Below are 72,089 nucleotides of genomic sequence, written 5' to 3'. Positions count from 1 at the left end.
AAGATTCCATTACAGTCAAAGCTGGCCTACATCCCAGTCTGTCTGACATAGGGGAGAATATGTTAAAAATATATTTTAAGACATTAAATGGTGATTTTTTTTAAACCCTGCTTCGTTTAAGAGCGGCAGACAGGCTTTCTGGATAGGAAGCCAGACCCCCAAATGACAGACTGGCTGGAGGAGGTTTCTTTGATGGTACTATAGATCAGTTCTGTGCCTTTGCTGTAACAGATTTCAGAAACCACTCCACAAAGTACTGCAGAAGAGAGCTGTAGTAAAGCGTCTTGTCTTTTCTGGGAAAAAGCAATGCACTTTTACTCTGAGATTATTGTGTAAAAAAGAAAGGGGGAAATGCTTTAGTGGTACATTTCCACTCAAAATATTTTTTATGGGCAGGACCAAGCAGTTTTGTTTTGAATGTAACACTCAGTGATGTTCTGCCTTTCATATTAGCACCATTAAGTCAGAGAGCGACTCAGGATGAAGAGGGACCCATTGAATTTAGCATGGAGATGGCGGGGTGAGCCGAATGGTAAAGCAGCCAGTAAAGAAGGCACGAAAGGACCAAGAAGCAATAAAGTAACAAATGGAAACTTTTCAAGGTCTCTCACAGTGGTTTCTCCTTGAAAATACGCAACCACAAGCCAGCTTTAAATGGTTACTGTCAAGTTTGCCGAAATTAAATTAGAAGATGGTTTTGGAGAACCAGATATTCCAGCTGGCGGATGGTATTTAACACAGGAAGCAGGGCAAAGGAAGAGGGTTAGTGCAGGCAGATTCATTAGAATCTGTGTCCTTGAAGTGCCAGTTTCGGGCTGAGCAATGACTGTCTTTCATCACGAATCATGACAAATACAGATTAATCCACATAGGCCTTAGAGAGGGAATGAGTGTTCAGTAGAGAGGTGCTGACGCCAAGTGAGAAGACTTACTGATGTATGCATCAAGAGTGGCTTGGCATGGCACATGAGCAACTGACATTTTGAGCTGGCTATCCTAGGCCCTGCCCTGCTTAGAAGAATGGTTTCCATTCTGGCTCCACTGTGCCTGCCTCACAGGCAGGGCCGGCTCCAGGGTTTTGGCCGCCCCAAGCAGCCAAAAAAAAACCCCAAAAAGCCACGATCGCGATCTGCGGCGGCAGTTCGGCGGGAGGTCCTTTGCTCCCAGCGGGAGTGAGGGACCATCCGCCGAATTGCCACCGAATACCTGGACGTGCTGCCCCTCTCCGGAGCGGCCGCCCCAAGCACCTGGAATGGAGCCGGCCCTGCTCACAGGCTCCATTCCATATCCTGGCACCTGTCGTCATGGCTCATCTTGATTCATGCCTCCAGATTTCCATGGAGTTTGTCTGTAATATACTGATCCTCAGAGCCACGCTTCCATGTACGGAATAACTGATTATATTTCCATGTACATGACTGCGGTGGTCTCCACCAACGCTTTACATTTCAAAGAGACAGGGTAGGTGAGGTAATATCTTTTATTGGCCCAACTTCTGTTGGGGAGAGAGACAAGCTTTTGAACCACAGAGAGCTCTCCTCCTCCATCTCCGTTTCTCGTTCTTTGTCCCCCCCCCCACACCCCCCGAAGTTGGTCCAATAAAAGATATTACCTCACCTACCTTATCTCTTTAATATCTGGGGACCCACACGGCTACAGCTACACTGCATACAACAATGGAAGATATTAAATTTTGAAGGCACCTGAAAGAATGAACGGGACTGGAGGTGGAGGGGGAAAGAAAAGATATAACGGAGGTAGAGAGACCGATAGGAGCACATAAAGTGCCAGAGTCTCCGCTGATTGACCTCAGCCTGGCTTCATTGATGTCAGTGAAGCTAGGCCAGTTTGCACCAACTGAGGACCTGGCCCTAAAGCTTTTTTTTTAAAGCTTCATTTTGCTTGAGAGCTGACACCAATGAGGGAAAGAGAAAAATGTTTGTGTGCCTAATAGAGGGGTAGGTGACCTATAGCACACGCGCCGAAGGCGGCACGCGAGCTGATTTTCAGTGGCACTCACACTGCCCGGGTCCTGGCCACCGGTCCGGGGGGCTCTGCATTTTAATTTAATTTTAAATGAAGCTTCTTAAACATTTTAAAAACCTTATTTACTTTACATACAATAATAGTTTAGTTATATATTATAGACTTATAGAAAGAGACCTTCTAAAAACGTTAAAATGTATTACTGGCACGCGAAACCTTAAATTAGAGTGAATAAATGAAGACTCGGCACAGCACTTCTGAAAGGTTGCCGACCCCTGGCCTAATAGAAGGCCAAACAGATCTCGTTGCAAGTCCTCCCTTTCCCCCCGTACTTTCCTTTGCCTTGCAAGGGCTTTTCCTTCCTGGGATGGAGTTTAGCTGAAGTCCATGAGCATGGCCACCTAGGAGGGAGATGTCAAGCAAGCTTCTTCACTGTGGGGAATTTTGCAGACCTGGGAAGTTCCAGTTCAATTTACCTTTAGATAAATTTAAACTGTTTGGGAGGCAGCTTCCAGTGGACAGATCCCTGGACCTGGTTCAGTGGACAGATCCCTGGACTAGGACTAGGAGACATGGGTTCTAGGCCCAACTCTGCCATTGAGCTGCTATTTGACCTGGGGTGAGTCACTTCCATGGCTCTGTTTCCCCTCCTGACCTCTGTGTTTTAAGAGTGTAAGATCTTTAGGGCCGGGACTCTCTCTTATTGTGGGTATGTCTTCACTGCAGAGTTACTGCCCCTGAGTTAACCTAGTCCCATGCTGTGAAGGAACACCTGACCTGCACAGATAGCACAGCTTGTCAGCAGCTAGCACAACCTAACTCAGGCTGTAGCCTGTACCCGCCCATGGGCTAGGCAGCTTGAGATAGAGGTACCGTCACACTTGAGTTAGAGATTTTTGTGGGCGGGTGGGACTTGAGTTAGGTACAACACTCGAGTTAACTCTGCAGTGAAGATAAGCCCTAGGTGTACGTGCATCTCCTAGCACAATGGAGCCCTGATCTCAGGTGGGGCCTCTGTGCCCTTGCTTTTTCCTCCCATGCCCTCAGATGTATAGGGCGATGACCACCAGTTTCTGCCCCTTATTTCAATCTTGTGCTGCTCTGAGTGTTGTGCTGTTGGATCGGGCTTCCTTCTCTGTGTAACTGTTCTGTGTAACGTTTCTCTAGGTCCACCTCTCTTTTCCCTACTCATGTGGTGTGTGGAAGTGACGTTGGTGGCATCCTTAAAGCATGTCGTAGATATGCCCTCTATTCACGACTGAAATAATCATTTTAGTTTGAAAACTTCCCCAGCATTTGTGTCCCCTAGTACGCAGTGTTCACACCTGAATGAAATATCCAAGTCATATTGCCTTTTACCAGAGGGTTTTACAGATTTGCTACTCTTGCGCAAACCCTATTGAAGCAGGACTTGTAAGTTATGGTGCAGGTTTTGGGAAGGGAGTAGTACAAACCCCTCTGATTGTACCATTCAGTAGATGCAGCTTTGTTTATTTTTTAAGCTGGCACAGAAATGTTGGATACGCTCAGCTGACCACAAGCCATTAGGCAGTAGAGACTGAACTGTATTGTTAAAGAGTAAAGGGAAACTCTGGAATAAATTAAGATCATATAATGTCTCACATTTCCCAGAAACACTACAGCAGCACCTCATGTCCCCTTAAAGGGACATTTTCAGTAGCTTTCTCAAGTAAATCATAGAAACGTTGGACTGGAAGGGATCTGAGAAGGTCAAGTCCATCCCCCTGTGCTGAAGCAAGATTAAATGTGCCTAGATCATTCCTCATAGGTGTTTGCTTACCCTGTTCTTAAAAACAACCAAAGATGGGGATTCCACAACCTCCTTAGCTAACCTGTCGCAGAGCTTAACTAGCCTTATGGTTAGAAAGATTTTCCTAATATCTAACGCGAATCTCTGTTGCTGCAAACTAAGTCAGTTACTTCTTGTCCTACCCTCAGTGGACCTGGAGAACAATTGATCAGCATCCTCTTTATAACAACCTTTTACATATTTGAAGACTGTTATCAGGCCCCCCCACCTTTGAGTCTTCTCGTCTCTAAACTGAATATGTCCAGTTCTTTCAGCCTTTCCTCAAAAGTCAGGTTTTCTAAACCTCTTCACACTTTTTGTTGCTCTTCTCTGGACTTTCTCCAGTTTGTTCCCACTTTCTTAAAATGTGATGCCCTAGCCTGGACATGGTACAAGAGCTGATGCCTCACCAGGTTTTCTTTACTGTAGGCTGAACGTTTGGTTGTTCCTAGCATTGGCAGGAACTTACCTAACTGCTGTAATCATTCTGGACATAAATGATCTTCTCAGAAATATATCTTGTTGCTTAGAACTGCATGGTGATGAACTACCTCAGTGCATGTCAATGGGAGTTGAGGGCACTTAGCGTTTCATAGGATCAAGACCAGTGTTGGTGAATTTATGTTGCTGTGCTGGGGGAGAGGGGAACGGGACGCGGCGGATGGGTGGGTCTCATGTTGTCGGTGTGTTTCATCTGAATTGTGTTTTGTGTTTTTTGATACCTAAAGAGTCTCTATGCCCTTTTAGTCTAAAAGGGCTTTTATTTTAAATTAAGGGAAAGCACGCAGGTACATTTTCCAAGAGAGAACACAGTGTGTGTCTGTCCTCTGTAACAGGCCGCGGCAACTCTTAGAATGAAATAGCTGCTGTCTTTGGCCACAGGGAGAGTCCTTAGAAATATAAAGGTACGTATCACAGGGCAGCTTCGTGGCTACCCAGTGTGCTGCCCTGCTTGCCCTGTTTCTTGATCCCTTAATCACAAACACACAGCAGCTTGTTACCCTTTCATCACATGTGTATTTATTTTTCACTGACATCGTATAACAAAATGTATGGCTGGGTTATACTTTGGAAGTATTGCCTTCTCTCCTCAGCCCAGGCTCACCCTCTGAGCTCCCCTGCTTCCTGTTCCTCCCACTCAGATCCTCCCAACGCCAGCCAATTGCCTCATTAGCCCAGCAGTTGCCACCCCAGTGTCAGTAACCCCCAATGGAAACTGATTAATTGCCTTCAGTGAAACCTGCACTCTTCCCAGTGCTGCAGCAGCAGCAGTGACCAGGGTACCACTACTAACAGTGCCCCGTCACGGTACAGTACAGTGACAGCAAAGCCTTGTGGATTCACAGCTGTACTCACCACGGCGAATAGATTTGCTTTTTAATTTCTCAGAGCTGCATTGATTTGGGGGTTTAGATTCACACCCTGGAGGACTTTGTATATTCATTTTATTTTTAGTCTTTGTTTTGGAATGTTCACAGAAGGCCTGAGGGCTGACAGCACCGGACACTGGAATCCTCTCGCTGTCTGTATAACAGGCAGCCACAGGGTATGGTGCTCCACTGCACTGCCTCAGCCTTGTTCGGAAATCTTCAGACTGAGAGGTTAATTAATGCCCATTAAGCCCTTAGCCTCTCCATGGAGACTGCCAATAATAGTGCCATCGGCGAGGGTGGTTTTTTTTTACATAGAATCCTCGCCACTAAACTGGATTGAGGCCAATTTATTTCACATAGGCAACAAAGAATCTGACTTCTGATCTTAAATAAAATAATATATGGAGATATACCTATCTCATAGAGCTGGAAGGGACCCTGAAAGGTCATGGAGTCCAGCCTCCTGCCTTCACTAGCAGGACCAAATACTGATTTTGCCCTAGATCCCGAAGTGGCCCCCCTCAAGGATTGAACTCACAACCCTAGGTTTAGCAGATCAATGCTCAAACCCCTGAGCTATCCCTTCCCCTCTAAGTCATATTGCATTGAATCAGTAACATGCCAGTTGCTAATCATTTTAAATTGTGGCTTGTGTTACTATGAGTGTGTGAATGAAAAGTGGAAACGTAAAGGAGAAACAGGTGTGAAAATCAAAAAGTTGTAGGGCCTGATCCTGTAAACTCTCACTGGCTATGTAAGATACTTCCATGCCCCACATCACTGTAGTATCTGAGCCTCACAATCTTCAATGTATTTATCCTCAGAACACCCGTGTTAGTTAGGATGTTCTATTATCCCCATTTTACAGAGGAGGAACAGAGAGGCTAAGTGACTTGCCCAAAGTCTCACAAGAAGATTGTGGCACAGCAGAGAATCCAGATCTCCCAAGTCCAATGGTAGTGCTGTAACCACTGGACCATCCTTCTTCTCCCAGAAAGTAGTCTCTGAAACTTCAGTGTTATTAGTGAAGTGAGGAAAGAACTACTCATGTGAGTAAGGGCTTTCAGAATCAGACTCTAAATATTATAAAAATATAAATCAAATAATAAATCTTAATACTTAAAAAGATCAGTTACACAATAATGTCAGATTCTCCAAAAGCTGGATATTCAAGTTTCTATTGACAAGATATTTCCCGACTTAAAAGTCAATTAAAAAACCCACGGAAATCATTGTATGATTAGACTATTAGTTATTATTGCTCAGTTAAGTATAACAATGTGTCAGCACATAACAGGCACTAGGGAAGGATATTTCACTGCAATAACACAAATCTGAAATCTTCCTAACCTGGCACTTACAAACTTGGAATCCACTGCTGAACAATTCTGAAACTGGCCTTCAGAGCTGGGCTCTGGGTAAAGTTTCACAGAAATATATAATTATTCCCATTATACCTGTTGTCAGTGATTTCATTGACCACAGAGGCATACATATGAGCTATTTTTCTCTTCATGACTTTTTTTTTTGATGATTCACTGGTTTTAAGTGCACACTATCATATGACTAAAGAAGAAAAAAAGACAAATAGAGTGAAGTGCCACTGACATTTTCCACATTAAAAAACCCCAACAAAATAGATGTTGGTTGATAGAATAATACTTCTCCCATGTAATGCTAGCAGACATCTGTAAAGTTTCAGAACGGTGGGCCTGTTTCCACGCCGCTTTACATGTGCTGATGTGACTGCATTGATTTCAATAAGTGAAATCAATGGAGTAAAACAAATGGAATAAAAGTGGAGGAAGGTAGTGGTAGAATAGGTCCAGATTGACTGACCTTTCCCAATACAGTGGTCACTCCTTATACCCTCTTCAGAATCCAGTGGTCACCGTTAAATTTCTTGTACATTTGGAGAACTATTTCCTATCAATATGGTGGGGAAGAGTGATGGGTCTGGCTAAAGTGAAAAGTCATATACTATTAGCAACTCTTGAAGCCCTGCCATTGTACTTGGCGTCTGCTAAAGTTCCTGCTCATTGCTTCCAGGAGAGTCGTGCTACTGAAGTCAATGGGACGGCTCATGTGAAAGAGGAGAGCAGTCAAAGAATACATGGCTTGTTCCGAAGTCAACGGAAAGACGCCCATTGACTTCTGTGGCTTTGGGTGAGGCTTGTAACCGTAGGTCAATGGGAGTAAGGGGTGAGTGATGCTTTATGGAAATGTAAGTTGAGTCTGAGTCCATATGGCAGCAAGTACAACTGAGGAGACAGCACAAATAAAAACAACCCATTGCACTGTAAAATACAAGGGGATGGGGGGAGAAGTTAGATGTTCTGTTGTGCAACAGGGAAAATAGATTTATGTGTCAGGGCTCTCATTTGTGATGAACAAGCCAAACAGTTTTGGCACAGGATACAGCCACCATGTGGAATTAATTGCACATCATCCACATTTTTTAATATTAACGGATTAGTCTTGAGCCTCAGTTGGTGTCAGGAATAGGACTATGCTGCCATGTAAAGGGGCAAGAGGGGAATAATGGTTGGGCTGATGGGGTAGGCCTGGGCGCCAGGTTTGTATAATTTTTGGTGGTGCCCAGAACGAGTCCAAGCAGAGCCATCCTGTCCATAGGATGGACCAGGGCAACCACCCTGGGCCCTGCGCTTCAGGGGGACGCGGGGTCCAGGGTGGCCTGGGGGTTTCGCTGGGGGCCTTGCGCTGGCAGCAGTGAGTGACCTGGCCCCAAACCGCCCCGCTCTGCCCCGGCGGCGCCCAGCATTGCTTGGGGGAGGGGGTGAAAGCTGGAAAGAGGCCGGAGAGGTGGAGTGGAGCCGGGGTGGAGCAGGGGCAGGAAGAGGTGGGGTGGGGTTAGAGCAGGGGCAGGAAGAGGCGGGATGGGGTCGGGGGAAGAGGTGGAGTGGGAGCGGGGCGGGGAGGGCTGAGGCCGGGTCACTCGCTGCTGCCGGCGCCAGGCTTCCTGCTAACCCGCCAGGCTGTCCTGGACCCCATGTCCCCCTGAAGCACGGGACCCGGGGTGATTGCCCCAGTCTGTCCTATGGACAGGACGGCTCTAAAAATATAAGCCCAAACATTGGTGGAACTGGGCTCACATTCCTGAATATTGGTGGAGCACGAGCACCATGGGCCCATATAACTCACCGCCTATGGGGGTAGGTGATGGGGGTAAGCATCATTTCCATCTTAAACATCCTCTTTCGAGTTAAGGAAGCTCAGTTAGCTCCTAGCAATAGTAGAGGGTCACATTTGTATCCTAATATAAAGGCTTCCTTATTGTATATCATTAATAAGTAAATAGCTGCTCTTTGCTCCACAGAGCTGGCCCTTACAATAGTCACCAGAGACCTTTTCTCTGTCAAATCTAAGTCTCTTCCACATGTTTATTCTTCTTGCTCTACTTGCCTTTGACATTGTCAAACACCCTCATCTTCTCAAAGCCCTCTGCTCCTTGGGTTTCCTTTCCTGGTTCTCCTCCTAAATTGTTGAGTGTTACCTTCAGTGGATTCCCCTCCTTTCTCTGACGCTGCTCCTCTGGGGACCTGCCCTTGAACTCCTGGTTTTCACCTACCCCCAGGAAACTTCATCTCCTCCATGGTCTCTCTTAGCACCTTTACGCTCATGACTCACAAATCTACCTCTCCCCTCCTAACCTCCCTCAGCTCTGCCCAGTCTTACATCTCTTCCTATTTCTTGATATCTCCTCATGGATGTCCTGACATTTCCTTAAACTGTACATGCTGAAACCTGAGCTTCCCATCTTTCCTCTTCCCCTTTCCCCATCATCACTGAGACCTCACGATCTCCCCTGTCTCTGAGACTTGCCTCCTTCTCCCCTCATATCCAGCTTCCCCCTCTACAGCATTCACTTACCTCCCCATTCCAGCTGCCTAAACACTGCGTCACTACACCGTGGGTCTCTCCCTCTCACCTAGACAGCCGTAACCTCCTCTTTCTCTGGCCTTCCTTTCTTCTCTCCAATCTATTCAGCCTACATCCCCGAAAGTAACCTGTACTCTGGCTACGTCAGGCCCATCTCTTCAAGTCCTTCTGGTTCTGTCTTTTCCAGCATAAAGGTCAGACGCTTCATCCTTGTCCTTAAAGCCCTAACCCTTCTTTAACACTTCTTTGGAATGCCTACAGATGTCATGCTGCCAGCTGCTGAGCCCTCGGGCTCTGATCCAGCCAAGCACCAAACCACTGGTTTATCTTTAAGCAAGTGGACAGTCCCAATTGACTCCATTGCTGTAACAAGTCAGGGCCAGAGCACGCAGCTTCATCTTCACCGGATGGCCTAGTTCTAAATGCTAATCAACTCTGGAGTTTCAAATGCCGAAAGCTATTTTGCAATGTTAAAGTACCGATACATGGACAGAGATGGGAATGATCCTTGCAGTAATATCCCACGAGTTAAAGGGCTGCTATATGACAGAAATGGTATGCATTGATGATGGAAGTTGCTCATTGCAAATTCCTTAGGAGCAAGAGGAGGGATTCTTGATTTTAGCTGAAGTCAGCACTCTAGATTTATACTGGTGCAAGTGAGATCAGAATCTGGCTCATTGAGTATCCGTGCAGAGAAGATACATTGCAGTATATTCAAGTTGTTCTAATATGTATCCAGAAAAAAGAGAGATTTGTATCTATTAGGATAGAGAGCATTGTGGTAGGATTTACCCTTGGCCTGGACAGACCATCCTGACAAAATTCTTTGGAAACAAGCGATTGCATTTATAATATATACAGCTGGCCAGTAGCAGAGACTGATCATTGCCACTGACCCACAAGCTGGAGAGACGCCCAAGTTGAAATGGTCACTTGCAGGCTGATAAAAGACTAGCTGTTGGCTGGAAACACCAAACTCAACAATTTCCAAAACATGTTTTTCTTCATCTCGTTGAAATACAAGTCATCAGTTACATGCTCGGGCTATTATGAGTTCACAGTGACAAACCTCCTCCCTAATATGAAAACGGCACCCATTTATGGTAGAGCTGAATTTGGGTTCTTACACTATACAAACTCTTTTTTTACCATGTTCTAATACTTTCTCCGAATCTCACCTTACTCCCTTGTACTTGCCGTCAGCACTGCTATGCTTTCCTGGTGTGTCAGCAGCTCACGAACGGTAGGTACAACTGACTCTGTGTTTCTGAACGGCCACCTTCTTTTCTGAAGTGTTGCCATTCATCTTTATCATCGCTCCCGACCTCTCCCCACCTATATCTCCCCACCCTCTGCTCCACTCTTCTCACTGCTTCTCCCGGAAATGACTTCTACTCACAGTATCTGCTTAACTTTTCTTACCCCCAACTCATTATTTCAACCAGTCTCCAATTATTATTTGTGTTAATTTAGTGCCTAGGAGCCCTCATCAGAGACCAGGACCCCACTGTGCTAAGCTCTGTACAAACACAGAACAAAAAATGGCCCCAAAGAGCTTCTTGTCTGCTAGATACTACTTCAGCACAACTCCAGCTTTGACTGCTACACCAATTAAACCCAATCCCTTGTCTTTAGGTAATGCATTATCTTGACTGTTTGTCTGCTCACTATCATATACTCTGTCTGGTCTCACATCCTGTTGGAAAAGTAATTAATACAGCTAAGTTCAAAGTTATGCTTCTTGTAATATGTCCTTAGCTATGACATTCAAATCACACTATATTTATAATGATGACTAAGTCCTTACCTAAAATGTAGCAGTAAAATGTACCTAAAACCTTAGCTTTCTATCCTGCTCCCTTGAAATACAAACCAGGCTATAAATTATCACAATTTCATCTCCATAATATTACTCATCCTTGGTTAGGGAGTAATGCCCCATAACACCCTTTGCTTAACCCTGGATTTTGGGTCCATGTCTCTTGTTGAAGGCAAGTTATCCCCACCATGTACTCCCACTGTGAACAGGTTGGACAGACAGAAACTTGACTCTGCCCTCCCATATCCACTGGCTGGATGCAGAGAGGGAGGTGAGCTATACCTCCTCCCAGAGCAAGAGGGGATGTGGTGGGAAGTTGTGCCCCAGATGGATGTCTGTGAGGCACAGTGCTTGCCAGGGCTACCCCTGGGGTGGCATAACTTACAACCCACCTCTTATGCATGGCGATGCCTAGATGCACCATCTAGTCCTACGTAAGGAGTTTGGATGGTCAGTTTTCCTGAAATTAGGTAGATCCCATTCTCGGTGCTTCTAACTTTCAGTCATGTCCAATTCTAAAAGTTACTCGTGACAAGAGCAACGGCCGCATCTTGCAAATGGCAAGGGCCGCACAACAATTTTTAACAATACCAGTGCTGCTCTGTGAAGCTGCGACCACACTCGCAACTTTTGGGACAGACCAGTTGTGAAATAGATGAGACAATTGTTGTGGGGAACCTGTTCCCCTGCACCCCGTAGTGGTTGGGCCTATGCTTGTGTAATGCCTTTGACCCAGGAAGCTCATAGCATTTTACAAAGATATTTATTATGTATATTATATACAATATTAATACGATTTAATAATCAGCATTTTATATGGATATAATTATTTACTAAGAAATATATAAATATTACTATGTAATATTAACTATATTTATCATCACCTTTGCTAACGGTGATATCTCCCTCCCCCTTCTGAACGTGGCTGGAGTCATCCACACGTTAGCCTGTTGCTTTGAATGGGGCTGAAGAAAGCCATACTGTTCATCTTCAGCTTGTACTTTGACTGGGGAAGCCCTGGTGCATTTGTGTTTGGCCCTTTAAAGGGACAGGACTGTCTTTACATTTATGTTTCTGATTTATAATTAAGCATGCCACGGGGTGGTTTAAATTCTCCATAGGTCTGCAGGATCCTTTCCGGTCCCACTAACCCTGTCACAGTCTCTATTATGTTCTTGAACAAGACACCCATTGGATTTCTGCATTAAAAGAGTTGAACTGCACCTCTAAAGCCATATATTAAATGGCCCTACTTGCACTTTGCATCACACCAGAGGAACCAGTTGGGTTGCTGTGTTCCATTTCACTGGGATTAATTATAGCACTCAGAGGCATATTTAGTGGGGAGTGGAAGAGTGATTCTTGGCCTCCTGAACTCTGCAATCACACAGTCTACAGGGAGAACTCCATCAGGAGAGAGAACCTGTCAGCAGACCAACTTGGAGTATCACTTACAACTTTCAGACAGGTGGCTGAAAAGTGTGTGTGTTATTTGGGGAAACCCCCCAAAAAACCCCAAACCAAAATGACCACAACAGCAGAGCAGAATCCCGTTAATGAGAGGGATACCACAAATTCCTCCTAAAGAATTATCACCTGCATGGGTAAAGATACTGCTAATAACCTATACAGTTCCAGGAAGGGAAGGTGGGTTACATGCCACAGCTCATTAATGAACTATATCTTGCTCTACTATGTGGAAAATATTTTAAAAAATTCTAGCTGTTCCTACCAACAGACAATGTCTGAATGATGAGAATATATTGGATTTCCTTTGTTTCTGGTGTTTGCATGGGCTGAGATGATGCAATATGGACTGCGTGATTGCTACCCGTACTGGGATTCACTACATATAAGGGGCCGTTCAGAATATATAAGCAGAAGGGAGCTGTGGGTCATAGGAATGGCACAACAATCCCAAATTATACAGGAAGGTGAACTCTGTAAAGCAAAGCCTGAGAAATTCGTGGCAATGATTATGGCAAAGGAGGAAACGGTGGCAAAATATACTACCCCTGATGTGATGGTTTTGTGTTTGAGGGCTAAGAATTGGAACCAGGAGACTCTATTCTAGTCCTGACTCTGCCTCAAGCATGTCCTGTTCCCTTAAACAAGTCACTTAACCTTTTCTTGCCTCACTTTCCCCATCTGCAAAGTGAGGCAAATGATACTTGCCTTCTTCACCGGGACGTGGTTAGCAATAAATTGTTAATGTTTGTAAAGTGCTTTGAGATCCTATGTGCTATTGAAGTGTAAAGTATTATTTTCATTATTGTTCCTAGCTACATCCAGGAAATGTACAATCATTGATTAAAGAGGCTAGGACTTTTCAGCTTGGAAAAGAGGAGACTAAAGGGGTATATGATAGAGGTATATAAAATCATGAGTGATGTGGAGAAAGTAGATAAGGAAAAGTTATTTACTTATTCCCATAATACAAGAACTAGGGGCCACCAAATGAAATTAATGGGCAGCAGGTTTAAAACAAATAAAAGGAAGTTCTTCTTCACACAGTGCACAGTCAACTTGTGGAACTCCTTGCCTGAGGAGGTTGTGAAGGCTAGGACTATAACAGGGTTTAAAAGAGAACTGGATAAATTCATGGAGGTTAAGTCCATTAATGGCTATTAGCCAGGATGGGTAAGGAATGGTGTCCCTAGCCTCAGTTTGTCAGAGGGTGGTGATGGATGGCAGGAGAGAGGTCACTTGATCATTACCTGTTAGGTTCACTCCCTCTGGGGCACATGGCATTGGTCATTGTCGGCAGACAGGATACTGGGCTAGTTGGACCTTTGGTCTGACCCAGTACGGTCGTTCTTATGTTCTTACGTTATTGTTATTTGCAGCTGTGATCCTGGCTGGATGCTGAAGTTGCATTCTTCTGAATAAGTGTGCCATTAAAACTGCCGCCCGTAGAGCTCTTGGCTCTTCTTAAATGTGAAAGCGGTTGAAGCGTTTCAAGAGAAGATTGTACTATAGGCTAAATGTGCAGTTGCACTGTTGTTTCTCCCCAACCCCCTTGTCCTTTTGTTTCAGTCACGAATCTGGCCAAGTAGAAATGAGAATTTATGTCTGTATCTTTTAGAGAAGCATGGATGGAATGTAAGGATTTATTGGCACCAATAAGAAGGAGCAAATTTAGAACGGGCTCTGGAAATGAATGCATGTGGCAGAGTTTAACTCATTCTGAACCCATCAGCAACAAGGACCAATGAGCAGATTTCTCCCTATGTCAGTAGTTAGCCTTTGCCTGTCTATGCCACTTCTCAACCAAGGATCTCAAAACACTTAGGAATATTCCTTGGTGCAATTCTGCTGCAAGATGGGAATCTTAATACTTTAAGATATGGAAAATGAGACCCAAAGAAGTTAAATGACGAGCTCCGGGCCTCTCCCTGGATTAGCGGGAGCATCAGGATCAGAACCCAGGAGTCCTCCCATTGCCCTGCTCTAGCCGTGGTACAAAAAACTTCCTCTCTCCTCCGATAAGAGTCTCCCCCAGTGGGAGTTTTGTGAATAGGGAGTTTTGTGGGAAATGTTATAGCCTTGGAGCCTTCAGACTCTTGCCTCCCCTGCTGCAGTTTTCTCGTTATTGCAAGGTCCAAGAATGAAACATGGAATGACATGAACATCCCCAGTCACAGCTCAGTCCCGCCTCCCTCCACTACCCCAAGCCAGCCATGGCAGTGCTGCATGGGGGAGGGGTCGACATGCTGTGGCAAGCACACAAGAGCTTTTCGATATTACACCGCGCACAAGGGAGCCGAGCTCTATGGCCACTCTCTGTGGCAGTGGGCCAGTGCCTGTGTTGATCCACGGGTCTCTCAAACCTGTGGGGAGAGGGGAGAATTCCCTGCAATAGCATCTGCGCTATGGATGCATCCCAGTTATTGTAGGCTGGGGACACTGCTGCTCTTCCCGGCTGTGTGCTCTGTTGAAGGTTCTCACCCTTAGTCAGTGCGCTTGGGAGATGAGGTAATAGTGTGAGACAGCCCAAAGCCAGTCAAGGGGAAGGGGAGGCAGAGGTGTCGATTTTGTGATTTCCCCGGGAGTGCTGGACGCCTGCTCCACCCCTGCCCCGCCTCATTCTGTCCCCTCCCTCCGCCTCTTCCTGCCCCCATTCCTCCCCCTACCCCCAGCTCCTCCTGAACCGTGGGCGGTCAGCGCTGGTGGGGGAGGGGAAGGAGCTGATTGGCAGGCTGCCGGTGGGTGCTAAGGACCCACTATTTTTTTTCCATGGGTGCTCAAGCCTCAGAGGATCCACAGAGTCAGCGCCTATGGAGGCAGCTGTTAGCAGGGTTTTCTTAGGCAAATGCCAATAAATGGGCTTCCGAGGAGAAATAAATCATGTGTGAAGTGAGCGTTCTATTCTGATCCCCAAAAGCTGGTTTGCAGCTGCAGCTGAAGGGCAGTGATTGAAAGCCTTGGACAGTGGGACTGAGCGGAGAGGATTTTAATCTCCATTACCTCCCTTGTTTGTCAAGATTCAACAAGAAGCCTGACAGCTGATGTCTGGTCCCATCGGAGTCCATTCACAGCCCACGTGGTCTAAGTCTTTGTATGTGATAAACCTTCAAGGCTGGGTACCTTTTTTTGTGCCGTTAAGCCTCTAGGGGACTCAGCTAGCTGTAACTTGGAAGTCATTATGAATGGATCATTAGATAAATCTGGTTTGTGTGTGAGATAAACAACTTGGCATCAGCTTCTAATTCATGTACAGCAAGGGATTAATGCTGCTGGAAAGAGATCTGCCTTTTCCACTTGATTCCAAAGCACACTTCTTCCCTCAATCCTCCTAGTCTTTTAGCTGGTTACCCGCAGAGAAGAAACTCCAACCCCCCAATCCCACAAAAAGTTATTTTACTTTATCCCAATTTTGCAATCTATACAGGGTCACCCCTCAAGAAAAGGCAACTGGGTCTCTTTCTCAAAGCATTTTTTAGGATTGAATCCGACATAAAGATCTCAAAGCTTAATGTGATACTTAAGAGTGTTTTACAGAAGAAAGCTCCCAGGTCGTGTGATTTACAATTCTTTTAATTTAACCTGAACGAAAATATGACGAGCCAAGTTATTTTGGAGAAGTCTTTTTCTGGAAGGTCATTTGATCCCGTATTTGCCATATGGAAGCTTTAGGTTGAGGTTTGGCTCCTATGCTTATCTGTCCAAATGCATTTTGAGCTTGATTGTTCAAAGCAGGCCTCTGTTTTGGCAGATGCTGTTCCGTACCTGCAATGAACTGTGCCTACAGATTTCCAGCTGGAAAAAGGAAAAAGCATGAATGCACTGAGAGGGGGGAATTATGGGTAAAATGATGCACACAAAAACAGGCTGCTTTGAAAATCAGGCCCTTCGTTCTAAGGGGCAGGGAGAAGGTGTCATCCGTTGAAGTCAGTGGAGTTAATGGTAAATACTGGTGTACAGCTGTTGTAATGGCCTGGAGAATCAGGACCATTATGTTCTGAATGGGATGGGGTGGTATTTTCAGGTGCATTATGTATTTTGGGTGTCTTACTCTGAAGCATTCAGGATGCTATAATAAGACCTACTTCTTGCCCTTCTCGCATATTGGAGAGGAAGCAGCTGCTGGTTGGGCTCCTCGGGATGGGTTTGTGAGAGCCAGGGAGGTAGCTAAGGGAGTATTAGAGAGTGTGGAATTGCTGAGAGATTGAAGAAGGAGAAACCCAAACAGGGAGTTTTTATTTTACAGTTTCCCTCACCCTAAGACAGATCCAAGCTCCAAGCCCCATCAACCCCATTCTCCTCACACACAGATTAATCTTTCAGCTTACCTTAACAGATCAGAGCTATTTTGGTGTTTGGGGGAGCTCTGTTTGGAGAGGTTTGTTTCAGGGTGAAGAAAGTGACCTTTGCTTCCTTTTGGGGCCCAGGGTCAGGACCTCTAGCAGAAAGAGGAGGAAACTTTCCTTCCCTTCATCCATTTCCCACAGCAGTTGGGTGAGAACATGTTATGACCTGGTCAAGGGCTTGGGACAAGGTAACCCAGGATCCAGTCACATACTATCTAGCTTGGATCCTCCAGTTGTGTATGTTTGATCTCTGTAAACTTGGATGAGTTGGGCCTTAGGAGAAACACCTGAGAGAAGGAACCTGATGAGGAAGTTAACTTCTGGCTGTTTCATTCTGGACCTCCATTGACCTGGAATGGCTGTGGTGCTAAATCACATTTACCGGAAAGGGAAACTGAGGCACTGTCCATGGGACCAGGTAAGAGATCCATGACAGGCCTGATTCAAAGCCCATTGAAACCAAAGTCAAATACTTTGGATTATGTCATTTTCAGAAGCAGGAGACCAGACCAGATGGATCAGTGGGCTATTTTGGTATGAAGATTCCAGCTAGGGTAGAAATCTGTGCCTTACTAACTTAGCTTCTGCTCTTTGATTTCTGTCTCTGAGTGTCAAACTCCTGAACTAGTACTGAATAGGAAATTTTAAAACTCCATGAAAGTGACCTTGTAATGTGTAAATCAAGTTCATTTACCAAAAACAGATGCAAATATTCTTTCCATTGATTTCAATAATGGGTTTTGGATCAGGTGTATATCCAGTTAATGCATTTTCTGTGTATTCTCGGTTATAAATCACAGCCCTGACTAATATATCTCTACCAACGCAGCTTTTTGGAGGAAGAAGGAACTGCAGTTTTCAAGTACAACAGACACATGCAGTTGTTTTGCACAAATGGCTCGTGTTCCTGTGACTCCCAAAGAGCTTAGCAGAGTAGGAGCTAAGTGTCGTTGAACCAGCTAGAATGATTGTCCATTGCTGGCACGTAACTTAAACCTCTAGGCCATGTCTCCACTAACAAAACATATCCGACTAGAAAATGGGTTTTCTAAAACATTTTAATTAACATGATGTTAAACATGACACCCCCCCTCGTGTAAACAAGGACAGGTTCATGTTTAAAATGGGGGAGTTTTAACCACAACCAGAGGCTTTTAAGAGGTTGGGCACCTTACTGCCAGACTGCGCTGGCTCAGTGTGCCTTCTTGGAGTGCTTGCAAATATCTATAGGATGTGCCTTGACACCGGGGAAGTGTTGAGGGTTAGCGTTCCCTGCATAGTGTCCTGTATCAGTGTCCAAGTGACGGTAGGAGAATTTCAGGAAAGCCTCATTTGAGGTGCAGCCAGAGTGGGAGGAGTCCAGTGAATGAGAGTGAATCTTGGCTCTGGGTCCAGGTTTTAAACACTCTGAAGTTCTGGGGTGTTTGGATCCAGGGTTTTGGTCCATCCCCTTTAGGGCAGGGAAATCTGTGAAATCCAGCTCAGGGTTTAGATTTCCACAAGTCTCCGCCCCCATAGTCTGGGCTGGTTCAACCTTACTATAAAGCTGAGTTTTAAGTTCTGAAGGGATACTGCAAGTGGAGTCGCCCCAGGATTACTGGGCCACATTCTGAGCTGTGCTGGGGGTGGGGGCAAAGGGAACTGTGCAACACTGCTGTGCTTCTGAGATTCTGGGTCTCACCAAGGCCTGCTGGTCTAGAACAGCCAGAGTCCAGTGTGCTCTGACCTTGACTGCTTCCGTCTCTGGACACGCCTCTCTAGGGTGACCAGACAGCAAGTGTGAAAAATCAGGACAGGGGGTGGGGGTGGGGGGTAATAGGAGCCTATATAAGAAAAAGACCCCAAAATCGGGACTGTCCCTATGAAATTGGGACATCTGGTCACCCTATTCCCCTCTGCTAACGGCGACCTGGGGCTGGAGGCAGTGTACACCTCCCAAGAATGGCCCTGGATGGGGGTATTCCACAGAGCTGGTTAAGTTGGCTTTGTGACCCTTTCCTAACAGCTGAGCTGACATAAGGAGACTACAGCCAATCACAGAATTGGGGTCACTGCTGGGCATTTGGAGTGATGGATAAAGAGAGAGAGGATGAAGTGGGTAGACCCCGCTGGATTAGAATGGATCCCTAGGGCTCTTACAGTGAATCTCATTCAAATCCCTCAGTCTACCTTAATGGAACAGGCTCCTAGCCATCCAGAGCACGGTCAATCGCATTCAACTTGCTCAGCTACTAAAACTCCTCCCCAAACTGTTTTCGCTCTTCATATTTTAAATTCCAGCTTCCTTCTGTGGATATTAATGTGCTGTGTATAGATGTCCTCATTATATAGTGCTTTAGCTGGGCTAGCGTCAATATTCTTAACCTTTTCTTCTTAAGCCTCTCATAAATGTGTATATTCTCTTATGTTGTATCATTAGAGAGATGTCTCTGGCTTTGCTTCCCGTGAAGGTGCCCAGAAGTAATAACACACACTGAATCATACCAAGGAATGAAGATGCTGATATGCCCAAGAATTCCAAGGCTGTTAAATTAAACTACAAAACCTTGGTTGCCCATCCATCTGTTTTTAATCTCCATATTGCTGCACATTCTTTTTTGGACCTTGATCTTGGCAACTGATCTTCAAGTTGCTAAATTAATCTTGTCAGTTTCCAGGAAGTACCCCAAAGTCTGCGGGCCAAATTCTGCTTTCAGTTACACCCGTGTGAATGCAAAGTGGCTCCACTGTAGTCAATGGAGTGACTCCAGATGTATGCTGAGGTAACTAAATTCCAAGCTTTCTCCATAGCCTAGTGATCTGCAGTCTGGAATCTAACCAGGCTACTTGCCCCATGTCTCTGGAGTTCTCTAAATACATACCGTGCCCTCTGCAAGTCTTCTCAGATGGCCAGGCAGATGTTGGGTGAAAGTGGGCAGGAACACAGCTGTAATGGGGAAAAGTGTGCAATAGACAGTGAGCATTTTCTTTCTCAGACATGGAGACATTTATTTCCTTATGTGCAAATTGTCTGGTGTCATGATGCAACGTTCTGTCAACGGGGTTATTAACAGAGGCTGCATGGCCTGCCCAGGATAACAATAAGCAGATTTCTTAGAAACAAACTGTATCTGGGACTGGCTGAACCTGCTTCCGCTTCCTTTTATCTGGCTGGCAAAATGAAGTTTTGAAGCTGCCGTGAGACACCTGTTGGCTTCAGGAAATAGCCATGTAGGAATGAAAATCTCTCAAATGCGTGTGTCCTGCAGCATGTCAAGTGCCGAATAAATAGTGCAACCGAGACTGCTTTTCACTGTTCGAGGCTTTGGTGGCATTTTGTTGCAAGAAAAGGAGTGTGGTGGTATGGCCGCCTTTGTTTTTTCCTCATTTACCAAATCTGACAGCCTCAGTGAAGGCCACAGAAAGCTCATGATCACGGCAGAAGTGGTGATCTCTTCTCTTTACAGAAAAACAATAAAGCTACTGCACTGTCTAAAGGAGAAAAAAGAGCTTGTTTGTGTCCTACCCCTTCCTCAACCTAGAGCCCAGCCTTTGAAGTATAAAAATAGTTCCTTGTATTATATACATATTGTAGGATGTTTACCATTGGAGACTGAAGCCTAAACAATGAATTTGCAAACTGCTCCAGATAATCTGGCTTTATCCTAAACACCAAGCAAAATACTGATTACAATAAATAAAACCCTGTTATTTGTTTTCTTTTCACAGTTGGAAAATCTGTACACACACACAAATGTTGCTTGGGGTCTGAAAGTATTTACCCTGCCAAATATAAACATACTTGGCATTCCCTGTGTCTTTGCATATTTATTTACCAGGAAGAATCTGCTTACAGAGGTTAGATTATTTTTTTTTAAATATCAGGTTTAATTAACCAGATTAAAAAAATCAAATGTGCTTTCTTACCAACGCCCCTCTCCATTAACAGTGATAAAAAGCTGGTAACTGTTTTTGTATGGGCTGTGGTTAATCCCCAGACAGGTTTATTTAGCAACCTAAGGTGACGCTAAGGGCCAGGCTTTGAAGGCAGCCTTCTAACTGCAACCACAATGTTGCTGTTTGTGTGTGCAGGAAAGCCCACAAACTTGCAGGCTTTCCTGCATGCAAATGATTGGGTAACCTACATTGATAAACTTAGAGACGGCTAAATAAACATATGAAAGGAGCAATGTTTCTCCAGGAAGCTACAGGCTGGAGGAGAGACCATGGAAGAGAGATCTCATAACCTGGTTTCTCTCCTCCCCTCTTCTTTCCTCCAGCAAGTCTTTTTCTGGATCTGCACTTTTATGAGGATCATCATTGCAGTGTTGGAACATTTCACAAAACTGAATGACCTGAGCCTCCTGTGGAGTGTTATTGCCACTTTATAGGGAGGAAACTGAAGCAGAGAAGTGCTTCGCCTCAGGTTACACAGGGCATCAGTGCAGAGCTGGGACTAGAACTCAGAGCTCCTGACTCTCCTAATCACAGGGTCAGGCGCCCTCCCTTTAGATCATCCTGAGACTGTCTCTAGAGCTGGTTGGAATTTTTCAAACCGAAAGAATTTTCTCTCAAAAAATGTGACTCAGATATTTGTGTGTGAAAAATGGTTGAATTTTTTTGTGTTGCAAAAACCGTCCTGCCTTTTGTGGAGAGATTTTTTTTCCGAAATGGTTAAAGAAAACGTTAGGAAAAATTTTCAGTTAAAATCGAGAAAAATCAGACAGCTGAAAAATGGGTCTACTTTAAACTCTTCGAAACAACCAACTTTGAATGTTCAAAACGTCATGTGGAAGTAGATCTTTCTTTAGTGGGTTGTAATTGTGTAGCCTTGCTTCTGTGTGAGCTGACAGAGTTTGCTGCAAACAAGCATGGTTGCACAAAGCCTGCCTGGCTGAGGTGGCTGGCAGGCAGAATGACATTGCCCTGGGGCTCAATAACTTGCTTTTCCTAGAAGTTTCTAGGATTCCACGTACCTCCCCCCCCTCCCCCCCCCCCCTCCCCCCCGCCTCATAAAAATGTAAAAGATTTTGCCCATCCATCCCTTTTTGGACCCTCAGAAAAGCACCTGAGTGAACTAGTGTACTTATACATAGCAGGAAAGAAGCAGGTGGTATAGTCTTACAAACACATAGTGGCGCATTTAGTGTAGAGGAATGATGGGCCTCCCTTTAGCAAGAGGCTTGGAAATTTGGCTCTCGGGCCAAGACTTATTTGGTTCAAGAAATCCTTTCCCTTCTAGCCCCAAGAGGCAGAGAAAGTGAAGGAGGCGTCCTCTCTAACCAAGGGGAAAGAACAGCATCTTCAGAATGCTGGCGTTGCACCTGCTGGAAGTGGTCGACTGGGCTGAACCCAGTTTGTTCTCCATCTTGCGTCCTTCTGCCAGCACACACAGCGTGGGTGCTCTCCAGCCTCGCACGGCTCTGACTTGGCCATTACCTGCCATGAGGTAATGAGTCTCTCTCCCGTGGTTTGTTGTACGACTGCCCATTGTGTGAAACGATCTTCGGCTTTCAACTTGGTGCACTTGTTTAATTCTTGGAAGGAAGTGCCCTTTAATGGGCACCCTCGTGAGCGCTCACGGCAGACCCTGGTGAACACGGTGCTCTCTGAGCACCATCGTGGGCTGTTAGCTACTGAGCCTACCGGTGCTCCTCGCTCCAGTGGGTGGTGGCCCAGTCTGGCTGGGGGATGTGAGCAGGTCTACACCATCTCCTCATGCCAACTAGCAGCAAAAAATGGCAGGGCTGCCCGGGGGGGGGGCAAGTGGGGCAATTTGCCCCTGGCCCTCACGAGAATTTTGAGGGGCCCCCATGAGAGTTTTCGGCGAATCTTCGGCAGCAGGTCCTTCAGGGTCCTCCTTTGGGTTTTGTCAACCAGGTCCTTCAGTGCCACCGAACACACCCAGAGCGAGTGAAGGACCCGCTGCCGAAGACCTGGAGCTTCTTCCGCTCCGGGTCTTCGGCAGCAATTCAGCGGCAGGGGCTTCTTCCACTCCCGGTCTTTGGCGGCAATTCGGCGGCGGGGGCTTCTTCTGCTCTGGGTCTTCGGCAGCAATTCGGCGACGAGGGCTTCTTCCGCTCCCGGTCTTCGGCAGCAATTCGGCGGCAGGGGCTTCTTCCGCTCCCGGTCTTTGGCGGCAATTTGGCTGTGGGTCCTTCACTCGCTCCGGGACCCGCTGCCGAAGTGCCCCGAAGACCCGGAGCAGAAGGACCCCCGCCTCCAAAGACCCCAGGCCCCTGAATCCTCTGGGCGGCCCTGAAAAATGGTATTTTTGTAGCCTCATTAAATGCCTTGAAAATCTCCAACCAACTCTCCCCAGTCTGGCCCTAAGGCTTTCTCTCCTCCCCTGTGTCGGAATCCAGGGGAAAATAGCTTGTGTCGCTTGCCATGAGGAGTGTGTTAGTGGAAGCACTCTTCCTTCTGCTGACTTTCAGCCTTCATGTTAGCACTTCTGTGGTTTCTCCATGCTTGCTTCTTTGTAGGGCCAGGGGCCATATTGTTGAGTGGAGACAAATAGCTGGGCTCTTCCACATTGAGTAGGCAAGAGTGACAAAGTAACTCATTCCTGGTAGCACCTGGACTTTAATTAACAACAGCTGAAGCAGTGCGGAGAAGTTCTGTGTTGAGTCCAGCAATAGTAAGGCAAATCTTTTTTATTTTCAAAACTTGCGATAACAGGCTAGAATATGTAGGTATATTGTAAAGAGTCGGATAATTGTCCCCCTCTAGCTAGCTTCCTAAAATGACTGCAGACTGACTTCTATTATCCAGATGAAATAGGATGCATTGAATTAGTTGGATCACTGTCTCAGCTCACGCAGGGTATTTCCATCCCCGTTATTGCATATAGGAGGACAACTTCATTTCAGGTTAATGAGATTTTCAGATCATTGGGGTCTAACAGTGTTTTTTTAAACAGATGAAGATGGCAGGGGTCTTCGGAGGAGTTAACCCGCCCTGTCAGAACGCACGTTTGACTGAGATCAGCTCTCCAAAGCGCAACCCCTCAGTGGGTGTCAGAGGCACTTGCTACTGGTGGGGTTCAGCCCACAGAAACTAGTGAGCTCCGGCTTGAGGTCTTCTAGCCCAGTGGTTTTAAAACTTTTTTTCTGGCAACCCAGTTGAAGAAAACTGTTGATGCCTGTGACCCAACAGAGCTGGAGATGAGGGGCTTGGGGGGTGTGAGGGGCTCAGGGCTGGGGCAGAGGGGTCGGGGTGTAGGGGTGAGGGCTGCAGGGTGGGGCCAGGGATGAGGGGTTTGAGGTGCAGGAGGGGGGTCTGGGTTGGGGGGGGCTCAGGGCTGGGGCAGCAGATTGGGGTGTGGGGGGGGTCAGGGCTCTGGGCTGGGGGTGCAGGCTCTGAGGTGGGGCCGGGGATGAGGGGTTTGGTGTACCGGAAGGGTCTTCAGGTTTTTGGGGGGCTCAGGGCTGAGGCAGTGGATTGGGGCACAGGGTTGGGGTGTGGGCTTACCTCAGGCGGATCCTGGTTAGCGACGCAGCAGGGGTGCTAAGGCAGGCTTCCTGCCTGTCCTGGCACCACGGACCGCGCTGCACCCCAGAAGCGGCCAGCAGCAGGTCCGTCTCCTAGGTGGAGATGTGCAAGCGGCTCCATGCGGCTCTCGCCCGCAGGCACCGCATCCCCAGCTCCCATTGGCTGGTTCCTGGCCAATGGGAGTGCGGAACCGGCGTTCGGGGCGGGGGCAGCGTGTGGAGCCCCATGGCCCCCCCCCCGCATAAGAGCTGAACCTGTTGCTGGCTGCTTCTGAGGCACAGCGCGGTGTCTGAACAGCCAGGGACTAGCCTGCCTTAGCCGGGCAGCACTGCCGACAGGACTTTTAACGGCCTGGTTGGTGGTGCTGATCAGAGCCGCCACGACCCAGTGCCTTCCATTCCGCGACCCAGTACTGGGTCGCGACCCACAGTTTGAAAACCACTGATCTAGCCCATCCCCTGGCCAAGGCAAGACTGTTCCTTACATTGCGGTGTACGTTTTGTTAATGTTTTCAGGCAAAAATCTTTGGACAGCGGTGGCCTTGCACCTTGGGTTGTCATTTTACACCTGTGCGGAAGCTACCATTCAAACACATCCGAGTCCAAAGCAATTGAGAAGTTCTCGCTGTCTTGCTGACTGTCTCTTCTGCTGCTGGTTTGTCACATCTAGATGAGACTGGAGGCACTGTTCTAACATCACGTCGTTGCATGACGCTACAGATTGGGGTGTCATTTGCTATGGGACAAGAGGGGCAGGTGACTTGGTTTGCCTACCCACACTTGTCATAGGTCTACATGCTCCGCTATATCTTCCAACCTCACCCAGGCTTTGCATGCAGTCATTAGGAAAGCAATAATTGCCTAGGACTGGACCGGTTGCGCAGCAGCCAAGGTGGGAGGGGTGGGAGTGGGCTATCTCCGATCCGCGGCTGATAAAATAAAGGAGCAGCTGAAGATATCAGAAGAAACTGTAGATGAAACACTTCTCAGTATCTCAGTGCATCCCTCCTGCTATAGGCGCAGTCTTTTTTGCAATGGGGCAGATCCTGCTGTCCTTACTTGAGGAAGGAATGGGCGACAGGGAACGGATCACTTGATGGTTACCTGTTCTGTTCATTCGCTCTGGGACACCTGGCATTGGCCACTGTTGGAAGACAGGATACTGGGCTAGATGGATCTGTGGTCTGACGCAGTATGGCCATTCTTATGTTCTTATGTTAAAAGTCCTATTGACTTCAGTGAGAGACTTGCCTGAGTGAAAACAGAGTTCTAAGCTCTCTGGCCACCATGCTGGAAAGCACTTAAGCACGTGCCTGACTTTAAATACATGAGCAGTCCCATTAGCTCCAGTCTGATTACTCATATGCTTAAGGTTAGGCACGTGCTTAAGTGCTTTGCTGCCTTGAGGGCTCTCTCTGCAATGTTGTCTGTTAACGTCTGTGACACTTAACCATCAGCTCATTCGTATGCCTGCTGTGACAGGTCACAGCTAAGGGTGCACATGTCACACCAAGGGTGCACTGCCTTTTTAGAACTATGTGGAGGGGTCTGGTGTCTCACCAGACAAACAGGCTCCCTCTCCTTCCACTGCTTCTAGCATCCAAGGACAGAGGGGGCCCCCTCACAGAAAGAATCCACACTTGAAATGCTAATTAGCAGCTGATAGATATATAGATGTATTTAATTAGCATTGTCGTCATGGCAGACGTGCATTATTAAAATAGCTGTGATTATGCTGTTCAGTTCTAGACGTGCTCATTAACCAGGAAGCCAAGGGGAAGACATGCTTCCTGTGGCTCCAGTAAGTTGGGATCACGCATCAAAAGCTTGTTCCTATGCTGCTATCAAACATCCCTATGGATGGAGATGAATTTAATGCCATCAAGTGCTTTTCTCATTGCCACATTGATGGAATATGTCTTAGCAGAACACCCAGCATGAGTGAGACAAGGTGAAACAGGGTACGTGCATCCAATACCAGGACTGTTGCTAGTTCCTCATTCTCCTCCAGCACTATTCTCTGGCACCTCTGGAATCTTAATCAACCATTGGAATGTCCCTTAATCCATTTGTCATACGGTGCCGGGGAGGGGGCCATGCCCTTCTGGATAATGAAACCGTCATTGTCCCTGCAATCTGTCTCCGGATGGTAATGGTGCTGCTCTGCTGTTTGTGTCCTGTGTCTTTCTACGCTTGAAGAGGTTTGGATTGGTGGAAACAGTCCCACGTATAACACCCATTTCACCTCCTAAAGTAGTGATGTTCGCGATAGCCTGCATGCCATTGCAGTCCCATGACCTCAAGAGAAGGCTGTGCATTTGAATTGCCAGACTGGGAATAGTTGGCATGGGGCAAAAATTGTTATTGTGTCAAGGATTTGGCATGACGCCCTGCATGATGGGAAATAGGCTCTGATCCCAGTCAACACAATGCACTTGGTGTCTTGCTGACTTGTACCTGCCAAATCCCTGGTAGGATAAGTAGTTGTGGCTGATGGCAATCTTTTTTAGGTCCATATTTATTTTTACAGGCATCTGCATGGCTGGAACTAGACTCATCCTATATAACACTATGCAAATACCTCATACATTTCAGGCTCTGAGAATAAAACACACCCTAACTCCCTTCCCTTGTAAAATGCCTGTGGTCTAATTGAAGAGCTCATAACTTGCTCTTTTTATGACCAGCTGAGATTTTTCTATTTCCGCAGCAAGGCAGTTTTTTTTCCCCAACTACATGGTTGAACATTCAGCCGAAAGGAACAAAACAAATGCAAGAGAATGCGACTGCTTTTAACTCAGATTTGCCCTGACAAAAATAAGGGGAAGGGAAGAGAGTCCTAGGGAGACCCCCTTGTGGGTCCAGAAGAGGATTCTACCGTGGGAGACTAAATGGGCCATATATCAATTAAATTCTGACCACTGAATGTATCCCAGGTAACATCTTTGGTATTTCTTTGGAGGCAACGTCCAAGGCTCCATGCCCTTGTCCCAAACACGAAAATCAATTTAAATAGCAGCTTTCCCCATTCGCTACAACCAGCAGAACTCCATCCCCACAATTAAATGCCGTTTCCCTCACCCTAAGACTCAGATCCAAGTTCTATTCCTCACGCACAGATGAACTTTGCAGTGTGCTTCAAAGAACAACAGATCAGGGCTACTTTGGTCTATGCCCGAGCAAAGGGCCCTTCATGGAGAACGTTCTACTGCTGGCCCCCCTCTCTTCTAACTCAGTTTGGGGATTCAGCTCAAGTACTTCTTCTGATCACAACTGCATCAATGTGGCAGGAAGAGACAAGTCAGAAGGTCCTGTGCTGTGATGATCATAATGGTCCCTTTTGGCCTTAAAAATCTATGATTCTTTAAAACTAAGGCCCTGATCCGGCGAGCTGATACTTGCACGGAGGCCTCTGTGCTTACATGGATCAGTTTCAGGATTAGCCTTAGGGGCCCCGGTATTTAGTCATTACTTGGGTAAAGCTTTCAATACCTTCATTGGGAGTTCTGCCCAAAGCCAACAGGATTAGTCTTCACAGGACATACAGTAGCACTACAATGGGTGGAGGGCGGCAGCCAGTACACAGCGTGCTAAAGAAGAAGGGATTTTGGCCAGGTAAAACTCTCCTCTTCTTAAAACTGCCCTGAGTTCTTTCATGTTTACACAGGCCCTGATCCAAATCCCTCTGGAATCAATGGAAAAAAACTCTCACTGACTTCAATTGGTTGGGTTAGGCCAGAAAACAGAGTAGTGTCCTTAGGTGAAAATGTCCCTCTTCCACTACTTCTGTGCAGCATGCTGTATTCTAGTTGGCTGCTATGCTATGCTCCAGCGGTGGCTGCATTTCAAGAGTGTAGTATGTGTATAATTTGTGAAGCCCCTTGGAATTTTTGTGATGAAAGGCACTAATTTTCTACACCGTTATAAAATATTGTTTATTCTAAGATGGCAACTTCCTGTTTGATCTATTTTTTGCTATACTTAAGACATGATTTTCAGTCATTACTCTTTGTAATTGAACATATGGTTAGAAGATCTTTTTTTATGATCATTCTTTTAAGCTTCCTGCATGTTAACTGGTCTCTCGCTCCATTACTAACTCATGCTCTTATGAGCAGAAAAAGCTACAATGACGTGAAATTTAGATAGTTGGAATTTATTAGGTTTTGTTGTTTTGTGTCACTTAAAAGGCTTGGACTGGGCTGGTCCAAGGTACGGGCAGCTCTCAGGTTGCCGTCTGGTCAGTCAGAATGTCATCTTTTATCTTTGTAAGTCTCTAGCTCTTGTGACTGTAAAGAGAAAGATATGATTTAGCGTCTAAAGTGGGTAGAGCTTATTCTGTAAGCAGAGCTTAGAGAACCATTTACTTTGCCCCCCTATTCAACTCCTAACTTCAGTGAATGTTTAACACTAAGAAAATTGGCTTTACATATTTTAAAGAGATGAATGAAAGATGCATAATTGGGTAGTTCTAAAAAATACATATTGCTGTAGATTGGAACAATTATTTGCTTAGGGTCTGATTCTGCACTCTTTAGTCAGACCGAACTCCAATAGCATTTTCTAGTGTCACTCTGGTCTGTTACATATGGGCTCACTTCAACATTCCCATTAACTTCATTGAAAGTGTAATGTATATTATTAAAATAGGTTCCAATTCTGCACCATTGAAGTCAATCAGAGTGTTGCCGCTGGGTTTTATAGCAGGATAATTAGGTCTGTGTTATAAATATGCTATAGTACCGAATGTAGCAAGTTATCAGTTGGGATCTATTTGATGGGAAAATCAACAGTAAAATGACCCTTATTAGAATGTGCTTGACACTGTTATTCTCACATGGAATTGGCCAACTTTAACCTGTGAAATCTCAGTGGTATTCTTTCTTTCTTTCTTTCTTTCTTTCTTTCTTTCTTTCTTTCTTTCTTTCTTTCTTTCTTTCTTTCAATTTCAGAATTCATCAAACCTAAAAAACTTCCTTAAAATTAGTCTTTAAAAAAAGCCACCAAAAAATCAGCACCAGGCTTTGAGTTCTTACACAGGCGTCAATTAAATTATTTTTATGTAAATGATAAATAGCTAAAGTAACTTTTATTTAAAAAAAAAAAAAGATTAAAAAATAAAAACAAAATGCCTTCTTGCTTGTTTGCCAGACTTCAAACCAAACAGGACTTTTGCTGGGTATATATGAACTTTTCTTACTAGAGGTTTTATAATGAAAGTTCTGACACACAATTAATTATAGCAGCGTGAGTGACACTGCTGAAATACTCTATCTCTAACTAATAAGATTTTGGTGCTGATGAAGTTGTAAGAAGAATTAATCTCGCCTAATTTACCAATCCATTAAGTCAGACCGAGGGCCAGATTCTGATCCTATTTACACCAGAGTAACAGTGGGAAATGGAGTTACTCTGGATTTATGCCAGCGTAAATTAGATCAGCATTTGGCCCTCAGATTTAAAAAAAATGTAAAAGAAATACTAGCACTGTGAAGCACTACCATGCTATAGATTTGTTTTTCTTAACAACTGTGCAACTGACTTACAGCTTGTGCCAAATTTGACTATAATAGAGGTTGGTTTCCTGCCAAGTCTAGTGAGCTGATTTGTATGGCAACATTGGCAACCTAAACTAACGTTTACATTGACTGCTATATTACACATTTATCCTAGGCCAGGGAAGTGGTTCTAATTACCTAGTGTTCGGCAGCGTGACCGCAGCAAGTCTGAGGGAACAGTCCTCTTTTAATGAGCTCATAATGAAACGCTAGGGCTGCGATTTAAAAGCCATTTAAGGGGCATACGGTATATTATGGCCTTTTATCAACGTTACTGTGAGCACAACATGCTAGAAACCATTTTGGTGGTGGGAATTAAGCTATTTGTTTTAAGGATAAGTATAGTTACAGCTATTTCCTGCACATTCCAATGACATAGTCGTGTGCTTGCCAATTTGCTCTCGACATGTTTACAGACGGAGAAAGCCACCTTTGGACTAGTTTTCGCAAACATCATGTTCTATTATGAAAATGTTCCCAAGGCTGAGGGTGAAGAGTCTGGCTCAGAATACGTTCATCTCCAGACAGTCTGGTCTCAGTTACTTCTTGGGTAAATTTGGAGTAATTCCATTTGCTTTAATAGGGATGCTCTGGATTTGCACTGGTGTGACTGAGGTTAGGCTCTGACCTTCGCTCTTCAGATGGGGTCCGAAGTGAACTAAACCGATGGATTTTTTTTGAGCAGTAAATAGCTCCAGGGAAGCCTTTTATGGGCTCTTCTTTCTCAGTAATAAAAGTGTGAAAACTGTAAGGATGTCCCCCGGTATCAAGACTCCTCAACAAGCGACATGTTTCTGTAGAATCAGAAAAATGTATAGCTGGATGGGCCCTCAAGAAGTCATCAATGCCCAGCCTCCCGCACTGTGGCAGAGATCACTGTAGAATGGACCCGCCAGATGATCGAGTCTCACATGGGCAGAGTGAGTGAGAAAAGTGTTTTTACAGCGCGTGTACGGTCATAGAACTGAGTTTGGCCCTTTTTGTAATGAAATACGGTTCTAAGATATTTGAGTGCAGAAAAAAAATAACCCCCACCATAAATGGCTAGGCTTATATCATACTTGTGTCACTTAACTGCTCAAACTGATATTATTTAAATTTGTTACCCAAAAAATGTTTGCAGCAGAGCCAAGACCACGTCTCTGTTAAATTTCACTCCAGAGTAAAATTTTTACAGCCAAGTTATTATCCCCTGGAAAATGGAGCTATCACAGAAGTGCTAACTGCTAAAACAACCCTAACTGTAAACCACATTGCTTTACTAAATAAGGAGATGGCTACTTCTTATTAAACATAGTCATGACTTGGCAATGTGGATTTTATAACAATATGATGGTTAAGTTTCTGGTGCATTTTGCAACAGGTAAATCTCCTAGTGCTAAAGAATGTTGGCCTTATTTGTATACTCACTGAGCCGCTCTCGGTCCTCTGTTTCGCCCTGGCCGCCATCACTGAAATTGATAGATGTTCATCAGGGCAGCATCTGCCCCCACTGTATTTGTTTATGTACGTCCATCACTATATATAGCTACCTATTCAGTAGTAGTGCTCATTGATGGTGACTCATATTACTGGCAGATAATATACACCAATGATCCAACTACTGTGGAGTGGAACTTGCTTATAATGAAACTGGATTCGGTGCAGCCCAATCTGGAAGCCTCTATTCAGGCAACTCTCTTTCAAAATAACGGCTGTGTGGCATGAGGAAGGGCTGCAGGATGGATGCAAAATACTATGAAAGTTCTGTATTGTTCCAATACTGTGCAGTGTGCAAACCTGGGTCTTAGCTGAATCAATCCCTCTCCCATTGAAGTCCCTGGGGTGGGGTCAGGGGGTTACCATTCACTTCAGTGGAAGCTGGAAGAGGCCCAGAATGAGGTTGTTTTATGAAAGGACAGAATGGACTGGATCCAAAGTCCAATAAAGTCTATGGGAGTCTTTCCCTGGACTTCACTAGGGTTTGGATCATGCCCTGTAACACGATTTCATTGGCAAATATGTCCTGAGGTGCGGTACTGCAGCCACTATTTTCACCATTGATTGTGCATTGTGGAAAAGAAATCCATGGCCAATGTGTGATGCCAGCACTTTGTGTGTTGCCTCCTCTAATCCACACATCAATGTAGGCGTTGCACTGGGAGCAGGGAGTGAACCAGCTGAAGCACCGCAAGCCTGCAGTTAGGAATGGGACCAAAATGATTCCAGGCTTCTGTATCACAAGAGAGAGGAACAGAGCTCCTTTTAAAATAACAGGTAACAGGGCTTAAACCTGGCATCTGAAAGAGGACCGAGCTTGCAGCCCTCTCTCACGCTCTTTGAAGCCAGTGAGAATTTTGGGGCATGCATTCACCACTAGAATGGACCCCTGTATTGATTATAAGAGGTCACGTCCCCGCTAGTGCCATCTTCTAGGGTGACCATATGAGGGATATTCCATGCCCTTGAGGTGTCAATATATTACCTTTTCCTTCTCATCCTCCAGAACACATTCATGAGGACACATGGCATGTGCACTCACATATGATCAATGAAGCCTGTTTCACAGTTGTTGCCCATGAGACATTTGAAGCAAGAACAAAAACATCTTTATTTTTTGAAGTGGCTGTATCCAAAACAAAGGAGGTTTTTTTAATTTGTATGATAAACCTCGATTCATGTGGATCGCTGGTGTAACGAAATGGAGTTACTGGATGCCAGCAAAAAAAAAAAAAAAATGGACCACTGTTGATGATCATACAAGCAAATCATAGAAGATTAGCATTGGAAGAGACCTCAGGAGGTCATCTAGTCCAACCCCCTGCTCAAAGCAGGACCAAACCCAACTAAATTATCCCAGCCAGGGCTTTGTCAAGCCGGGCCTTAAAACCTCTAAGGATGGAGATTCCACCACCTCCCTTGGTAACCCATTCCAGTGCTTCACCACCCTCCTAGTGAAATAGTTTTTCCTAATATCCAACCTAGACTTCCCTGACTGCAACTTGAGACCATTGCTCCTTGTTCTGTCATCTGCCACCACTGAGAACAGCCAAGCTCCATTCTCTTTGGAACCCCACTTCAGGTAGTTGAAGGCTGCTATCAAATCCCCCCTCACTCTTCTCTTCTGCAGACTAAATAACCCCAGTTCCCTCAGCCTGTCCTCATAAGTCATATGCTCCAGCTCCCTAATCATTTTCGTTGTCCTCCACGGGACTCTATCCAGTTTGTCCACATCCTTTCTGTAGTGAGGGGCCAAAAACTGGACACAGTACTCCAGATGTGGCCTCACCAGTGCCGGATAGAGGGGAATAATCACTTCCCTCAATCTGCTGGCAATGTTCCTACTAATGCAGCCCAATTATGCCGTTGGCCTTCTTGGCAACAAGGGCACACTGGCTCCCTGTGATCCCACTGGATCAGGACCCATATATAGTGTCTAACTAATGTCTAGTGCATACAGCCACCCTCAGGAATGACCGAGAGTCTCTTGTGGCCGTATGTTTGGAAACCTCTCTCAAAGACTATGGCATCATCTTATTGGCTGCCGGAAATTGGTAAGGATGTAGAGTAGCACACCCTGTGAATGTGTATACACATCATAATATAAAAAGCCAGGGTTGCTGGTGCTAGGTGACTCAGAGACCATGAGTCAGAGGAACATTGGCGTTTTTAATTAATTCTGCTTATTTTCTTTGTGGAAGAAAGGTTGACAATCCTGGCGCAGATCTGGCATTTATTTATGAATGCATTCCAAACGCACACAGTATAAAAACCAACGACAAGCCTTTGGCTAGAGAAGGGTGGGCACGGTGCTGAGATACTGTATCTGGCTCGCCTTGCTGCCTGCCGGTAAAATTCTTTCCATGTGAGTCCTAGTGGGGTGGTGCTAGGTGTAATGGAACCCTTGGCAAGATATGTATCTTGTCCCCGTTCCTGCCTGTGAATCAACAAGCAGGTTCATTGTTCCCACCCCCACCCATGTGGCATCGCATCTTATCTTTCCCCAAATTCTCCGGATGGGAAACTGGTCTCCTTGCCAGGTTGTTTCCTCCTCCACACTTCAGGGATGGGCTTCTGGAGCTTGGGAACAGCTTCTTTCCTTTCCCAGAGTCACAGTCCCTCTCCTGAAGAGAGGCACCTTAGGTGGCCAACTTTCATGGAAAGACTCATGTTGACCTAAAAGCCTGTTTACCAAGTGCTGTTACAGTGCTCAGTCTTTCTACACATAAAGGAAAACAGTCACTGCACAAAGGAGTTCACAGTCTAAAGGCTCAATCCTGCAAGGTGCCGAGCACCCACAACTTGCAATGACCACTCAGCACCTGGGTGGATCAAGTTAAGCCCATGCGACCAGTAACCCCAATGCAACTCTGTGTTATAGGTGCAATTAATGTGTCCACCTCTATGCATCAAGGTAAAGCTCCTGCCTTAGACTCCAGTGACAAATTCTTTTGATGTGCAAGCAAGAATAGAAATAACTTGTTCTCTGATAGCTGTGTTGGCTCGGTTGAACTAACAAGAGTAGAAAATAGTAAAAATATCCTCTTTGTTACTAAAATAAGTAGTTATGACTCTGAATGCACACAGGAAGCAGATCTGGTGAGTAAGAAGGCACTGTTTAAAGATGACAATCACTTTTATGGCCTTATCTGCTTTTTATGGCCAGAAAGATCCACCACCCTTGTGCACACACAGCTTAATTGAACTCCGTGTATCTACTCTGGAAAGATAAAGGGGTTGAGTTGACTCTGCTGAGACTAGGCCCGATGGCTCTAGGGAATCTACGTGTATGATCTTTTCCCCATACACAAAGAGTATGCATATTCTTTCATTCTGAATTACTTTATTTTAAAACAAGTAAATTCTTCATAAATGAGAGCATAGTGTGTGCATCTCCTTTCTAACAGTATGCATTACTCTGAGAACAAAGTGACTGCTGAATTCTTCATGCAGGGTGAATTCTTGGAAATGTGAAGGTGCAGTACACAAAGGAAAGTGATATTCTGATTCCATAGCTGCATATACCATAAAGTGTTCTAAAGCTGATACCTAGGGCATTAAGCTGTCTCCTCTGGTTTAATTAAAAAGCTAGAGACACTAAATAAATCCAAGATGACATGTGGCTTCAGATCCCTTACGTGATTTTAAAATGTCCACCATTGCAGGAAAACATTGTCCCTGTAACACCGAGGAGAAAATAACTGGCTCGCTGGTAACTCAGCAATCAGACATTTCCTGTTAGAGTTTTCCAGAGGCAGTACATGAGGAAAAGATAAAGAATTGGGCTGCGAAGTCAGGCAGCCATAAAAACCAGGAACAATAAAATAGAGCAAAATTAGTTACAAAACTGCTGAAGGTTTTTTCCTCCCCTGATCCCACCCTTTCCCCCCAACGTTTTAGCAAACTAAACTCTTCCTGGGTTATGAATTGCATCTCGGAGGAAAGAGCCTGAAATTCAGACAATCTCTTAACTCTGAACAGGTAAACAGCTATAATGTATGGAAATATTTACAATAAAAAAGGCTTCTTAATAACAGTAGGAAATAACCATGTCACCAAAAATATGAAGTGTTTCTAGCTCACTAGTTAGTGCTGCAGCACTGTGTTTCAATAACCATATATTCTAGATCTTGGCAGGCATTTAGACCTTTTTATGATAACTTTTTTGCAGTGTAAACCTTCACCTAGGATAACACGAGGGACATGTACATAGATGGTGAGATGGTGAGTACAGCACGTGGATTGATCCATCAATTTACACGGTGTTTGTTTTGAATCAGTAAACATGTCACCTAAATTTGCTGTAGCAGCTTATTATCTTATGTGAAATGATTGAATAACAATGTATTAGACGTTCTAATGGTAGCAAACAGCTTTTCCTGATCCAAAGAAAGTACATTCCACCTCGAGGAAAAAAAAAAAAAAAAAAGGGCAGTGTGCAAATGCTGATTTAGAGCCAGAGAATTTCATATCAAAAGTCCCCAAGATCCCTTACAGTAATTGCAAGCAACACATACAAGACCTGAGTTCAAATAGCTTGGAGTGCTGAAATTCAATCCGTTTCAGGTCCAAAAGTCAGTGGGGAAATGGCTTTGACAAAGAGAGAAAGTCGAGGCTGGTTTGGAACAGAGCCAAAAACTGACTTAAAAACTACAAAGCAAAGTTGTCAGAAATATGCCCCACCACAATGTATTTAGGGCCTGATCCAGGTCTTCCTGAAGATAACAGAAGCGTTTCCACTAACTTCAGTGAAAGCTGGCTAAGGCTCCCAGAGATGAGCTTGGGTCAGCCCACCCAATTCTTTAACTTGAACGAAGTTTCAGCTCAGAACTTTCTGATTGTGCCCTATTTCTAATACAATTTATTTTCTTTAGTGTCTTGCATACAGTGTGTTCATGAGCTGTATAGAGTTGCTGTGGGAAACGCAAGAGAGAGAGATTTCAGAGTAGCAGCCGTGTTAGTCTGTATCCTCAAAAAGAACAGGAGTACTTGTGGCACCTTAGAGACTAACAAATTTATTAGAGCATAAGCTTTCGTGGGCTACAACTCACTTCTTCGGATGCATGAGAGAGAGAGCGAGCAGCTCAACAAATCGACAGCATGTTTTAGGAAAAATTAAGAAATTTTCAGACTTTTTCCTACAAAAACCAAAAATCCAAATGGTTTCTGGTCCCTCCCCCCTCCTCTCCTCCTTTCCTCCCTTTTTCAGCGGCAAAATGGAGAAAGGAAAGAGAGGAGGAAAAGGGAGGCATCTGTCAAGTATCAACTTTAGGCTTTTCGTTTTTTTACATCAAAAAATCTGAAAACTCCCCAAACCTGAACATTTTCATTCTTTTAAAGACTGTTTTTTGTCCCCAAAATAATTTTTGAGTGGAAAAATTTCTACCAGCTCTGAGACATTGGAGATATTAAGGGATCTCCAAGGAAGAAAAGAGACAATTTCAGCTGATCTTGTAAGTTAAATGGAGAATTGAATGAAGAAGAGAGATGCAGGGAGGCGGCTCTAGATAGCAAGAACTGCAGAGGAGAAGGCTCTTGTGTCAACGATGTAAGAGTACAATAGATTGTGGCATGAATTCACGCTGTGCACAGGAATGAGGTTCACCCTTGGACTAGGAAAGGAATGTCTGGGTGCTCTAAGCCTCCCTGGGACCTGAGGTTCCCAGCCCAGCAGGGTTGACTCCAGCCATTGAGGTATAGTGAATAACAGGCAGTTCATTGTGGTGGAGGAGTCTTTACAAAGCAGAGGGCCTGAATCTGCGCTGCTTTGTGCGCTGCCTTGAAGCACGGATGTGAAATGCCGCCAGATCAGAAAGTCTTTGGGCAGGCGTGAATTACGGCACAGAGTATAAGGCGGAGGAGAGTCAGGCCTGAGGCCTTGTTTGTATGGTGAGCATTAAAGCCCCAGTCTCTTTACCCCACCTTTCCCACCCCCTCCCATAGTGCAGCACTGTGCCATGCTCTCTTCTGGTGGCGCTGTATGTCTCTAGTTGTGAAATGCGTTGGGATGAACGGTGTTATAGGGACCATTGAAACATGATGAAGCTAAAGGAACTCTGATCCTTTGCATGATCCTTGTCCCTCCCTCTGTTCTACCTCCCTTAGGGCTCAGTTGTGAGGCACTGTGTGAATCTGCTTGACTGCCATCAGTGCTTCCTGCATACAGCTGGTGGAGACGCTGGCTGTTAATCTCTGTGATGTCCCTGTGGTGGTTCATGTTTTAGAAGATGCCATGGCAGCGCGGTGCACATCATGCCTGTGGCAGTTCGTATTTAGCAGCATAAGCATAGGCTTTTTGTTAGGTTTTTCGATAAATAACAAACTTAATGGACAAGTAGATTTTTTAGGCTCTGTTGTTTCCTCTGACACCCCACCAGGAGGTGTCAGTGATCTCACAGTCTCAGGATTTCAGCCCTTGGAGTCTCTGGGCACAGATATGCTCATAAGCGCAGGACCCTTTCCAGCTCAGACCTGGAGGAAGCGCCAAGAGCGAAACAAATAATACTTGAGGTTAAAGCGTAAAAAGCTGAAATTGTGTTAGTATCACAAAGCCAGATCGCTGAGGGGAGTTCCACAAACATGACACAGAACAGCGCGTGTCAAAAGGTTGTAAAGATAAGTGAGACGCAGCTGATGCAATGCTGTGCCTGGCGGAGGAGTAATTACCTGAGACTAGTGTCAGAGCCAGTGCAGACCGGTGGAGATGAGTAAGAGACAAAGTTGAAATGCGTGCAACTCCAGGTGGCACTAGGCTACAGCATGCTGAAAATTCCTTCAGACACAGAGTGACACCGCTGGTTCTACCCCAGGAGCAACCTCTGGCACCATAAGATTGGGCATTATTCAATATTTATATTGCAGTAGCACCCAAAGGCCTCATCAGGATTGGGGCCCCATTGTGCTAGGCAGTACAAAAACAGAGAGCAGACGGTCCCTGCTTGGAGAGTTTGCAGTCTAATTTAAGACATGATGCAAGATACATGCAAACAATAGGAAGGAAGAGGGGTGAGGGTAGAGATCAGATCAAATGATTACATGGGCTAACAATGAGTGTGGCTTGGTTCCTGCAACCATTATCTAATCTTGAATTGACAAGGGCATGAACTACTGGACTCAGACAATAATGGGCAACATCTGAGCTGTTAAATGGCAGAATGGTGATCAAACCTTTTCCATTGTGTCATGGTGTTAAAAATCACACCCCAGTTCTTCTGCCCTCGTACTTACGGATGAGTCCAAACTGCCAGTTTTGCATCTGGATTTCCAGCACCCTCAAATGCCTGGGGTTTGCTTTGGTCTTTACAGAGATGGGGGCTCTTTGCAAAAGTCAGCTCTCAATCCAGGGGCAAATTGCAAATGTCCTCCAGGATTGAGGCTGGTCAGCCAGGAGGGAATTCAGGCCCATCTCCAGGGGCAACAGTATTACCTTTAGCTGCAAATAACTCCAGCTCCACTCCTAGTGGCAACAGTGGAATCCACTGTAGACAGAATTCCCACTGTCTCATCCAACACTGCAGCCATTGATCTCACCTTAGCCCCTGGTGTGGCTCTATCTGCATTCCAGTGATGCCTACCTGGTATTAACATTTCCCACAGTTTATCAGCAGTTGACAGATAGATGTTTAATGACCCATCTAATGCAAAACAGCTTATACCCTTAGAATTAATGAGGCGATAAAATGCCTTAAAGACTAATGGGAGATCCAATACCTAAATGAAGAGATAAATAAACATCATATATACATTTCTTTGTGAAATCTTCTGTTGATCTGTTGCTTTCATTGCATTAACGTGCTGTATGTGTTATGCCCGTGTCTAGCTTTGTTTTATTTTAAAGGGTTACGTTTGTTAGATGTCTTTCTCTTGGTATGAATGGTATTGTAGTGGCTGGTGGAAGGATTATACATTGGTAGAGAGCAGCCTTTTTGTTAAGCGTGTGGTAGGGAAGGGGAAATGGTTGTGATCTCTTCAGGGGAGCTAGAGGGGACCTTGCTGCCTGGTAGATGATTGTTGAGGTTCAGGCTACATCATGAAAACATGCCTTTTTGAGGACTACAGCTAAGCATTTTTGGCGGAGGGTACCCAGCTGTGAAGTTTGCTCCCTCAATTAGAGCCTGAGTTTGTTCTGTTTTAGCGCACAGGGCAGGGTTCATCATTTTGGTCAAACGTTCGCTGAAGGGGTCTATGTTGAAAGGCTCTAGGGGGACAGCATGGCCCAGCAGATAGGACACCAGATTGAGGGGTGGGATTTTGAAACGCACTCAGCATTGACTTAACTCTGCTCCCATTGAAGTCTTGGGGAGATCGGTCATTGACTTCAATGGGAGATGTTAGCCAGCACGGAGTGCTGCTGAAAATCCCTTCTGACCTCAGGAAAGCTGAGTTCTGTTCCCACGTCCTCTGCAGGCCTGCTAGGTGACCTTGGCAGGTCACTTCAACTTCCTGTGGTGTCTGTGATGCTTATGCACCTTAGATGCTTGCCTGTAGATTTGGGTCCCTAACTTTAAGCCCCAGCATTTGATCATTTTGACCATGGTTCTTGTGTGTTTCTGAGAATGGAGCTTTCAATAATAGAAAAATGTATTAGCAAATTCCAGGGCGCAGAGGGGATCCTAACCTATTTACCATTGCAAGGTTTCTCTCCGAGCAGCCTTGCTTTCAACATGCTTGTCAGTTTGTCTTCCAGAAGAAAAAAGTTAAGTCCAACTTTCTGGACTTACAGGCTTGGCCCCTGGGATTTATAAAGTAAGAGGAAGGGATGAAAGAACTGAAGGGTCACAGCTGCTAGTGAGGATAAAATAACTCTTGGTAACGTATTTAGAATAATATCCAGGAGGTAGAAGTCATTCCAACCACCCGTGCTGTGCCTGATCCTCAGAGGTGCTGAGCCCCTGGCGCTCAGTACAGCTCTGGATCCAGCCTGCTGAGTGCAACACATCTGGAAACTTGCTCAGAAAGACGGGGTCAGATTCTGCTCTCGGAGTCATACATGTGATCTTGAGTGACTCAGGGGCTCTGAGTCACTCTCTATAGGCTCCTCAAATTCCACCCCATTGGCATAAATACTGTGCCACCCAACTCATCCCACTCGTACACACAGCCTGGATTAAAAGCTTATGTTTCCCACGAGGAGTGTTTAGGGATGCTCTGTTTGTGGATTTATGTTTAGTAAACAGTGATAAGTCCTGTCCCACACAACCTCCTCAGTCCGCAGGGAAAAAAAGCTACTGCTGCTGTCTGGTCACCCTTCTAATAGTTTGCTGAGGTGAGGGATCAGACTTTAGCACACAATTTATTTATTAATTTAATTAACTATTTCTAGCACCGTCCCATTGCGCCGAGCGTTCTACGCGCACATAATAAAAGGCAGTCCTGTCCCAAAGAAGTTACAACAAAATAGACAAGGCGGACAAAGAAAGCATGACCACACCAATTTTACACCAGGACAAATGAGACACAGAGAAATTCAGTGACTTGCCTGAGGTCACACAGGAAGAGTGGGGTAGAACCCAAGTCTCTTAACGCCTGGTTTAGTGCCTTTTCCACAAGACCATCCTCTCTTTCAAAGGAAGTTATACTAAGGGGAGATTTTATCCCTCTGGTGCTTCCTAGCCCCTCTTATTCCCCTTGTGTGAATAAGATGGACAGCATCTCCTGATTGCCTCATTCGCCTGCTCTAAGCACCGTGGTTCCTATTACCCATGGGCTGTTGTCCATTAATGTCGGTGCAGTTACACCACAATCTCCAAGACTGGTTCTGGAGCCATGTCAGGGTCCTTATTTCATATAAATATGATGTGGCTGGGGGGTAGAGGGGGGTCTGGTCAAATGAATGCCTGGCCCCTCCCAGAGGCCTTTCCTGTTGAGTCACAAGCATGGTTAGAACGCAGGCAGCCTCTTCCATGCTCTGCAGTAGAGAAGATTTCTCATGTGACAATACGCTCACTATTCTTCCTTATTTTTATTCGCTGTAAACGGAAAGTCTTTCTGCAGCCCCTGTTTCTCCCATAGCCACCAAGTTTCACCATTGATTTACCCTCTCTTCCCTTTCCCTTTCCTTTCCATGTAACCAAGGGCGGCTCCAGGCACCAGCGCAGCAAGCGCGTGCCTGGGGCGGCAAGCCGTGGGAGGCGGCGTGCTGGTCGCTGTGAGGGCGGCAGGCAGGCAGCTTTGCCTGCGGGAGGTCCACCGGTCCCACAGATTCAGTGGCAATTCGGCAGCGGGGACGCCGACGGCGCGGCACCGGCAGACCTCCCGCAGGCATGCCGCTGAATCCGCGTTACCAGCGGACCTCCCGCAAGTGCACCGCCGAAAGCTGCCTGACTGCTGTGGTTGGGGCGGCAAAAAACATAGAGCCGCCCCTGCATGTAACACCTCTTCTTAAAATTTAATGTAACGTTTTAATTGATGCACACGCAAACAACTGGAGAGGCTGAGCAGTTACAAAGTATGGTCCCATTCCAACAAAGCACTTAATCACACTCTGAACTTTCCTGCGACTACTGTTACAGGCTTACCGGTAAGCAGGTGCTTGAGTGCTTTGCAGGACCGGGGTCTATGTCATGACAGCTCATCAATGTAAAGTCAGGATTCATCATCCACTCTTCAGGATGTGAAAGAGGTTCTCCACTGGGGTCCTCAGTAAAGGATTTTTCCTGAGCCGGTGGATCCATGTTGTTCTGATGCCAGGTATTCCTTGAGGAATCCAAATGTGGTTACCCAATATGCAAATGGAGCATGATCCCCATTATGAGATGCTCATATTAGTGCTGCCTAATAAAACCTGAACGGTGGTTAGGCAGCTGGTGTGTAGTGACCGCTGCTTATTGCACTGTTCTATTTGCTGCACTGTTACACTGTGTTCCGCTGTCTGTTTGCTGGATCCACCTGTTGTCTCTTTACTTGTATACTCAGAATTGCCAAGACTACAAAACCATGAGATTGGCTTTAAATAACTGGGATCTTTAAAAAAAAAAAAGGGTTTCATTTTCTTTGCTGTCCTGTTTCTTTGCCTTTTGGGTGTACTTAGGTCATATGTTTTCATGCTTTTCTCTGCAAGTTGGGGGTTAGAAATGTTTTCTGTTTTAATGACAGCCGAGATTCTTGACTCTAGGAACTGGGGATTAAGAAAACTACCAAGTGTTGCAAAACGTAACACCACAAGAATTGGCAACATTGCAGACTGTATTCTCTTTGGGCCCGAAGCTGTCTTTTTGTGTGTGTGTGTACAGCACCAGGCACAACTGGTCCCTGGCCTCTCAGAGCTATTGCCATACAAATAATAATAATCCAGAATGTTTTCTGTATCTCACGGGGTTTTCCGTCTGACGGAGCTAGGCCTTACCAGTTGTCAAGAAGACAAAGGAACTGAAGACCCAAGACAAGGCCCAGGACAACAAAAATTGGATGGAGAACTTGTCCATTTTACAATGGGCTGCAGATATATGTTCCTCCCGTGCTGGAATAAAGTACAGCCTCCATTATCTGCTGTATGGAATAGGGGCCCTTCCATCCTTTAGTACTGGGAACATGACCCTGTCTCAGATAATGGGGTTTCTGTATGTGTAACAGTTAGGTTGACAGTCATCTAACAACAATGTGGACTGGCTCAGCAGGATATCAGCACTGGGGCATGGTGTTACAGTGCCTAGTACGATAAGGTCTGGTCCATGACTGGCACTCCTAGGCACTATTGCAATACAAATAATAGTAACAATGTGCTGAGATGCCGCTGAGCCATGCTTGTCCCCTGACATCAGCGGCGGCTCCAGGCACCAGCACTCCAAGCGCATGCCTGGGGCGGCAAGCTGCAGGGGGCACCCTGCTGGTCCCTGTGAGGGCGGCAGTCAGGCAGCCTTCGGCGGCATGCCTGTGGGAGGTCCGCCGGTCCCGCGAATTCGGCCGCAATTTGGTGGAGGGTACGCTGAAGCCGCGGGACCAGCGGACCTCCCGCAGGCATGCTGCCGAATCCGCAGGACCGGGGACCTCCTGCAGGCATGCTGCCTAATCCGCAGGACCGGGGACCTCCCGCAGGCATGCTGCCTAATCCGCAGGACCGGGGACCTCCCGCAGGCATGCCGCCGAATCCGCAGGACCGGGGACCTCCTGCAGGCTTGCTGCCGAAGGCAGCCTGCCTGCCGTGCTTGGGACGACAAAAAAGCTAGAGCCGCCCATGCCTGACATAAAATACAAATAATAAAAATTTACCTGCCAATGATAACAGATACATTGGGCCTGGTTCTCATTTACACAAAGGCCATTTTATTCTGCTCTAGTTGTGCAAAGGGACCTGACAGAAAGTGGGAGCAAATACTGAAGATATAAGAAGGCCCCGTTGCGTTGTCGGAATGGTGAAACATGGTCTCAGTGTAAACAGGAATGGGGTCAAAGGCTTTACTTTTAGGTGTCATCGCATGAGTTCCCAGCTTAGTTCTGAACAGGCATATTTGGGGATCTTGTGAAGAAAACCAACTCTTTAAATGGTGTTCTGTCTCTGGATCTTTTCACGCCGTTCAAGCAATTAGGAACTGTCTCCATTGGATGAGTGTAATTGGCCTGCCGGAGGCTGTTCAAGCTAGGGCAAGATGTCACAGGTAGGAAAGTAATGAGACAGGAATATGAACAATAAGTCCTGTTGCTGCTGCAGTTTTCCCACATGATTAGAAGAGATGAGCGCTCTGTGGGAGTTTTGCCTGGGTACGTTGGAGTGGATTGGGCCCACATCCATAGCCCTGCCCCAAGTCTTCACCCAAAGCTCTGTCCTTTGCAGTTATGTAGTTTTCATTTGTTTGATCCTATGCTGATATCTTCTCTCTGGGATGATAACCAGGCACCATAGGTATTTTAAAGTGACAGTGGCATATGACTAGTCTAAATCTAAGGGTTTCTTCCCTGAACAACTATCATACTCATGCTGAGAGCATGAAGACATTGGCTTTAATCCTCGGGAACAAAAGAATGTGAGCAATCCTATTTCATTGCACACATGAACTGTGTGCAATGAAATACATCAAAGGGCATCTGTGATTTCACTGCCTGACATCCCTGGGTTGGGGTTCTCAGCCCGGGAAGTGAGCCGTCTCTGTGATTTTGCTGCATGGTGCCCTTGGAGCTGGAGAACAAGGATGAGCCCTGCATTCTTTGATCTTTCCAGAGGATGGGAATTTTTCAGGTCTCCCCAGTGGTGTGGAAAACATATACAAACAGTCAAAGCAATTATTTTAAGACATTTGTGTGTATTGGGTCAAGTCCATAAACCCTGATTCAGCACTGAATCAACCCTTATTTAGGCAAACTCCCCACCTCCGCCATTGACTTCAATAGAAACTGAGTCAGGGCTTCCAGATTAAGCCCACTGTAAACTTGCTACAGAAAGCTGGCGCCAAATCCTTAAGGTCCTGACCCCCTGCAGCTCCTGCTGGATTCACTGGGATTGTATGTCCTGAACACCTCCCAGGATTTGGTGTAGTGATCATATGAAAAAAAGAGTTGGCTACCAGGCCAAAAATGACCCCAAATAACTAAACTTCTTGGGTCACCGTCTAGGTAATGAACAGCAACAAATGCACAGCACTGCATTGGCTAATGGGCTTTTAGAGTCAGTGATGTGCTGAGCTGTGCATTTCAGAACAGGAGTTATGCATTTCATGCGGGAATGACCGAGTGAAACGCTCTGACCTGTGTTATGCTGCAGGTCGGAATAGATGCTCCCAGGGGTCCCTCTGGCTTTACTCTCTGAAACTTCAAATGTGACTGCAGTTCATCACAATGCTTTCCTGTTGATTTAAATTCATTTCAGACAATTATCAAAATATTGATCTATATGCACAAAATATCCCTGCCATGTTACAATTCCTGCGAAACTGTATTCCGAAACTACCAGCCTATGGCTAGCAAGTATAAGGCTGCCAGCCTATGGCTAGCAAGACTAACCAAATATTGATGTTACTTATTTGCACAGAATCTTTGCCTATGCCATTGTGCTTGACACGGATTTATCTCTTCAGACAATGTGATCAGTTTTAACCTTACTAAGTACAATTGGTAAAAAAAAGGGGTCTTCCATGAGTATTCATCCCCATCTAAATGATCCTGAATTTTGTCTACTCATAGTGTAAGAGTAAGTGTTTGAAGGATTGGACTCACTGTAGTAGTCTCTCATGTGTTGCTACATCCTTCATTGCCCTTAACCATTCCTTTCATCAAGGTAAACAGGTTTGATTACCAGTTTAAGTAACTTACTGTTTTGTCTTATTTTGTAATTCACCATTAATAGGCTTTGAAGAGAGACATTTTCTGCCAACATAAACAGCTTCTTGAATGTAAAAGAAATGAGTCCTTGCTTGCATTAGTCTGCTGTGAACATTACGAGTGCTATAAAATAATCATGTGAAAGTTGACGGTTTCAGCTGAGCGTCAGAATCTCCTTTTGGCCACGCCAAGGCTTCCACAATACGGTCTAATTTAGTTCTTGTTTTTTTTCTTTTTTTCTTTTTAACAGCGTAGCATTTGAAATCACCTAGTCCATGGGGCAAGGCCTTGAAATCCCTTGAAGGTCATAGACCTGTTGGCCCCGAGAACTGCAACAATCCTAAACTGGTAAATTCCAGTGTGTAAGGGCTTGATCCAAAGCCCAGGTCACTGAAGTATCCTGCTGATTCCAGTGGGCTTTGGAACACCCCTTTGTTTTTCCCAGAGCCACATAAAATCTGTATGACAGATATATTCAGAATACCCCACAATGTAATATCAAGGCAGTCCTCTCTTCAGTCATCGGTTCAGTACATTCACGCCCAGGGCCGGCTCCAGGCACCAGCTTACCAAGCAGTGCTTTGGGCGGCCACTTGGGAGAGGGGCGGCACGTCCAGCTGTTTGGCGGCAATTCGGCGGACGGTCCCTCACTCCCGCTCAGAGCGAAGGACCTCCCGCTGAATTGCCGCTGCAATTGTGATCGCGGCTTTTTTTTTTTTGGCTGCTTGGGGCGGCCAAAACCCTGGAGCCGGCCCTGTTCACGTCGACTAAACGTAGGGCACTGTCACAAAGATGTGAAACAAAAATGGATAAAATCATCAAAACCCAAACCAGAGATCGGCATGAATTTACCCCAAAAGCCAAAAACCTAAATTGAGCACCAGGAGTAACGGGTTGCTATTTGTGAAGACTCTACTGAAAATTTCATAGGACAGAAGTCAGCAACTGGCCACTGGAGTTCAAATCTTAAAGTTATTTTTAATATAAGACTGGCTGGACGTATCTTCTTCATGCACCCAAAAGGTGACTTAAATTGTGTGAACAGAAATCAGCTGGGTTCCAAGTAATCCTCAGTGTTAAACAGCATTAGCTCGTCAGCAACATGTTATTTCAGTTCGCAAACCTGGAAGGAAGCTGTAGAGAAACCAAAATTCACTTCTGGTAGATTTGGTCATTGAAGTGTGGCCCTGCGTTATTTACTGCGTAATCAACTACCATATTCCTTCTCAATAGAGCGACATTCTGCAATGATAGATGGAAATAATATCGGTGCCTACACCATATAGTCTGACTGTCTTCTAGAAATTTGTATTGACTAGTTAACATAATGACAGTTACACAGTGATCAATATTCAGATTTGGAAAGCTAGCAAAGGGATAGAAAAATAGAAATATTTATCTTTCTCCATAATACCGGCTGCATCTGTAACCTTCATGCCAATATTGACCTGTGTTACATCTATAAGGCGGTCTACACTGAAAACTTACATTGGCATAACTATGTCTCTCAGGGGCACAGGCACCAACTTTTCAAAGTGCTGTGAGGGTGCCCCGCCCCTACTCCCCCCCTCCCTCCAAGGCGCCTCCCCGCCCCGCTCTTCCCACCCCTGCCTCACCCCCACCCCACCTCTTCCTGCCTGCACTCCACTCCTGCCCCACTTCTTCTCGCCCAGTTCCGCCCCCTCCCCTGAGCATGCCGCGTCCTCACTCCTCCCTCCTCAGCCTCCTGCATACCATGAAACAGCTGTGTGTGGCGGACGGGAGGCACTGGGAGGGAGGGGGAGGCGCTGATCTGCAGGGCCCACTAGCGGACAGGAGGTGCTGGGAGGGTGGGTGGAGGGGAGCTGATGGGGGGCTGCCAGTCGGTGCTCAGCACCCACCATTTTTTCCCTGTGGGTGCTCCAGCCCCGGTGCACCCATGGTGTTGGCATCCATGCTCAGGGGTGTGAAAAATCTACGAAGCTTTGCCGACCTAACCCTCGGTGCAGACGGTGCTAGGTCGACAGAAGAATTCTTCCGCCTCTTAGGGAGGGGTTCTCCCGTCACTACAGTGTCTACACTGAAGCTCTACAATGGTGCTGCTGTAGCGTTTTAAGTGTGGACATACCTTATGGCTACCTATTTCATGCCATGTCAAATCCTCACTGGGCATCCTAGCCTCCTCTTTTTTAATTAAACAAAATGCCTGTCCTATGGAGAGATCAAAGCTTCTGTTAGGTAATTCCCTGTTGTTAGAGTCAAAATCCTGTCCTACAATTAGACTTTTATTGGTTTCTTTTCTCTGCCTGGGATTTTAGTTTCGGACTGTGGCTTGAAATTATTTCCCACCGTCGCGTTGTTTTCCTTCGCTGTTGAATGACTTGGGAGGGGTTTGTTAAATGGACGTTGTGAGAGCTCACCCTTACTGATACATACCAGGACTTTTTCATGCACATGGATCAGTGACAGCCATCCCTCACATGCTACTATGGTGCCTGCGATTTAAGTGAATACCAGGGATGGAAGTTGAGATTAGAAAAATTCAAGTTGGAAATAAAATACAACTCTTTAATAATAGGAGTTGTAACCATAACGGCTCAACGAACAGCTTGCCAAAGGAAGAAGCAAAATCATCATCACTTGGGAGTCTTCAGATTAATATTTGTATAGCAACAAGGAGCCCTAAGCCTGGGTCAGGACCCCACCGTGCTAGGTGCTGATGTCTTTCTGAAAGATATGCTGTAGTTCAGGCACAAGTTACCTGGTTTGATGATGATCAGTTACTTATTAGGGAAGATTAATTCCATCTGTTACAGGAATTACTGGATGGAATTCTATAGCCAGTTTTATGTAGAAGGTCAGACTGCATGATCATTGTGGTCCCTTCTGACCTTTCAGACTCCATGAAAACTGCTCATCTATACCAACAAAAGCACGCAGACCATTTGTGGATGATACCCTGGCAGGCTAGGCTAAATTATTCTAGATTTAATGCCAGAGACATGCTTGGGCATACTTAATTGAAGCCACTCTTCAATTCATGGCCTTTGTGACCTGCATGAATGATCCTTGCATCTGGGCTGCTCTTGGGAGGGTTCTGACTTTTTGCTCAGGAAAGCTAGAAGTCATCTCTGTGCAGAGCACCAGCATAAAGCCTGTGCACCATTTAAGCTGCACAAGAGCTTTCAATACCCTATGAGCAAGTTATACTCATCAAATAAGTGATTTGCTGGAGCCTGGAAGCCAGGTGGTTTTTTTGAAATAATTATCCAACACACGTGGTTTTTAAATGATTTGACCCGGGGCTTAAGGAGGACGTATATGGTGCAGGTCCTCTGCTCCAGAGTCCCGATGTGATTGCATCCTTCAGAGCAGAATCAAAGAGTAGGACAAAAGCATTCACCATCTGGACCTCTTCTGTTTCCACTTTCTGCTGACTGGAATTCAAACCTGCCCCATACTTAGGAGCTTAGAAACAAGATCTTCAGGTCTTTCCTAGTTGTAATGAGAACACACCCATGCAGAGTACATGGGGAGATCAAAGGAAAGAGATTTGCAGGACTTCTTAAAACAACGAGTCTCTTAATTTTCCCTTAGAACTCAAAGGATACCGTCAGCTAAAAATATTTAAGAGCCGAAACAAATAAGCCCCAGTAGAGTGCCTGGCTGTCTTGATTTGCTTGGGCTTATCTGAGCTTTGCCCTGGAAAAACGTGAATTGTTGACTCTCCATTTTTTCTTCTGCTTTTCCGTCCTCAGGTACCTGGAACCCATCCCAGAAAAACAGGAGGCTGAGCCAACCCTGTGAAAAGCTGGTGTTTTCCAAGCTTTTTCTGAAACCTGGCGGGCGGTGCCTGAGTTTGAATATTTAAGAGTTCCCACAACTTCCATTGAACAACAACCAAAAAAATAAATAAAAGCCGAGCAGCAGGGTTCCCAGATAAGCTGTTGGGAGGACAGTGGGCAGCTGGACACTGTGCTATGCTGGGAGCTGAGAACCACTACAGGGCATTGTGTTATTCCAGACCGGTCGTTTCTAGAAGCCAGGCCTTTTCTTACTGATGGGTGCAATTGATACTGTGTGCAGAGAGTACCGACAAGGCTTCTGCAGCCATTCGTGGGGCATGAGTGGTGCATAGAGCTTGGGCCGGTCCTTTGCACAGAAGTGGATTTTGTTCTGTATGCACTAGGCCCCAATGACAGGTTTCAGAGTAACAGCAGTGTTAGTCTGTATCCGCAAAAAGAAGAACAGGAGTACTTGTGGCACCTTGGAGACTAACAAATTTATTAGAGCATAAGCTTTCGTGGTCTACAGCCCACTTCTTCGGATGCATATAGAATGGAACATATATTGAGGAGATATATATACACACATACAGAGAGCATAAACAGGTGGGAGTTGTCTTACCAACTCTGAGAGGCCAATTAATTAAGAGAAAAAAAACTTTTGAAGTGATAATCAAGCTAGCCGAGTACAGACAGTTTGATAATAAGTGTGAGAGTACTTACAAGGGGAGATAGAGTCAATGTTTGTAATGGCTCAGCCATTCCCAGTGACAGACCTGCGGGTGGCTATATTACAACAGAAAAACTTCAAAAACAGACTCCAAAGAGAGACTGGTGAGCTAGAATTGATATGCAAACTAGACACAATCAACTCCGGTTTGAATAAGGACTGGGAATGGCTGAGCCATTACAAACAGAATGCAGAATGGCCTAGATTGGATGTTGCCCATCACACAGTGGACCATCCTTTCTCTCTTTAATATACGTATAGTGCCGTAACGTCCACTGGAGGGGAAAGTAGCCAACTCCTGCCAAAGCATCTCCATGTTTTGCTGTCTGATCAACCAAATTAGGTAGGGTAACTAAATACCTTCTGCAGCTTCCCACATCCTCTCTCCCACCTTTAACGTCCGTTCCTGCAATTGGTAGCATGTGGGCAGATTGTTGTTCAGATCCCCTTTGAAACCAGCAGAGTTCTGCGTGGGCATAGCAGTCCGTCTGACTCTGCCCTCTGTCAATTGCAGGCTCGGGGCATTAGATGCCAACTACTTCATGCTACGGTATTCTCACTCTCTCTCTCCCCGACATACACACACCTACACACACACACACACTTGAACCGGGATTGCCATTGTCGAACACTATTTTTAAATATTTTTTTATTCTGTTATAAATATCAACTGACCAAAATAGCAGAATTTGGCTTCACTTCACAAAATTTTGGCTTCACTCGTGAAAAAGAATAATAAGTGGTTCTTGATATTTTTTTAGACATACTTATAGACCAAATAAAAAATGATTGTACACTTTTATACACTGTTATAATACTATACCAAATGCCAGTGTGCATACGTGTCTGTTTACCTGTCAATATCGCACGAAAGCATAAGCATTTTAGACAAAAAATAATGTTAAAATATATATTTTTCCTTTCATATCAAGCTCTTGTGCAGCCCTACAATGTTGCGCTATAGAATAGAGCTGGTCAAATACTGGATTAAAGTCGTTGTCAAGTAATGTACTAGAAAGCCAAGGTTGCGGAGGTAATATTTTTTTATTGGACCAACTTCTATGGGTGAAGGAAACAAGCTTTCAAGCTCCACGGAGCGCTTTTGGTCAGTGTGTAGCTCAAAAACGTGTCTCTTTCACTGAAAGAAGTTGGGCCAATGAAAGATATTACCTCACCCACCTTGTTTTTCTCATATCCTGGGACCGACATGGCTACAAAAATGCTGGAAATAAATAATATGGGAAACTAACAGGACTTTGTTCAAGAAATACATTATTCAATCGTTATTGTTTAGCCAGTGGAGAGCTTATATTCATCAAATAAAAACGGTGTTGTTATCAGATAAATGATCTGAAGATCACTGGCCTAGCGCTAATAGTGGATGATTCAAAGCCCAGTGAAGTCAAAGGAATAAACTCCATTCATGTCCCCGGGTTTTGTATCAGGCCTATAAAAAAAACCCTGACAGCTCTGACTTTATCAGGCCTCTTGGTAGAGCATCCCGACAGGATTGCAAATTAGTCTAGCCCCAGAGACCAGGGAGCATCAGTAGCATCACTGCGTGAATTGCATCATACTAGCTGATTCAGAACTTCACCCACGGCCAGTAGCAGTGTTACCAACGCAAGTCGGGACAATCTGTGTGGCAAGGAAAGGGGAGAGCAGATCAAAAGGTGCTTGAGGAACCAATGCTGGCTCTGAATGTGATTTGGAATTGGGATCAGGAAGTCTTGATCAGTTGTGCACGTGTGTATATGGGAGGTATACCATTCATAGCGTACTTGTACGTTCACTAGTATAGTCATAGGGATGGGTCTTTCCGGCTAGCACCACATCAGGTCATTAAACTGTACTCCCTCAGCACAAATATTCAGAGCTGCACAGACTTGATTGCTATGAGCCTCATCCAAAACCCACTAAAGTCAATATTCAGACTCGCATGTAGTCCAGTGAGCTTTGGACCAGGCCTTACCTTTTCTTAAATGGACACTGCTGGCTGTCACAATTTTACAAATATTTTTTTTTACTACGGTTTTATTGAAAAAAACAAAAAACCCTCAGGAACTTGCAACTGACCCCGTTTCCTTACCAACTACACTCTACCTCCTATGCTGTCTGGCATGGTAATGTGGGATCGCTCTTTGCTGGCTCCACAAATTGGTACGCCGGTTTGTTATTGTAAGTTTGCTCATAAACACTGGCCTGCTTTATAAATAAAATAAATAAATAACTGCTGGGGGCATACACATTTGCCCTGAAAAAGCCCCTTTGTTGTTCCTCCCAGTCCACACAACATCATGTGGACTTTGCAAACATATAATTACATATATATATGTATGTTTATTATATATATAATAAACATATAATTCTGGGGAGGGCTAAAGAAGGGAAGATCAAATTTTGTGGCTGCCGTTTTAACAGGGTCCCTTTAAAACTGTACGTGCCCCTTTGCAATATAACAGTCTCGGTGCATTAATTGGAAGGGTTTAGATGGTTCAGAATGGGTCCTGTTCAGAGTGATGAGTGGAGAGATCTGGTCACTAGAGCAAGCTGAAAAAGGAAGTCAATGGATTACCAAAAATATCTCCATTGATTGAAGTGAGCAGGTCAGGGGAGATATTATATGGGATTTTTTAATAATGCCGATAGCGTTACCTTGTATTTATTTTTAGACCTACATATATACATTTTCACATTGGAGGTCTGCAGAACAAAAATAGCTTGATCTCATATCTAATGGTGGACATTAGGTTTTTGGCATCAATTTCTTTTTCCATGTCAGTGTGCCCCAAAAGGTTTGAAATGTCAGCATGTTGTTCCCGCTCTGTATCCAACCTGTATGTCCAGTCAGGGAGAAGATGTTCGTGAGGGTAAAGTCCAAAGAATTATAGCCTTACTTACACTTAAGTGACCTCCTATAAAAGCAGCAGCCCATCACTAACCATGCCATGGGCACATTTCAATTTTATAACAGAGTGGGACTGGTTATGTTCTTGTGAATGGAGGAAAGAGTGGCCCAGGGTGAAATCTGGCCCCACTGAACTCAATGGCAAAACTCATCTTATAGATGGGGAAAATGAAGTAGAGAAGCTAAGTGACTTTTTCAAGGCCACAAAGGGAATCAGTATCAGAGCTTGGATTAGAACTCCAGAGGAACTCGGTGATATGCTAAGAACACATGATCATGCCTCTATGTAGACCACAGGTTCAATGAGAATTTAGTGTGGTCATAAACCCATATGCATGCCTAAGAAATAGGTAAGTCTTTTTAATCTACCTACCTATCAAGGTATTCATGACCCTTATCACTGTAGTATCTGAATGCCTTTAGAAAGAGATTTCACCTGCTTGGGAGTGTGTGTGTATAATAGTTAGACAAAAAAGTTTCTAAAATTTTGTATGAAATCTTGGTTATTCTGGTCAGAATATATCTTCTTGAGATTGTAAACTCATTAGAGTGGGGAATGCACCTTTATCTAAGTTTGTGAAGTGCTGGGTAGATTGTGTGCAGATTTGGTAATAATAATACTAGCAATTAACCTTCTTGATTGTGAGTTTGTGTATTCTTGTCTCACCTCCAGAAGGATTGTTTCTTTCTGAGTCCTGAATGCCAGCAACAGGAAGAGACAAACTATTCCAATTCCAAGTTGTATTGCATACTGCCCTTTGGGAGGAGACTCCTGTTTAAAATACTTCCAGATCTTGGCACATTTTTGGCTGTCACAGATGACTATATTTGGATTATGGGGTAGCAACATGAGAAGCACATGGGACAAAAGCTGTGACCATCAGCAGTTTGCTAACGGTAAACAGTTTCACATCTCTAGAGGTAGAATGTTCCCAGCAGCAACCTTGTAAACAGCAACGGATTACAGTTGGATAAGGCCAGGATAAGGACTGAGGAATCACTGGGTCCAAATCTAGTCCTGCTTTTCTGTGGTTGCCAAAAGTGATGAGCCCGTATCAACCATCCTGCTTGATCCTGCTGTAATTGATCATTACAGTGTCCTCTTAGTTGTCCTATCAGGGTTCTTTGCCTTGAAGAGTACAGAAAGCCACCAAGTTGGCTCCATGCTCCTGAAGATATTTGCCCAAGTGTCTGAAATCAGGAGCATCACAAATAGGCGGAAATTGTTCTACTCATTTTTTGGCATGGGATAATACAGATTCCCCGCCCCCCCCCCGCGCCTGCCTGCTTCCCCAATCATCAAGAAGCAGAACTTGTCATCCATCTTTCTGCTGGTCTGTTTAGAAGGTAGTTGTGCGTTTTGAAAGCTCATGGTGCCACCTTGTCTGTTGGAGAGCGTCATCTTTCCCTGAATAATTGTGTCTATTTCTCCCCTTGCCCCACCAACCTTTGAGACATAAATCAATGCTAGAGCAAGTGGAATCATGACAATGGAATGATCTCCCAGTTCAAGGTGAATCCTGATACCTGACGTATGAGAAGACCATCCACATGCTGAGAATTCCTTGCTAATTTAAGTTGCTAGTTCATCAAAAACATCCTCCCAAACATGCACAGGATGTATTAAGTTATGGTGCGGTAAGCGATCAGCTTGTCACACTGACATTTTAGCTCCTTGCCAGAAAGTCCTGGACCTAGTTATCTCTCTCAAGAAATTAGATCTGTAAGTGTCACACTGCAATAAATTTGTGTAACTGGAAACCTCTCCCCAGGCACACGAACATCTGAAGACAACTGAGCACTGCTGTTCCCCAAAGGCGGGGATATATATACATTCTGGACTAATGAGAGCTGGGCCTGAGTCTAAAACCATCAGAGCCAAATATGGGAGAGGTGAAGGATTAATCTCCAGAGCTTTATTCTGCAGCTTGAACTGTTCTCTATTACTAACTGGTACAGGTTGAATGAGAAGGAATCATATACATGGGCACACTGTGTTGTTCAAGAATTGTGGCTGATAACTTGGGAGGCTATAAAATGTTCTGATTTAACTGCAGCTCTGGCAGTTCATGGTGCAACCCTCTCAGCTCCCCCAAACTAAGCACCAGACTTCCTATTTGACTTATATGCCATCCAGCTGCTGAAGGGAGAGGTGTTGCTAATTCAATAGGTGGCACGCTTCTTGCCCAACATAGTGTTAGGAGACTGTGGTGATGGAGATGCTGCTATCGGGATGAGATGTAGAATAAAAGTCAAGATCCTGTGGGAATGTGATCTAGTGGATAGAGTACCAGACTGTAAGTCAGAAGATCTGGGATCTTTTCCTAGCCCTGCCATTGACTCACTGTTTGACCATGGGCAAGTCAATAAAACCTCTCTGTGCCTCAGTTTCCCCATCTGTAAGATGAGACTAATAACCCCCCTCTTTGCAAAGTGCTCTGAGATCTGCTGAGAAAGCCTCTAAGATACGTATTAAGTATTAAAGGTATTTTCCTAAGATTAAGGGTGCTGACCCCACTATCCTGGCTAAAATCCAACTCAAATCAAAGTTGTTTTCAGTGGTTTGTTGTTTTTTTGTTTTTAAAAAGTTCACACTTTTTTTTTTAAATGTTATTGACATCGGGCAACAGAATGATTTACAAATTTGGGTCAAATTTGGCTGCTGGCTTCAATTAAAAAAAAATCATGGAAACAAAAATTTCGGAAATGTTGAAGTGGTTCGCCTCAAAATTATCAAAATGAACCATTCTGACATTTTCATTTTGAATCAACATTTTCAAAATGCAACGTCACAAATGCTTTCTTCAACCTGAATGACCTCTTTTTGTTCTTTGAATTCACCGAGAAAAACACAACAAAAATTCAGTTTTGGTTGGAAATGAAACAAATTTATTTTTCCAAATGTTTTGGTTTGCAAGCCGAACCAAAACATCAATGATTCATTCAGCTCTACTTGCAAGCTAGTAAATGCAGGTGACTTGGTAATGTATCATAAATCTTATAAAAACCCAACATCACCTTTAAATGGGCTCCTACACTAATTCCGTATTTGCATTAAGGTGGCTTCAAATAGGCAGGAATGCCACCCCACCCGCCGCCCGCCCATGCCCATATGAAGAAATCTTCTACAGTCAATATACAGCTACACTGGCCCCCCGTCAAACCCCGACATAGGAGACATGTTAGGGACATAGTAGGGTGCACTGCACTATAGCTACTCTCTGGTCTGGGAAGTGGAGTATAAGTTATAGCTGTCCCCAAGCTAGGGGGAAAGACCCAGAGAGCACGGGCTAAACTGGCCGGTGATAACATATTTTTGTTGGGAATTTATTGTGATGCAAGCAACCCATAGAAAAAAAGAACAAATATGTATTGAAGTGTAGCTGCATCTGTGGGCGAGGCAAGGGCTAGTGCTTTGAGCACAGCACTACATCCGGAGCTCCCTGGTTCTTATTTCAACTCTGAGGCTGCCATCCTCTGTCACCTCAGGCAAGTCCTTAGGGCTAGAGAGTGATTTTCAGCACAGCCCTGAGCAAGAAGCGGTGCGTCAGCTGCACCATCCCAGGAACCATTGTGAGCTGTAGACTCTGCGTCACAGTTTCTCTCTGCATCCTCCTTGCTTAGGGGGAAAAAGACTACAGTAATTAGCTGCTGCCCTATACCGACACATACACGCTGTGCTGAGTGGAGTGCAAGGTGGCATTTAGATTCTGCCCGTTCCCTGCCCATCACTGCCCACTCCACACTCACCTGCTTTGGGGACTAACTGAGCACTCCAAGGCCTCATGGTCCAGCTCATCTGCACAGCGATGCAAGGGAGATTCTTACTCCTTTCATGGATAAGAAATCCAAGTACAATCTAGCTCAGTGTGGAGAATTCTTTCCTCCCAGAGTTGGTGTATGGAGTGACTGCCTGATGCTTCCCGAGGGCTTTAAATCCAAAGAGAGTTAAGTAGGAACATTTTGGGCGATAGAGGGGAAAGGACCAGAATTCAGTTCCTGTGCACTGTGGACGTGCCATGCAATACAGTATTTCTGCAAGTGCAGTAATATCTGGTTTCACTGTGTATACACTTTAAAAAAAATTAAGTGAAATATTTATTTTCAAGAGCAGCACATTTCCAATTACCTGCTGTGATTGAGGTAGGTAACTCTGGTAAGGAAATGTTGAATGTTCTTCCCCTTTAGAAAAAGCAAGTTAAATAATTATTAATAATAAGAGTTGAATTATGGCAACTAAAGGGTTTTCAGTTAGACATTATGTAAAATTCAAACAGTTTTATGTTTACTGAACGTGCATAATAAAATAACTATGCTGGTGATTAATTTCTCACCCTTAAAGTTTAATTAAGAACTTTCAGGAAGGTCAGCCTAATAAACCAATCTATAAACCACAATTCAAGCCACTGAAAAATAACTTCCTGGCTTTTGAAAGATGCTTTTTGGGTAAAGATTCAGCCAGATTATCCTGACCGGTTAGAGAAAGGTGTGTTCCCATTTCATAATATGATGGATGATCTTTGTAGTCTAATGGGTGACGCAAAACAAATCAGTTAAATAAGTTTCCCATGAAATGAGTCTTGTTTCCCATTCTCAGTCGGGGAAATGTGGCAGTAAAGGCAAGTATTGAAGCATGGGCAATGTTGATTATTTTCGTAACTGCACCCATACGATCTTGCCTGTGTCAGGACCCTGCTAGAATGCTAGACTCTGCCTCCAGCAAATGTGCAATCTTCAGGGTGTGGAGGAAAAAAGCAGCTCTCTGACCTTATGGAAGAAAATTGCACGGAACCAAGTTCCTATCTGCATGCGTGTGGAGTGGAATTGTTTTCCCTTTGGTCTCTGTCTGCGCTTTTCATGTGCTGGGATGTGCTCAACTAAAACTTTTGCCCACATGTCAGAGCAGGTTTGCAGATCTGTCAGTGCACAACATGGCCCCTGACTCATGGGTGAAGCGTGTATGGAAAAACCATGCCATGCTTTTACAAATGCTTGATTTTTTTTTCTGTGTCTAGTTTTATTTCCCCCACCCCACCCTAGTCCCCATTTTAAATAAGTATTCAGTAATAAAAACTAACTCCGAAAGGAAACAAGCCCGGTGAGCCCTGCAGATTTCACATTGCATGCATGAACAGAAAGCCTTTTCAGGGGAGTTGTTTGAATAAAAAAAAAAAAGATGAAGGTTGGTTGCTCTGATGCCTGTAGGGTAGGGTGCAAAATGGCTGTCTTGCTAAGTTCTCATTCCTATTCTTGCACTGAAAATTCATATGCTGTAGTTTTAAAATAGCTAAGAGAAGTTACTTTAAACAAATTCTCCTCTCAGATACAACGGTGCAAATCTAGTGTTACTTCACTGAAATCAAACAACAGGGTTCTGCTACATGGTCTAACTGGTTGTGTTACTCTGGATTTACACCAATAACAGAAGATAATTTGGCTCATTGTGAAAATAAAGAATTTCTGATTTAAATAAATCAAACCATTCCCTTTGTTTGTAGAAATATCTTCAGCAACAACACAGTGATTTAGTAGGCAACATTTCACCCTAGGGTGTCAGGAGAAATAGGAAGTCAATGGAATAATTAACATCTAAGTTAGTAGGCTCACATGCTACCTAATCATCTCTAGAGACCTATACGCAAATCATTTTCTTGAGTCTGATGGTCTTAGGGTGGACCCCAATAGATCTTCCAAAAACATCTGGCAAAGGCTTGGCAAAGTCACTTTGCCTCTTTGTAAAATGGGGATATTGATAAGTGACCTCCTTTGTAACATGCTTTGAGACATACTGATGAAAAGCTCTATATAAGAGCTAGGTATTACTGTGGTTTGTACTGGAGAAAAGTATCGAGTTCTAGGTAGTTCTCTAATTAACAAAATTGATTTGCCCTGTCCTAATCTTCGTGTCTTACGTGTACATTGTGTGGGACCTTTCCTGCATTTCCTATTCAGTGACAAGTCACCTCCTCTCTGTCATGATCTAACAAATACAAGAGCATCTTCAGCAGGATTCTGGGGGCGGATTCTGATCTCCACTGGTTTTACACCAGCGTTCTGTAATTCCAGGGACTTCAGTCAGTTACTCGTAAGACGGTTATAAATTAGAGGAGAATCAGGCTCCATGTCGTCACACTTGGCAAAGGGACTGTACTGGATCGGCATTGTATTTTCCATTCCCAAAGGTAGGGAAAGACGCTTAGATGGAATCTTGCTCTCCGCCAAATTACCAGTTGCCTTAGGTCCTTATTGCTTAGAGATACCTCCTGTTCCAGTATACACAGTCTGCTTTCTCTCAGCACGTTCCTAAGAATCCTGACAGTCAATTTCATCTATTATCTGACTCCTCCCCAAACAGAGTAGTATAAACACCCCCCACACACATACATTTCAGCTTTGATGGTTGGTAATTTATTGCAATTGGAAACTTCCCTTTGATTCCTGTAGCTTCTTGTTGATTCTCATCTTTCCATCGTCCTGTCAGGTAAAGTACATCAACGGACGAAAATGACCCAGTCAGTAAGTGCTCCCTCGCTGTTCCAGATTTTCCAGCCAGCTGCTTGCAGAACGTGCTTCTCAAATGTTAAAATATGGTCGATTTTCCAATTGCTTTGTTTGGCCTTTTAAATGCTCCTTTATTGCCTTAGTCTGTCCCATTAGTATGTTCATTTGCTCGCTCCTCCATAAGTTCTTAGCTTGCTCCGTTAGGAATAGTCAAGAGAGCTCTGCACAGACATCTAGCTCTGGCCCCAGTACCATAGTGCCTAAGTATTTATCCTCCCAACTCCTCACATGAGGCAGGGACATATTCTTATCCCTCATCTGACAAGTGGAGAATTGAGGCCTCCAGAGATTAATGGATTTGCCCAAGATCACAAGTGACTCTGGAAACAGAGCCAGATTCCAGGAGTTTCAATCTAATGCTTTGACCACAAGACAATCCTTCCAGCTGTCTGAGCTGTTTATTTATTTCCCACCAGGTTCTGTAGCACTCTTGCATTTCTCTGCCCTAGACATGCTCTGCGGGAGCAGCCTCTTCCCTCGATAATGCCGATGTGTCGCCTCTATCGTGCTCCATGTTCCGTAGGTTCTGTCTCTTGTGCATGTAGAGCAGTGGTTACAAGTGTGCAAGTTGCGTCTTTCACCCTGTCGGGGGGTGGACGCACAGGACGTGTATGTTTTAAATACTGGAAATGCCACCCAGCCTATTACATTCCAGCCAGAATTGTCAGCACTGAGCCCTAGCCCTAAATCACCACTGAATCCCAAATCCTAGTGCAGAGCTGGACACTGCCTGCTCAGCCTCCTTCTGGTATGGAACCTCCTTCTGGTGGGAAGCATCCTTGAGCAGAGATCCCTCATTAGCTTGGCTGTCTCTGCCCCTCCTCGTGAAGGCTTGGGTGAGTGTGCAAATAAAGAACTGCCCCCTCCCCCCCGCGTCACCAACATTCCCTGGGAACTTCCCCACCCAAGTCCCGATCCTGCAAAGCGCTTAGCTTCAATCCTGTGTGGAGTCAAAGGGATTACCCGTGTGCTTAAAGATAAGAACAAGCTTTGGGGCCCTAGACTCTTATTTCTCTCAAAATCCCTGTTGAGGAAACCATGCAGAGGCAAGACACAGCAGATCCCTGCATTTATGTCTGTATTCTCCCTTTGCCAGGACACTGAATTGCTGCTTTGAGGGGGATTATAGCATTGTGTGTTGCTATTTTTCCGGTTTTTGCAATGTTTAAACTGGGGGTTTATAATGCAGCGCCTGGGGTTGTATCCTGGTAGGGAATTGTTTCCAACAATGCCTACAAAAATCCTTGTAGAGCTCAGGGGCTATTTCAGCAAGAAATTCCTGAACAGCTCTTCACTCTAGATTAGACCCAGACTGTTTCCTGAGCCACCCAGACAGCGCAGTGCTCAGATTTGGCCAATAGATCCAAAGCACTATCGCCCATAACCATCACTCGCAAACGAATATCATGCCTTTGTGAGTGCTGTGTGACTGCAGGTAAATTATGTGACAGCTGCTTCTGGGAGACGTACATAACCTGATTGACCAGCTTTGGTATTCAAGTGTCTAGCAGAACTTGCTCTGGTTTGGCAAGATGGAGACTGTACTTGTGTGCATGTATCTGATCTGGGAAGCTCACTGTTTTGCTGATGTGGATATAAGGTGAAATTCACATGGCCTACACATCACGTAAGTCCCCCATGAGTTCCTGCGTGCTCCTTTGAAAATCCCAGCGATAGGACTTATGTGGTGCCTAGCTCATGTGCTGGTTCTCTGCACAGGGGTGGCTTCTGCCCTGAATGAAAGGGGAAGATACTGCAGCTGGTTATTTGGTTTCTGTATGAGTGATCACCTCCCTGCATGGTACATAATGCTGCATCGTGAAGTGTCCCATTTAAGTGCCATACTGACTTACAACGTGACCTAATGCAATAAAATACATCCTTTGGTTACTATATGTCCTTTAGCAAATCAGTAGACCTATTGTGATGGGCAGGGGAAAGACACTGCAGTGTGTATCATAGGGCTCCTCGTGTGAGTAAGGGCTATACACGTGCTTAAACCTTTGCAGGATTGGGCCCCAAAGTGCCTGAAATGCAGAACCGTTTTAAAAGCCGAATCGTGAAAACTGGAGAGCCCGAAATGAATAAACTTCTCTTTCCCGTTCTCTGAGGAATTAAACATTTGTCAAATATAATTATAAAATTAACATTCATGGACAGAGAGGAAGAGAAACATTTTCCATAGAAGTCTCTGGGGGATTTGGATTCACATTTCTGGAGTCTTCCGTGGGGAGCATTTACATGCATTCCAGCGCGACTGTTTCCCTGAGTGTAATCCGTGATCTATTTAGCAGCAGTGCCTGATGGTTGGAGAGAATTCAGCTCGCTCAATTTGCTCTGGGAGAGCCAAGCCTCAGAGTGCGTATCAAAGGCAATGGTGGAGAAACCAGTTCCTATCACCCCAATGCAGCTATGTGCTAGAGATGGGATTGATTCTGAGCCAAACCACCTCAAAAGTCAGGGATGTTCTGATCTGGGGTATTTTTCTGCCCGTTACAAACAGAGGTTGCCAGGGGTGAAATTTGGGTGTGTTTAGATGTGCTACAAGCCCATCTCTACTGTATTAAGAGGCAGTTTACAGAGCACAGGATTTAGACTCACAAGACCTGGGTTCTAATTTCAGCTCAGCTGAGTAATGTTGAGCTAATCATTTCATCTCTCTGTACCTCAGTTTCCCCATCTATTAAAGGGATATTCTCTTTAGGTTCTTTCACCAGGCTCCTCTGGGTGGTATGTGACCATAAGAATACTTACTCTTCCTTTGTAAAATGCTTTGATAATTCCAGGAGAAAACTGCCATATGACAGTACAGCAAAGTATTATTATTCATTATGGTTAGTTTAAATTTTTCTATCACCTTTTCTTCCCACTGAAAAGTTGGTTTATGACAAAAGGAATATTTTCATAGAATGTACCTGTGCTTTGTTGGGAAACCCACATCTGAACATTTTCAGTGGAAAACTTCTTGGCTTTTGGCATTTTTGGCCATTTACTTTTATTTTCATTTTTTTCATAAAAAAAGTCAAAATTTCCCACTGAAAATTTCCACAGAAAACATCCCCCCCCATTTTCATTGATATTTTCCATGGAGTGGGAGGGACATTTTCTGACCAGCTGTGTTATTAATGACCACAGGAGCATGTTAGTTTATTTAACTAGTGGTTAGCTTTGTTGCAGAGCAATTGCTGCAACAAGTCAATCAAAGCCAAGTTTCTGTCCCATTGTGGAGCCCGTCCTTCACAAAGCTGAAGGGTGACAGGGAGAAGGTCTTCAGTGAGTGCTAGAAGGGAGTGTCTCATGTGTCTTCGGGTACGGATCAGCCCTCTTGTTCCTTGCTACTCCCCTGAAGTCCACTCGGGACTTCACTGTTGCCTGTCTAATTATGGTGAGAGGTGCCCAGATACAGTGGTGATGGGCAACAGAACAAAACCCGAAGTCAGATACTTAAAATGTTTCTTTTTATCCACAACACAGAGGCTGCAGATCTCTCTGTCCCAAGGACCTGATCCTGCAATATGAAGCACACAGCCAGACTAATGCAGCCAGGTGCTACACTTGATAGGATCAGAGCCTAATCAGCAAGGTTGTCAGCCTACAAGATATTATCTCCAGGGATAGATCCCAAAATAGATAACTACAATCCAAAAGAGAGAGAGAGAGAGAGTATTATTTCCTCACAGATATTGGCTCTTTTCCAGTAGCTACATTCACATGGAACAATCTTAACACCATTCAATTGCCAGAACCATGGCTGGGTACAGTTATCAAGTGGATGCATATCCCATACACATATTTTTTTGCTTATTTTACCAGGCTTATTTTGGTTTAGCTTAAATCCTTTAGGAATCAGACTAAACTGTTCTAAGTCCCCCTTAAAGCAAAACGAGTGTGTCCACTGATTTAAAACGAGTGTTTAAAAACTGATTTTAATTAAAAGGAGTGCAACTGTCTTATGTAGACAGTGCCTTAAAGTGCCTTGAGACTTGATTTGCAAAGATAGGAGCTTCACCAAGAGAGCTAGAACAACACAGTACTAAACAAATGCCTTTTACACCCTCTCCAGCCAAAGCAGACAGGTGAAAGATGAAGGATTTGACCAGGAATGGGGCGAGTGGGGGGGGGGGGAGGTTTGTATAAAGGCTTGTTTACACACAAACTTGACTGACTTAAGTAAGCTGGCTTAGTTAAGCAAGTGTGTGGACCCTCTTCTTTCAGTCTGTTTCAGTTTAGCTCAGAGCGATTCCTGATCAACTGATGCTGACGCAACAAGCCTAGGTCAAACTGAACAAAGTGTCCACATGGCCTTTAGCACTGGTTTCACTAAAGTGGTTTAAAATCACACCTCAAGTTAAACCAGTGGAATCCTGCATGCAGCCAAGCCCTAGAGCGCCAATTCTCAAAGGAGGCCAAAGGGAGTTAGGTGCCTAAATTCCACTGACTGTCCAAAAGTGGGACTTTGAAATCTCAGCCTAAATCTTTCCCATGTTCTCTGTATGAAAAAACAGGCATGGGTGGCAAAGATTAAACAAAGGAGAGGGATAAAGGGCCTGCCCCTGCATCCCAAGTCACCCACTGCTGGGTTCAGTGTGAGTTTTGGGGGTGCAAAGAAAGGCAGAACCAGACCCCTCAATTGGCAAATTCCCAGGGATGGAAATGGCAGTGAAGAGAGAAGCAAGCCCCAACTTCCTGTCCTATCCCAGATTAATCACAAAATGGAGAAGGAAAAACTAACCTGGAGGTTCAAGGCCTGTTGTTCAAGTGAATTTATGGGAGTTGTCAAAAATTGAGAAGAGTCTTGCCCGAAGTCCTGAAGAACGTACAGTACGTTGCACAAGATTTAATGTTTCGTTTACCTCCAGCGTCAGTGCACCTCAGGCACCGTGACAGAAATAGATCTGGCACCTCAATTTGTTAGTACATTGCATTTGTGTCCTGTGATGGGTTGGGCTGGAGTGGCCAGATGATCTATCACCTAAGAGCTTTTTATCCAACCTTGCCAGCTACAGCACAAACTGCTTCTGATCCTCTCCCATTTCACCAGGGAAGCTGGAGCATTTCATACAGGCAGCAAGGCAGATGATCCATCGGGGACAGATCTGTACTGCAGAGGGTCCCTTCCCTGCAATATAGAGTGTTTGGCGTGACCCAAGGCTTGGATTTTGGGTTATGCATCTCAGCCTCACACCTCTGCAGGCGTAATCAGTTAGGTCCTTCTGCACATCTGAAGGGGGGTGGGTGGTTCTGAAATGACCGGCTAAGGAACAGGGGGTCCTCTGCATGCAGGAGGGCCTTCAAAAATTGAAAAATATGACTGTGTGTGACCTCACAGGCTACCTCTGGGTTGTTTCACCCTCCATGCCCCAGCTGTCACTGCAGGACCAGCTGTGGCAGGCTTGGCAGAGTTGGGACTGCAGGCTCAAGGTCTGGTTAGCAACAGTGCTGAGCACCCATAGTTTCCATTCCCTTCAGCCAGAGTTGTGGGTGCTTCACATCTTCTTAGCTGAGGACCACGTCAGCTTTACCTGCATCTGGTAACAAGATGGGTGGTGGTCGCTCTCCAGTGACCAGGCAAGATCCTTTCACATAATAAATTAACGAGGAGATGGGTTCTCGGCATGGGGGTTGCAAACAGGCTTCAGGGGGTAGTGACCGCCCTTCCTTTCTGATACTGCTAAATGGGATGGAGGTCCTAGCTAGTTCCTGGTTAGCTGAGATAAACCTATCCAAGGGTGTCCCAGGATGGAAAAGGGGGAAGACCATCGATTTAAGACAACCGGCATTGTACTAGGGGGTGAATTTCACCCACAGTGTTGCCAGCTCTCATGATTTTATCATAAGCCTCATGATATTTTTAAAGTCCCAACTCCTGGAGTCCTGTTAGTACGTGAGAATCTCAGCATTCATTAAAAAAAAAAAAGTTTCTAGCTCTTGTGGTTTTAGAGAATAGCTTGAAAACATGACTCAGGTATAACCCGAACGTTTCAAAGGCCAGGAAACAAATTAAAAAGTTGCCTTTAAAAATAATGAGATTTTTAGGAAAAAAAAGTCAGAATTTTTGAGGGCCCAACTCATAAATGTTGAATGCTTGGGGTTGGCAATACAATGTTTATTTTCTGTGCTTGGATTATTTGTATGGCTTTGTGTGCCTTATGAAAAAAGCAGATCACTTTGTTGGTCTAGTGCCAAACCAAACTGTAACGTACACTAAAAATTCTATAGTGGAGTGGAACTGAATACAAAGGGGTAAGATATCACTTCAGCAGTACAGGCAGAAAAAAGTACATTACAGAAGAGGAGAATTATATGGTTTATCGCTTGTGTTTATGGCCAGAAAGAAAATACTGTATCTATATATCTATAGATATATATTCCCACTGTATATTGCAATTATAGAACAAAACTGAATTACAACTTTATAAATAAAATCCACATATGCTGATTTATGAGAGATTTATTTCTCAACCTTTGAAACGAGGCTCGGGTTGACTTTTTAAAACCGGTCATTTGCTGAAAGCAAGCCTGTAATTCAGGAAGGGGCAAAATCAGAAGTTTGCTGATTTGACTGCCTGACAAATGCCAATCCCCGTACAGCTCTGTTTCACATGAGCATACAGGATTTCCCAGGGATATGATTTCCCAGGGCAGCTGTTTGGGGCATTTTGGAAAATGCACCTAAAGCAACATTTAATAATAACTTGAAAAAATAGTTTTGCTTTTTCCCCTTCATTATTTTAAAAACCACAGTGGCACATAATTAAAATTGAAGAAAGAGTGAATGATTGTTACACACTACAGCCATCAAAGAGCTCCACTCCTGACTCGCTGCGTGCGCAAAAAAATGTGATTGCTACCCCTATAATGAGCGGGAATCCACAAACAACTGGAATAGAGAGTCTTTAGCTTGTTGGGACAGGATCAGGGCCTATTATAACATGTTTGTTAAAGGCAAGATTGTGAGCTTTTTAGTCACATTGTGTACCTGCTCACTCGCGTCCCATTAATGTCTCGTCTTTTGAGGAGTCTTAGCTCCTCAAAGGTAGTTAGGCACCTACATGCTTTTGAGGCTCTGGGCTGTAGCCCTTTTTGCAAATTTTACTGAAAGGGACTTGCCCCAGACATTCTGAGCCCCCACACAGGGCCTCACCCATAAAACCTCCTTTCTGCCCATGGAAAATAAATTATAACTTCAGAAGGGCATGTAAATTCCCAACTGCACAAAGAGATGCCTCTAAAGCAGAGGTCCCCAATCTGTGGGGTGCTCCCCCCTTGGGCGGCACGGAGGACCATTCGGGGGAGGGGGGCGGCTGGGGTCTGGGCAGTGGGGAGGGAGCACCTGGGGATCTGCTGCCAGCCCTGCGCCCGGGGATCTGCTCCCAGCTGTGGTTGCTGGCCGTGGCTCCGCTCCTGCCCCCATTTGGCCACCTTACCCCTGTCAGTGTCCGCCTCCCCCGCCCCCTCCTCCCCGAGACAGGAGATGGGAGCGGCGTAAGGTAAAAAGTTTGGGGATCACTGCTTTAAAGAGAAAGCAAGAGCTGCTGGAGTTCTCAGCTGCCAGGGGTGAAATAGGATTTTAAAAATGTAATGCTGAATCCATAAAGAACCAAGGTTTGGAGTAATAACCGCCTGTATACAGCGTATTCTGCGCGTGATCCAAAGGAAACCAGCAGCAAGCAATTCTGAGTTCAAAGAAGGATATTCACCACTGTAGCCACTTTATCTCTCTCCTAAGACGTGCCATCGGATTTTTGAAGGGCCATGGCTGGGCAATACCTTGCTTTTACGTCTACTCCCCAAAATGGGTTGGTTTTGTCTCTTTTAAAGGTTGGTTTTGGGCTTTTGCTACTTGGCCGTCACAGCACACAGCCCAGTTTTCCTTTCACAATAAACAGCTCTAAGTCAACTGAGCGGGCACCCCGAGGGCGGGGCTGACACTAGATGACAGCTCTGTCTCAGCACTACATAGAATGTCAGGGTTGGAAGGGACCTCAGGAGGTCATCTAGTCCAACCCCCTGCTCAAAGAAGGACCAATCCCCAGACAGATTTTTGTCCCAGATCCTTAAATGGGCCCCCTTAAGGATTGAACTTACAACCCTGGGTTTAGCAGGCCAATGCTCAAACCACTAAGCTATCCCTGATCAAGTACCTTTCACTAACACATTCCATCAGTGCTAGACTAGAGACGTCAGGCAGGGAGCAAGCAGTGAGGGAAGCAGAGGAAACATTTACAGTTTGCTCTTGTGAAAGGGGACAAGATACATCAATAGGAACTAAATGACACGGCCAGTGGCCCTCCCACCTACTTTGGCAACTCTATTAAAATCTGTTGCCTCGAACTTGCCAGAGAACTTATTTGCACTAAGAGTGAGTCAGGTTTTTAAAGCGTGAATGATGCTTATTTCTGGGACCACGTCAAAAACACAGGTGAGAGGAAGAGCTTAAAAGAGACAAAAATGCTGAAAGATAGTCCCGGCACATCGATGCTAGATAAATATTGGGTGGGGGGGGGTATGGAAAATTAAATCAAATACAGCTGAGTACAAATGAGATGATTAACAAACAAACCAATCCGTTTTAACCAAAGCATTAGCAGTACTGCAGGCAGGGTCAGTAATGTAACTATTGGATAAGAAGCCAGATTAAATCAGTTGTGGGAGTATAATATGCCAGCCAGATCTTACCACTGCCTTTGTGGGTTGAGCTTTTGGGGGACTGGCACAGTACCAGTCAGCCCAAGTTCCCGAAGAACTTGGCAAATGATCAACAAAGCGTCAGAATGCCCGTCGCGGTTGGTAAACTGAGGCATAGAGCAGCTATGTGACTTGCAAAACGTGGTGTAGCAAGTCAGTAGCAGGCCCAGGCATGGAATTCAGGTGTCCTGGTTCCTAAACTCCTAGTCTTACACTTGTCCCACATGTTCGACTTGGCTGACAGGGAGGTCATCGTCATGTCTGTAAAACAGCTGGTTCCAGGCCCAGGAGAGGCGCCACACTCAATTTGGAGAGGTGGAAGGGCTGGACCAGTGTCGTCTGCGCAGCAGAGGTTCGTCCAGCTCTGTTCCAAACCCGCCAAGCAAAGCAGCACACGGAAACCCTCATGGTGACGGGCGCCGCACTATGGAAGGTGTGTAAACTATGGAGTGGTTTTTCCGGATCCTGCCGCTACCCTGGCTCAGAGGCCCTGCAATAGATGTGGGAGCGGGATTCACTTCCTATTGCCTAATCTGCTCTGGATCCATGTTTGGACCTTCCATTGCTATCACTAGGTAGGGTGACCAGATAACAAATGTGACAAATCGGAGGGAGTTATGGGGGGGGTGAGAGGTAGCCTATATAAGGCAATGCCCCCCAGTATCGGGACGGTCCTGCTAGTATCGGGACATCTGGTCCCCCTATCATGCAGAACCACACTGCTTGTAGCAGAATGACTGACATCTTGGGGTACATCTACACAGCAAACCAAACAAACAAAACAGCAGCAGCGAGTCTCAGAGCCCAGGACACGCTCTGGCGCGAAATAGAGCCATGACGCTGTTTTGGCTCAGGCTGGAGCTTGGGCTCTGAAACACCTCCCCTGCCCCCAGGCCTCAGAGCCCAAGGGCCAGTCTCAGCTGGAATGGCCACATGACGATTTTTAGCACTAGAGCATGAGCCCAAGTCTGTAGACCCCAGGCTCTGAGATTCACTGCTGTGGGTTATTATTATTTTTTTCTGTGTAGATGCACAGGACTGGGACTCAGGAGAGCTACGGGCTAGCCCAGCTCTGCCACAGATGTCCTGTGTGGTGTACTAAGAACTGATGGAATTGCAAACTGTCATTTTAAGCATGTGTGAGTGGCGGTGGGAGAGGGAGTGTGTTCCTGGTCCTGCTTGCAGGCTGGAGGGCTCTGTAGTGGAGCATTTGGGGAGCAGCAGTCTGAACAAAGCAAGCTTACAGCAAGGTGCGGGATTAGTTATGTGTCTCTGCCTGTTTCCTGCCTCTGTGTTTTTGGGTTCGTGTGTGTAATCATTCTGCATTCTAAGAAATAAAGTAGGCTTATCCTGTAACCTGCCACTAAGAGTAGTTATGTTCATATTTAACGTGTCTGTGTGTACTCTGTGATCATAAAACTGTGTAACTTTGGGTAAGTCTGTTTCCTTTTGTATTAAGAGAGGATAATACCACCTGGTTGGTGTTGTGCGGCTTCATTTACATGTGTGAGCGTCTCAGCTAGAAGAAGCTATAGAAGCATAAGAACATAAGAGCTACCATGCTGGATCAGCCCATAGTCTAATTTACCCAGTATCCTGTCTCCGACAGTGGCTGACACAGTGTACAGACAGGGCAATTATGGAATGAACCACACCTGTCTCCCATGTCTGGCTTTTGGCAATCAGAGGTTTAGGGTCACACCACACATGGGGTTATGTCCCTGACCATCTTGGTGATAGCCACAAATGAATTTATTCTCTATGAACTTATGCAGTTCTTTTTTGAACCCAGTTATAGTTTTGGCCACCGCATCATCCCATAGCAATGAGTTCCACAGGTTAGCTGTGCATTGTGTGAAAAAATGCTTCCTCTTGTTTGTATTAAACCTGCTCCTATTCATTTCTTCGGCTGACCCCTTTGTTGTGCACTATGTAAAAGGTAAATAACACGTCTCAATTCACTTTTTCAACACCATTTTTCATAATTTTATAGACCTCTGTCATATCCCCTTTAGTTGTCTTTTCTAAGATGAACAACCTTAATCTTTTTAGTCGCTCCTCATATGGAAGCCATTCTTTACACTGGATCATCTTTGTTGCCCTTCTCTGAACCTTTTCCAGTTCCACTATATCCTTTTTGAGACAGGGCAACCACAGTATGCAAGGTGTGACCTCACCAGAGATGTATATAGTGGCGTTACATTTTCTATTCCTTTCTTAATAGTTCCTAACATTCTGTCAGCCTTTTTGAGTGCTGCTGCACATTGAGCAGACGTGTTCAGAGAATTATTCACAGTGACGCCAAGATCTCTTCCTTGAGTGGTAACAGCTAGTTTAGAACCCAGCACTGTATATGTAGAGTTAGGATTATTTGTTCCAATGTGCATTACTTTACACTTATCAACGCTGAATTTCATCTGCCATTGTATTGCCCAGTCACCTAGTTATGTGAGATCCTACTCCTCATAGTCTGCTTTGGATTTAACAAGCTTGAATAATTTTTTATCGTCTTCCCACTTTGCCACTTCACTGTTCACCCTCTTTCCAGATCATTTATGAATATGTTGAACAGCACAGAGTCCAGGACAGAGCCTTGGGGGACCCCGCTATTTACCTCTCTCCCTTCTGAAAACTGACTATTTATCCTTACCCTTTGTTTCCTCTCTTTCAACCAGTTACTGATCTAAGAGAGGACCTTCCTGCTTACCTCATGGCTACTTAGAATCCTTAAGAGCCTTTGGCGAGGGGCCTTGTCAAAGCCTTTCTGAAAATCCAAGTACACATGACGAATTAATAGCAGGGGCTGTGCAGTAAAAATCCAGGCTGCACATAAAACACATGCGCTGTCAATCAGAAGAGAATTTTGGGCTAGCTCTGCACAACAGGTCTGATGTGCACATCATATGGCAACAACTAATGGTTAGGTATACAGGCAGTAAAATCTTGAAGGCAGGGACCTTGGCCAAGATTTTTAAAAAATGACTAGCAATTTTGGGAGCCTCCATTTTTGGGTGCCCAACTCGAGACACCTTAAAGGGCCGTGATTTTCAAAGGTTGGATGTTCAGCACTTTCAGAAAATCTGGCCCCTTTAAGGTATCTCAAATTGGACACCCAAAATCACTCATCATTTTTGTAAATCTTGACACATTTTTTCATATGCCTNGCCCAAAGATTTTCTGCAAGACAGATGGACAGGAATTTAAAGAGCCCTAAAAGGTCTGAGGCTGTATAAGGAAGTTGACAGGGGGATTAATGTCACCTCTGTGCTCAGGGCCAGCGCAAGGAGCCACTTATGTCCCACTGAAGCTCTCTTGGGCATAGACCTTCTGCAGGAGATGTGCGCTGGGGTGACTGTCACCCATTGCAGCTAAGGAAATGCCTCTTGGCAGTCTCAATGAGGGACAGCGAACAGCTATAAAGACAGACACGTAGGAAGTGTTACAGAGTGATAAGGATGCCAAGATGGTAAATCAAAAGCAGAGGAAGGATATAAAGCAGCATATACATAGTAAATCTTTTTAAAGGCTGACAATCAGGCAAGAAGTCACTGGAGCCTTCAGGAGGATGTGAATTGGGAGAAATTGCTGAAAACTTGAATTCCTTGCCTTGATAATTAAGGAAAAGAAATGGAAGGTTGCATACTGTATGGGAGCCTGGGAAGCATGATATTTTCCTGTGTGTGTAAAGGGAGCGGGGGGAGAACATGAAAAGGTTTTATGTTTAACCTAAGCAGACGGTTGGGTAACCAGAAGAAACAGAAGAGCATTGCCAGGGAGCTAGGACGGCCTCTGGCAATAGTGTCTGACAGCTCTCGGTGAAAGTGGTGGTACGATAGGATTGATGAGCAGATAGCCTAGTCTCCAGGCTTAAGACAAGAACCCCCCCAAAAATAAGTTGTGGAGAAAAAAAGGGAATTTTGATAAAAGCACAGCAGTGGTCAATATTTTATGGACAATGGAAGAGATCATCAAGTACAA

At 45.1% G+C, this 72,089-nt stretch overlaps 1 long non-coding RNA gene across 1 annotated transcript; it reads left to right on the top strand.

Annotated features, from left to right (window-relative positions):
• Nucleotides 1-30,233: 30,233 nt before the first annotated feature.
• Nucleotides 30,234-49,631, top strand: LOC117887255. The gene is made up of 3 exons (XR_004648152.1): nt 30,234-30,651; nt 35,382-35,434; nt 49,198-49,631. It is a non-coding gene; the product is annotated as an uncharacterized LOC117887255 (long non-coding RNA).
• Nucleotides 49,632-72,089: the final 22,458 nt, after the last annotated feature.

Source organism: Trachemys scripta, chromosome 14, assembly GCF_013100865.1.
Source record: "Trachemys scripta elegans isolate TJP31775 chromosome 14, CAS_Tse_1.0, whole genome shotgun sequence".
In the NCBI taxonomy this organism is placed as follows: Eukaryota; Metazoa; Chordata; order Testudines; family Emydidae; genus Trachemys; species Trachemys scripta.
The sequence above is the reverse complement of the archived record's forward strand: the minus strand, read 5'-3'. Positions and strand labels throughout refer to the sequence as shown.